This window comes from Dioscorea cayenensis, chromosome 6 (assembly GCF_009730915.1).
Source record: "Dioscorea cayenensis subsp. rotundata cultivar TDr96_F1 chromosome 6, TDr96_F1_v2_PseudoChromosome.rev07_lg8_w22 25.fasta, whole genome shotgun sequence".
In the NCBI taxonomy this organism is placed as follows: Eukaryota; Viridiplantae; Streptophyta; class Magnoliopsida; order Dioscoreales; family Dioscoreaceae; genus Dioscorea; species Dioscorea cayenensis.
The window spans coordinates 8900782-8972870 of record NC_052476.1 but is presented as its reverse complement, the minus strand read 5'-3'; the positions used below and the strand labels follow the sequence as shown (position 1 = coordinate 8972870).

The 72089-nt window shown below is 33.6% G+C and overlaps 1 protein-coding gene and 1 long non-coding RNA gene across 2 annotated transcripts; both read right to left on the bottom strand.

The window, feature by feature from the left end:
* Window positions 1-36859: 36859 nt before the first annotated feature.
* LOC120263333 lies at window positions 36860-38318 on the bottom strand. The gene is made up of 4 exons (XR_005537068.1): window positions 37940-38318; window positions 37718-37835; window positions 37335-37621; window positions 36860-37244 (listed from the first exon to the last, which is right to left on the bottom strand). It is a non-coding gene; the product is annotated as an uncharacterized LOC120263333 (long non-coding RNA).
* Window positions 38319-38795: 477 nt separating this feature from the next.
* Window positions 38796-41913, bottom strand: LOC120263115. Its single transcript, XM_039271020.1, has 5 exons — window positions 41319-41913; window positions 40139-40286; window positions 39738-40049; window positions 39569-39656; window positions 38796-39493 (listed from the first exon to the last, which is right to left on the bottom strand). Exons 1-5 carry the CDS (start codon window positions 41911-41913, stop codon window positions 39110-39112), a joined length of 1527 nt encoding a protein of 508 aa, XP_039126954.1. The 3' UTR covers window positions 38796-39109.
* Window positions 41914-72089: the final 30176 nt, after the last annotated feature.

Sequence of the window (72089 nt, the reverse complement as noted above, 5' to 3'; positions counted from 1 at the left end):
TCTCAGCTTCCCTCTTCCATCTCAGGCAGCGGCAACGGCGACAGCGGCGGCACATTAGTGAGGGTAGCAGCGAGGTAGGCATCAACAGCAACAGGGGCAGTGATGGCTTTGTTTCTTTTCTCTTCTTCACTTCTTCTTTTGTTCTTATGGTTTTCTTCTTCGCTTGCTTCTCTCTCTTTGGTAACTTTGATGACAATGAGGGAGAGTGGGGACAACAGCTTCAATATTCTCTCAACGGTAGCAAACAGCTTCTTTCCTTCATCTCATATATACGCAATGGTAGAAGCAGTGGCGACGGCGGTAGCAAGCAACAACATCCTTCCTTTGTTCCTTCTTTCTGCTCCTTATCTATCATCTTCTTCCTCCTTAGACGGGAGATGGCTCTCAATCTTGAGCTTTTGCTTCCTCTGAAGCTTTTTCCACCCAGAGTCTCCTCCTTCCTTCTTTCTCTTGTCTCCCCCTTCGTTCCCCTTTTTTTTTCCCCCAAAAATCCTCTACTCCCCGAGAGATTTTTTCAAAATTTAAATTCAAAATTTTTTCAATTCTTATCCTTTTTTTTAATTAAAATGTTTTTGAACTTCAAACCCCCTCTTTTTCCCTCTCTTTTTTTATTTTAAATGATATAGCTTATTATTATTATTATTATTATTATTATTATTATTATTTTAATAATAAATTCCTAATAGAATTAGGAATTAAAAATTCTATATAAACACGATGGCTCATCCTAAATCTTAGAGCATGGTTACTGATATAGACGTCCCCATGTCCCAAATATAGCACTTCCCTCTTTTAATCGAGCTTGCAACATGGCCCACTTGCTGACCTTGACTGAGTCAAAGCTTCCATTGCAATGCCACTTGCAAACACCTCTAGTCTTCCCGATTGTGTCCAAGTCTGAGTCGATGTAGTCAAATCCTCCCAATCTTGACCTACCACCAACTAGGTCACCTCCTCATATCCTATTAGCAATACTGATAAGTGCTTGAAAACACATTTTATATCATTTATACAACATTCAGCATGAGATTTTGCATGTTTAGCACCAAATTAGTACCGAATTTCATTCTTTTGTTCACCATGGGCTTTTATTCCATTTTAGGGGTAAAGAAGTGAATATGGAGCTATTTTGAAGTAAAATAGATCAACTTGCTAAATCAAAGCACTATCACGGCTCGCAAAAGGTTTAGTGACATCTTACCACAGTCATTGTCCACTTCTATCACGACCCTGACCAAGCCGTGCCGGTGTGGGGTCACAGAAAATAGCACTGAAGTCATAATGACAATTGTAAATTATAATGTCCATGACCAATCCACACAACACCAAGACAGGCCATGCTAAGACACGTCTTACGGCCCAAGTAACAAAACTTACTCACCATGGCCTTTAATACAGTTATGGTGAGGTCTTGGCGTGCTTCAGTTATAAATACCCCTGGCTTTTACAATTGAGAAGAGATTTTTTTTGATAAATTTTGGTAGAGACAGCATGATTTCTGAAGACCTATGTGGCTAGAAACAAGTTTTATCATTATTTTAGCAGAATCCGGTGAGTTTCTCAAGGGGGATTCAACGTACACTGATAGTGGAGGGAGCGCGATGAGATTCCACGTTGTTTTGACGATCTTGGGATATTCTCAACCTCAACCATCAGAGATCAATTAGAGGAAGTTAGTTTTAAGAATTCTTTATTCTTTTTCTCTTGGATCTTCAGTATTTCAATCTTTATTCTAGATCCATAGGACCCCAATTCTAGGGTTATTATATGTCTACATACCTTAAATTTTACTTGTGAACTTTCTTTAGAAATTAATTAATCTTTCTATTTGATTGTGATTCAATGCATGATTATTTAATGATTATCTTGTTGAGGTTGTGAGGAAGAGATTCCCACTCATTAGAACACAAATGCCTTGTTAGATCTATGCATACGTTAAGAGATTAGGTATTGCTAGATTTCTACATTAGGGTTTGATTTAGCCCTTTTAAATAAGTTCTTGATCTTAAAATGAACATAGGAAGATAGGGTGAAAGAGATTCCATCTTAAGTTTATAGTGTTTTAGACCTGGTTACCAAGAGATTGGGACTAGGGACTAGTAGGCATTTGAATTCCCCCGGTCCAACACTATAATACAATTATCATGACTCAAGTCTTTTCATAAGTAATTGCTATGGAAATCCTCATATAGCCACCCACTCCTAATTGCATTTAATGATCCTCAATTGTATTTTATTAATTAATTTGTAGAAGCAAAACTAAGAAACACAATAGATGTTCAGCCTATTGATTTAGAGAAAAGGAATTTATAGGAGCCTTTCACCATTCTCTAAGGAATACGACTCTCGTGCTCACCCACAAGGTATTACTTGATGACCCGTGCACTTGCAGTATATACACACGTAAAGCATGCATCAAATACCATCACAAGGGCACACCCACATGGCTCATCTCTATCATTCAAAAGATAGTCTTTAAAGAATCTTCAATGATCTTCAAATCTTTCGCTAAACTTGATCTCCAAGTCATCCAAGTTTAGTCTTCATGATCTTTCGAAACTTGATCTTCATTCATCCAAATTTGATCTTCAATCTTCAGGTTTCCAAACTTGATCTTCATTCATCCAATTTTGGTCTTCACAATCTTTTAACCAATCTTCTTCATTATTGTGTCTTCAAATAGCTCCGCCCATAAATACTTTTAATGAGATCTTGGCCTCCATGTAGTTAATCTCTCAAGCTTGATTCACTCGTCAAATATAGATGTGTCTTCATATGGCCATTGCTTACACTTTAAGAGAGATCCTCCACTTTGATTGTCTTGCCAAAAATAACTCCTACAAAGATAGTTGTTGGCTTCAGGATGATGCTTCTCCAATAGCATGTCAACTGGCCACATCATCATCTTTTACCATGTCACCATTGTTAAATGATGCCAAGCATAAACCATAGCTCCAGTAGTCAGTATTCATAATGTAGGGGAAAAACAATATTATTTAATCCCTGTTAGAAACTGAGCATATTTAATTCACATCAAAAATGAATGAGATCGAAGGTTGATGAACTTTTTGATGTTGTCATGGATAATGCAAAAATATTTGAGATGCATAGGAATGAATTACTATTGTTTCACGTTGACCGAGGAAGTCATCCAACTTTTCAGAGTGAAATTAATCTCATGATAGAATAAAATAAGGGATTTATGTGCAAAAAAATTGTGAACAGTGTGGAATGAAGGAGGCTTGTGGATCTATTTGCAGAATTTCTAGGAAAGATGAAAATTTAGGACTTAAATGCAAAATTTGTACAAGAATGTAAATGAGGAGATTTTGAATTGGTTTGATAAATTAGTACAAACATGTCAGAAATGAGAAAATCTCGGGCCCATTTTGGCAAAAAATTCTGGAAACTGTGAAAAAGAAAATGAGAAATTTCTGGTTCTATGTACAAAATTATAACAAAAAAATTGAAAACAAAAGTTAGAGGTTTTATTTGCAAAACATATGAAAAAATGTGAAAAATAGAAGTTCAGGTGTTTCATTGCAAAATGTAGAGAAAAATGTGAAAAAACATGAAATCTTGGGTTTTATTGCAAATCTTAACAAATATGTGAAATGTAAATTTTTTAGGGCTTCATTTACATAAACTGTGAAAATGTTATGAAAAATGAAGAAGCTAGGGTTTAATATGTAAAAATGACCTTATAAGGGTTAAAAATTCAGTAAAAATAGTAAGAAAATGAGGCTTTTAGTAAAGTCGATGGCCATTCTCATAATTTGCAAGTCCATTTTCATGAATTCTTGTTGAATCCAATGTAGTGGTACAAAATCATCCTTATGAGAGTTTCTCCATTACCTTTTTAGACTTTCTTGAGTTGAGTGTAAAAAAAGCTTTTAAAGACCACCAAGTATTGTGGAGTCCAAATCATTAGTGGATAACTCCCCTCTTAAGACTATATGGGTCAATAGAAGTGCTTGCTTAAAAACTATTGAATGATGCTCACACCTCACATGTCAAAAAAATATATATAACTACAACTAAAAACCAAAACTAAAAACTAAAAATAAAAACAAGAAGAGGAGTAGTAAACAAAAAGGAGTTCTCTTGAATTGATTAAAAAAAAAGTTCTCGACTAATGAAGCAAAAATAAAAATTCCGTAAGTGATGATTAAAAAAAAATTCCTCTGCAAAAAAAACTTTGAGCAATATATATATATATATATTTTTCAAATGAGACGATACAAAAAATAAATTTCCTCGATAATGATGAAGAAAGAGGTTTTATAAGTACGAGACACTGAAACTTTCAAATTCTAAAAACAAAAGAAATTAAGTCTATGATTCACAAACAAATGGGGATCACCGCTCAAAGTCCTCAAGATATTCTAATAGCAATCAAGTTAGTGGCTCAGTCATATGAGTGGTTATGACTTGAAGGTAGAGAAGCTAAGGCTAAGAAGCATTGGAGAGTTGAGGTTTGAAATGTTTTAATGATTGGACAAATGAGCTAAGGAATCTCGAGATATCAATAGTCAAAGAGTCAGAGCTTTACAAGCATGAAACACCGGAGTTCTTCAAAAGTCTAAATTAAATAAAATCAAGTTCATTATTCATCAACATAGAGAAATCACAAATTGAGATCTAATTGGCATTCAAGATACAAACAAGGGAAAAAGATCGAAGTCAACAATGTCGGCATAATTCTCGGTGAAAAGTTTGGCTAAAATAAAGTCAAAATAGACTCAAATTATGTGAGGCTAGAGGAAGATTAGGAAGGCAGGAGTTTATATGATTAGCTAGAGTTTCTAATCCTTATATTCTTGATCAAATTTACGTATTTATATGATTTTTTTTCTTTATTTTGGAAACTAATAAAATTAATTTCTCTCATATCCAGTACTTCTCACTCACACGTGTTCTTAATTGGAGGTTCCCATGATTTAGCCTCGGGTGATTAAGATTAGTGCTTACAACAAATAGAAGTCATGAACCCACAATCTCTTGAAGTCTAAAAAATAATTAGAATTTGATTTGTGACATATTTATTTTAACCGATCGGCCCTCATTAAAGGTCGGGTAATAATAAATGATCCCACAAATTCTTGCAGGCCGTTGGGACCTAACTTCTCCTTCTATCTTTGAAACATAGTGAGAATGAAAAAAAATAAAAAAATAAAAAAATAACTAGCGTTGTTAATGTGATGTTTCCTTTGCAAGTTTTTGTAATGACATTAACAAACAACACCAACAATGTTGTTGCGTCATTCACTAACAACACTTTTACCGTTGAGAGATATTTAAAATCATTAATTTAAATAGTTACCTAAAATGCTTAAATGTAATAATAATGAAAGAGATATTTAATTTAAATATTTAATCATAATAATTATTTTGAATAATGATATTTAAAAAAATTATAAATAAAAAAAATCATCATTGAATATTACTCATTATTTTATATATGAAAATTATATATTTGTATTAAGGTCATTAAGGTAATTTTTCCATATATATATTTTTTATTTTACTTCTTTTCTTTCCCAATGACACAGCTTCCAACCAAACCAGTTTTTATTAGGGGTAAGCAAAAAAATCCAGATCCGATGGTCCGATCCAGTATCCGAATTTTGGACCCAAATTTTTTGGGTGCCCAATCTATAAAAAAAGGGTCGGGTACCCGATCTGAATTTTTTAGATGAAAACTGGGTCAGATCCGGGTCAGGAGAAATTAAAAATCGGGTAAATCAGGTTTTTACTTTTTAGTATATTCTTATATGAATACATAATAATTTTTAAATTTTATATGGTCTAAAAAGTAAAAAAAAAATCCAAATTCTTCATATTTAAACCCTTTAAGAGTTATATATATATATATATATATATATATATATATATATATATATATATATATATGACAAGTTCCCCTTGCTTATATCCCGCAAGTGCACGGGCTTGTCGAAGTAATAATCCCGGGTGAGCGGGGTCGAGTCCACAGGGAGTAGGGAGTGAAAATACTTAATTTGATTCTTAGCTATGTGGAAGATCAATTGTGATAGGTGTGAAATTGATTCAATTCTCAACAATAAAATCAACAAGTGAAAGAGCAAAAGTAAGAAGAGGGTAAGGCAATAGATAAAGATGGGGTACTCGGATAATGCTTCACCTAGGATAATCGCTTCAAGTGCAAGAACTCTCTATTATGCTTCCTAATCAATGCAATGGTGAGTCGTGGAAATCCTTACATACATAGTCCCAAATCTAAGGTCAACTATGCCTAACTCTATACATGTCCCGGAGGAGAAATCGAACAATCTCAACACCTCACACTCGCATAGAGTTGCAATGAACTCTAGGGATTCCAAGTGATAAATCTCTTCCTAAATATAGACCTAACCCTTTGGTCCAGGCGGAAGGTCCCTAGCCACAATTAAGCTCTAGATACTAAGATCCTCTCAACGCTTCACTCCATTGCACGCGCAACTAGGCCCCAGCGGAGGTTCATCCCTTAGACCACTCACTCTATTATGGCCGCAAAGAACTCAAGGAACGGAGGTAGAATCTATCACGCCGGAGAGGAAAGGGGACGCTCCTGTACCTCTCGACTCACCCTCTCAACCCTCTCCAACCTAGCTTTGTCTAACGCTCGTGGTGTGTCACTCACTCACAAGGTTACCAACAAGAACTCTCAACCCTAGTGTCACTCTAGGGGAAATGTTCATACAATCAAGTATTCAAGGTTGGAACTCACAATAAACATCAATTTATTGAAAGCATAATAAAGAAGTTCAATGAAACGAATACATCCTAGGGTTCACAATCATCCAAGTACCCACTAGGGGTTTAGCTCTCCATGGAGCTTAATACAATCAAAGAAATCGAATGTAAAAGCAATGAATCCATAAAAAAACCCCCTCGATGGTCGTATCGATGGTCTTGTGGAGAGTCCTCTACTCGTCGTCCAAAGATTCCTTCGTCCGGTATAGGATACCCCTCGATCGAAGCTCCCCTACCAACCTTCTTCCTAATGGAATCACGATGTCGGAGCCGTAGAACTTCTCCAAAACCTTGGCCAATACCCCTCGAAACCCTAGCCGAAGTCCTCTCACAAGTTGGGGAAAAAGATGGAGAAAAAGAATACCAAAAATCGGGGCTGAAATCGGCTTTTAAATAGGGTTGGAATCGAGGCATCGCACGGCCCGTGTATGATGTCACACGCCCCTGTGGAATTTCCACACGGGCGTGGATAATTTCCACACGCCCTTATGGATTCTCTGTTTCTCTGATTTCTCGGCCGGGCTGCTACAGTACTTGCTACAATGTTTGCTACATTAACCTGCTACAGCACTATGCCGGAAATACTCACGAATTCCATACTTTCATTAGGGAGTAGCATAAGCGGGCACACGCTTTACGTCGTGAATCACTTGCCTTTTTCAATGATGTGCACGTTGGTGGATCTCTTGTTCTTATATGCATAAATCGGAATGTTCGAGTGTGAATGCCTTTGTGCCCTCCAAATGAATGTGCTCACTCGAATACGAGGGAGGTTGGCACACACTCTAGCATCTCACACCCGACCCTATGTCTTCGCGTTTGAACCTTAGCAAGATCTCCTCCAAAATAGGTGCATTATGATCCACATTGGCCTATTTCCTTCATACTCGGCCTCACAACCCTACCTGCATAAAAGTAACATAAAAACACACATATTAATGTAAAAACCTAAGAAAAGTAATGCTCAACATAAGGAATGAACGCTTCGCATTCATATAGCACAAGCACTTATGAATATATATCTTTGTATATTAATAAATTTATATTTTACAATGGCTAAAAGTAAAAAAAAAATATCCAAATGCCTAATCTAATAACCTAAATAGTTATATAGTTATATAGTTATATATATATATATTAGTAAATTTAAATTCTACATATATTAAAAGTAAAAAGAAAAAAATATCTTAAATCCCTGTCTCCCAGTCCTCAACGGCCATCATCCTGCCTCTTCTCTCTAGTCTCCATCCAAATTTCTTCTCTCTCTAGCAACCAATGATCATTATTGATGAGACACTTGATGCTTTTGAAGATTTTTTTTTAATGACTAAGATTGATAAAACTTTTTATTATTTTTGTTATGACTTTTGTTCTGTAGAGAATAATATAAGAGTCTAATGCTCTTTATAAGTTATAAATTTTTCATATTTGTTTTTAATGTAATATTGTTATAGAAAGCAAATCTATAGAGGAGATAAAACATAAATTTGGATCAGGATATCTGATATCCGATATTCGATCCGATTTAAACAGGGTACCTAATTCTCGGTATCCAGTTTAAACAGGGTTAGATACAGATGATTTTTTGCCGATCTGAAAAACCGGGTACTTGATCCGATTTTTAAAACCGGATTGAGTACCCGGTTTTGCTCACCCCTAGTTTTTATTTCCATTCCTATCCCTATAGTCTTATTCTTTTTTCCTTTCCTATTCTCATTCCATTCCTATTCCGTGAACCAAACACCCCCATAGGTCAAGCTTTGCTATGCATTTGTTAGCACTGGTCCTATGGAAGCATAAATCAAATTTGGTATGATGTTGGACTATGTCAATATTGTGCCAAGTCCACCACAATCACCAACTAAAATGCATATGCCAAGCCTGCCATCAAGAAGACGACGCCCTACTGTGATACCACTTGCTAAAGTTCAAGATAAACTGTCTGTTGCTAGATAATTCATTTTTGACGCCCTAATGTGATGCCACTCTATTGCTAGATGAACATGAAAAAAGAAGAGGATGAAGAGGAGACTTCATTCACTAATATTATTAAAGGAGAAAAGAGTGGCATCATCAAGAAGCATAAGGGTACCCCAATAAAATCTTTCACAATTCGGCTCCCAAGGTTGACCAAGAGAAAAATGCCATCACCTTAAGAAAAAGGAAGCTTTGTTTCATTTTTAGACTCAAGTAACAATTCATCAAACTCATTTACTAACTCCTTTAAAGCACTGAAAATGGTAAAGGAGAACTCCATGACTAGCGAGCTTTATTCTCAACCAAATAACAAGATGAAGGGTGGCTGGTCACCAAAGTCTCACTATTCTAAAGAGACTTTTGCAAAGAAGATTTATAACACCTATACTTCTTATAGAAAGTTGGAAACATAGAAGATGACATTGAAGGAGTTCTACTTAAGGAAGTTACTCCAGGATTCATTGGCTTCTATGTTTGATAGACTTGTCTTACCAAAGAAGCAAGCATACAAGAAGATAAAGGGTGCACAAGTAAACACACCCTCAATTTCTAGCTCAAAGTTCAAATGGAGAGAAACAGAAGATGAAGAGATGAAGGACCCCGAGGTGCATACCATACATGTTATTATTGAAGGGTCAGAACGTCCAGCTGAGCCAGAATATCCTCTCATTAGGCTAAGAAAGAAAACAACAATTGGCAGAAGTGGCATGCCAGAAGATGATCTCAATCAAACAATACAAGAAAGAGGAAAAGCCACGTCTCAAGCAGGTTTCCAAAATTTTCCTAGAAAAGACAATGACTCAAGCGATAAAGAAGATCACAACCTTGTTTTCACATCCAATGAAGACCCAGTATTTGCAAAAAATTAAGAACATTTGAATCAACGTGAGAAAGAGCACATATCTATGATGCACACTATTGCATCTTTGACTAATGTGATTTCTCATTTAAGGGATCAAGTTCAAAACCTATTTTAAGAAAACTCAAGAACTTTGCATAAGTAGGCCCCATCGGTTTAAGTTGTTCAAGAAGAACAAAGTGATTACTAGGAAATACTTGGACTACATGAACAAGGCGAGACATTAACAATGCTTGAATAGACACTATCTTGACAAGAGATAAAAAAGATGGTGGTTGTTGAATTGAAACAAGCTAAAGGGGGCACAATAAAGAGTGATGGCAATAAACCATACCAGAGCTTTTAGGATCAAGTTGTTTACCCTAATAGGTATAGCTTTCCTAAGTTCAAGCAATCCAATGGCTTAGGAAACCCTGATAATCACTTGGCTCATTTCATAACATCTTGTGGGCATACAAGTAACAATCCATCTCTTTTGTTACATCAGTTCACTACTATCCAAATTTGGGTAGCATTTGAATGGTATGCAAATCTGCCATCTGAGTCTATTCAAACATGACAGCAAATAAAAGATGCCTTCAGGGTCCAATTTGGTGAAGTAACTAATAAAATTTCTATAGCAGATTTGGCCAACACAAGGCAAAACAAAGATGAGATGGTGTAAATTTTGACTACAAGATGAGATGGTGTAACTTGAATATCAAATGTGAGCAACCACTCGATCAAGTGCAAGTGTTGGGATTGTTAGTGGGAAATATCGACAATTAGATGACACCTTTTCTCAGCGGGTAAATTTTTCATGTGGTCACCGTGTTATGGCTGATTTTCATTTTGGTCAATGTGTTTCAATTTGTATTTTTTTTGTCATTAGATATTGATTTGTTTTCACGAAGAGGTCACTTGGGGTTTTCCGACCAATTTTAAATGACGTGGAAGCCAGAAATGCCATGTCACTTTATTTTCCAGATTAAGTAAGCTGAGTCAGCATCCGGCTGATGTGCTCTCTCCAGCTGGGATGAGAGAAAATATTAAAATAAAGCAACGTGGCATTTCTGGCTGCCACATCATTTAAATTGGCCAGAAATCCCCAAGTGACCTCTCAGTGAAAACAAATCAATATCTAATAACCAAAAAGATACAAATTGAAACACAATTACCAAAATAAAAATCAGCCATAACACGGTGACCACATTAAAAATTTACCCCCTTTCTCAGCTTATCTGATATCTATATCTTCCAAGAGTTTATCTCTTAAGTGAAAAAGTTAAAAATAACTAGTCCAAAGGTGGTAGGTGGTATCTACGATGCAGCCCACCAGGATGAATAAAGAAAAGCCAAAGAAGCCAGAAGGTGTCAAACACATGGCCTTTGCAATGGGTATAATAAAGGAAGAGACAACACCGCCGAACTATTACAAGCCAAAGTCAGCTTCACTTGGGGTGGAAATAAACTAACTAAGCCTTCAAGCTTTCTTCAAGAAAGGATGAGCAAAAAGTATTCTTTCAGAAGGAACAAAGTGATGAAGATACTTAAACATGCATTGAAGATGGGTCTACAGTTGCCAGAGAGCAAGAGGTTTGAGGAAGCAGACAAGAAAGATCACCTAAATTTCTATCCATAAAATAGAATATTGGGTCATTTTATTGAGAATTGTTATATATTCAAGACTAGATTGAGCCGCAATATCAAGAAGGAAAAATCACTTGGTCCAAGACTTTGTTGCTCCATCAGCCAGAGGATCATACAAATTTTGTATCAGTCACACCGCAAGTAGAAACTTTATGGGGGCAAGATGCAAATGACACATCAGAAAATATGCAAGTTTTAGAAGGTTCTCAAGTTCCCAAGGAGCCTGCTCCTCTTAGAGTCCCAGAAGGCTTATTGGAAATTTTTTATTTCAAAAAAGTCAAGAAAGATGCTAAAAAAATAGAAGAATTCCTTGTTATCAAGTGGTGGAGGGCCCAAGATCCTTGTGAGGAACTGATAAGTGCTTGAGTAGACATATTTTTAAATATATTTTACGTGCATTGAGCATCATTTTTACCATGGTTTATGTCTCATATTGTGTATTTGGTGTTCTTTTATGCATATAGGTTGTGAATGCCTTGAAGAGTAAAAAGGAAGCAAAGATAGGCTATATAGATATAATGTTGGGAGTTCTTGTTCAATTCAAGGACCAAGACACAAGAGGAGTTCATAAATGTGGAGATGTGTGCCAACTTCCAAGAAGATTTAAGTCATTTCACTAGTTGGAAGGGCACAAAGGCAGCCACATCTTCATGTTCCTCCTCTTTGTGAAGATTGCAAGACCTCTCAAAGATACGTCGATGAAGAAAAGTTTATAGCCTACCACATGGACGTGTGCCCGGACATGTGGCCTCAAGAGAAGAGTGTTTGGACCGCGTTTTGTGAATAGTAATGTAGCAAAGTACTGTAGCAATTCTACTGTAGCAAAATTACTATCCACGCGCCCGCATGGAAATTCCTGCAGCCCATGCGGGCGCGTGGAAAATCCATATGGACGCGTGGGGGCACGTGACAGATGCGGTCTAAGGCCTATAAATAGCCGTTTTGCCCTATTCTTTCTCATTTTTTGTGCGGCTCTTGATGGGTGAGACGGCTAGGGTTTGGAGAGGAGGTCTTTGCGGCTTTGGAGGCGCTTCATCACCAACTTTAATCGATTCCTCCTCCATCATAGCATCAAGGAAGCCACCGATGAACCTAGCTTCGGAGTGGGTCCTTCAAGACGTCGAAGCTCTCCATCAAAGCCATCAGTTCATATATAAGGGGGTTTATTTCTATGGTTTTAATGTACTTTCATTCATTGATGGTGTGTTTTGTATGTTGCTCCATGGAGAGTTAAAACCCTAGAGGGTATTTGGGCTTGTGAACCCTAGGATTCTCATCTTTTGTGGATTTGCTTAGTGTTTCTATTTAATCCGAGTTTGATTAAGTTTTAATCTTGATTATCTAATGCTTGCTTGCCTTATTGATCTTTTGGTTATTTGGTTTGCATGATTTGTTACCTTAGTGAGAGAGAGGTCTCCACTAGGGTTAGAATCTCAAGATTGAAGAGGGTTGAGAGAGTGAGTCATGAGATAGGGAGCATCCCCTTTACCCTCCGATTGGTGTATTCTATCTCCGTTCCCTAAGCTCTATGCAACCATATTTGGTGTGAGGCGTAAGATTGAGAGATTTCTCCATCAGGACCTTGTAGGGGGTTAGGATCCTTCGCCGAGAATTAGAGTTGGATCAATCTTTAGGAATCAGATACACCTCTTGGAATCCCTAGAGTGCTTTGCGGTTATATGTGGTGTAAGGTGTTGAGATTGAGCGATTTCTCCACCGGGACCTCGTAGGGGACTAGTATCGGTGATCTGGAGGCCGGATCTGATTATATTTGGATTTCCACGACTTAACTTACTCATCATAGAAACACTTTGCTTAACCAATACCTATTACCTGAATCCTAGGGGGAGCATTGCCCGAATACCCCACTTTTACTGATTGAGATCTCTATCCATTTCACCCTTACATATTTGTCTCCGGTATTCATTTCTTCGCACATTAGATCACCACACCTTTCCATTTATCATTAGGCTAGAAAGCAGAGAAAAAGTTAGTACTAGTAGCCCTGTTCCCTATGGATTCGACTACCCGACTCACTGGGTATTTTATTACTTCGACACTCGTGCACTTGCGGTTCTCACGCATATTCGGACGCGTGTCAAACCTAAGAAGAAAGTTAAAAAGAAGAAGATTAAGAACAAGAGAAGGAAGTAAAAATAGATGAAGCTCATAGAGCTCGATTATAGGAAATAAATTATTGAAGAGTATATTGATTAATTGGAACATTACCAACCCTTGATTACGCTTGGTGACTATTTTCTTGATGAAGTTAAAGAGAAACTTGTAGCATTGGATGGGTTTGAAGATGAAAAGTTCATAATCAAGACATCGAGCTATCACCATCTATTAAGAGGAGATGGAAGGCGATGATGAGGAAGATGAGTTTGAACTCTATTACCCTAATGGAGATGATTATGTGACTGTGCACCTCTATGATTGATATGGGAGAATGTATATTAGTAAGAAGCAAAGGAAAAGACAGTCTTAAAAAAAAAGTGTCAGGATGGTGAATGAGAGATTGCGAGAAATGGCAGCACAATCCTCTGAGACAAATCAACATTATCCAAGAGAGAAGCCAAGAAGAACACTTAAATATAAGACACTCAAAAAAGGTGATGCTATGTGTGGAAATTCTGTCCTTTATTCAAAGAGTGACATATAACCTCACTCATAGGAATCCTCATGTTCCACTACTTGGAATGAATTTGGAATCGTGGAACTTGGGTGTACTTCCTCGAGCCAAAGGGAGTCTTAGCCCAGTGTAATGAATTTTGAGGATATGCTATGGAGCAAGAAAGCATACCTTAACCTTCAAGCAACATGAAAGATAGAAGCCTTGCACAAGAAATAACAAAACCCAAGAATTAATTTAAAAAATGGTTGATGAAGAAAAGTTACTCTTGAAGAACAAAATGGTGCCATAGTAGACATGAAGGATCATCCTAAGTATCTCCTTTTCATTCTTTGATAAGGTATGCCTTGAAAGATTGGCATTGATTCAAGAGCTAGATACACAAATCAATCAAGTTTGGTGCTATAAACCTACTTGAAGAGCACTTTGAGATGTGAAGCACAAGATATGCCTTGATAATCAAAGAAAGATATGATGATTAGTGTAACTGCTAAGATAAGGAAGAGGAGCCCTGGATGATTAATAATATGCGGAGGCTTCTCGATCAAGCATGTGGGACAAAAAATAAAGGAAAGAAAAAGTCGATTGACATCAATGACGACATTGTGCAACCATGGAAGACCTCCACTTCCAAGACCCAACACTACAATATTACCACCCACTTGAAGAAGATTCCAGCTCGACTAAGTGTATTTAATGCATTGATGATGTCACAAGAACTCAAAGACACCCTAATTCATGCGACATAAGCTTTCAACACTACAATACCAAGTTTATTTTGCTGAAGCTCATATGACAGAAGCTCTCTACACTTTTGGTTCACAGGTGATTAAGTTCTCAGAGAAAGATTTGTTGTTGGGGACAAAGCATTTGTTCTCAAAGAAGGATTTATTCACCCGGGCTACGTAATAAATTTGATGACATTAAAGACTTTGCATGCTTTGGCTTTGGATACATATTACCCTCCCTTTTTAGATCTTGAAGTTGACATCAAAAGTGAAGTTTCACGTTATCAACATTGATGCCTCCTATAGAGCATTATTGGAAAGACTATGGTTGCATGAGAGCTACATGATTCCTAACACGTTGCATCAATGTTTAAGGTATATCAAGGATGATGAAGTCTATCGTATAGATGGAGAGATTCAACTATTGGTGTGCATGAAATCCACTATGATGATGCGCAGTATTTTGTGGATATACCGAAAGCGGGAAAGTATTCTGTAACCAAAGATGATGGCCCCATGAAAGTCACTAAGACTACTAAGCTCACTCAGAAGAAGGTTTCATTTTTGTTTTTGAAACCACACTTTTGAAGTGACACGGAGTCTTTAGAAGAGGAATAGGATAAGGAAGACATGTAGATTACTCATCCATCTTCTCGTCTATATAAGAGGAATTGACATTTTAGAAGTGATGATTTCTGACTGAGAAGGAGCTTTACTCCCACCAACTAAAAGGGAAGAATATGATGAAATTCTAGTAGAAAGTTGTCTTCATGTTACGAGAATTCTGGAAGACTTTTACAAACCTCTTAATAAGTTGGGTGTGAATTCAGTAGAATAGTTCATTGCTTTATATGTGCCTTCTCTTCATCAAGAGGAGAAGGGAATCCTTTTCGATAAGTTTAATCCCAATGACTTCAATGATGAAGTTATTTTGAGGATTAAACAATGGAAGATGTATACCATGGCCTTTGAGGATTCCAGGTTATTATTCTCCTAAGCTAAGAAGACTTTAGCATCCCTTCAAGATTGTTATGCAATGTTAAGCCTTGAGTACGAGGGGACTTGGGTTTCAAGATAGAAAAATATGTGAATGTCTCATGGTGTTGGTTGTCGATTCATTTAATAGAAAGAATGAAGATCCAATTGAAGATGCATCAATTGATCATCTTGCAAAAGATATAAAATTGAAAAATGCATCCGCTGAGCTATAAGATGGAGGATAGGAAACAATTACCAAGTTAGTGGAAATCAACTTAAGAAGTAAGGATGATCCTAAACACACTTTCTTAAGTGCACAAGTGACTCAGGAAAAAAAGGAAGCTATTCAAAGCATTCTTGTCGTGTATGTTGACTATTTTGCGGAGCTAGAAAGAGATGTGATAAGTGCTTGTGTGTTAAGAATGCGAAGTATTCTTTCCTTACAATGAATATGACTTTTATCAGGTTTTAGCGCTAATACATGTGTTTCTGTGTTCTTTTGCGCATGTAGGGTTGTGAAGCTAAGTATTAAGAAAAGAAGCCAAAAGTAGATCGTGAACACACTATTTGGTGAAATCTTAGAAGCAACAAATGCGAAGACACAAGTGGGGCTCTAAGATACGTGAATGTGTGCCAACCTCCATGTATTCAAGCCATTATAATGAGTTGGAGGGGCACGAAGGGAGTCGCATTTGCGTATCCCAACTTGTGCAATGATAGCAAGATCTTCACCAATGAACCCCTTTATTGAAGAAGCGATGCAATCTATGGCATAAACGTGTGCCCGTTTATGTTGCCTCGATGAAAAGTGGACTCGGAAGTGTTTTTGGTCGTGCCGGGGAGGGGGGGTATTGTAGCAAGTCACTGCAGCAAATCACTATAGAACTTTACTGTAGAGGTTACTGTTCACAGCTGGCCGAAAATCAAAATTCCAGAGAATCCACACGGGCATGTGGAAATTCCAAAAGGGCATGTGGAACATCCACAGGCCCGTGTGGATGCCCGATTCTAGCCTATTTAAAGCTGTTTTTCAGCCGGATTTCAACATTCTTTTCTCCATCTTTTCCCCAACTTTCAAGAGGGCGGCGGCTAGGGTTTTGAGAGGTTTTGTCAAGGCTTTTAGAGTGGTTCTCTGGCTTCAACACCACGCTACACTTGAAAAAAGGTTATTGGGAAAGTTTTTGTCGGCACCGATCCGTTGAGTTGTGCCTTAGGAGGAGACGAGGCCACTCCACAAGACCATTGACACGATTACCGAGGGGGTTTTTTCTATGGATTACTTGTTTTTACATTTGATTTCATTGTTGATTGTAACTAGCTCCATGGAGAGCTAAACCCCCTAGTGGGTACTTGGATTTGTGAACCCTAGGATGCTATTGTTTTTTTAAACCTTTTATTGTGCTTTCCTTTATTGATTTTTTAATTGAGTTCCAACCTTGAATGCTTGTTGAATGATTTCACCCTTAGAGTGACACTAGGGTTGAGAGTCTATATTGGTAACCTTTGTGGATGGGTGACACGCCATGAGGGTTAGACAAAGCTAGATTGGAGAGGGTTGAGAGGGTGAGTCGAGAGGTAGCGGAGCGTCCCCTTTCTCCTTCGATTTGATTTACTCTACCTCCACGTTCCAAGAATTCTTTGCAGTCATAGTAGAGTAAATGAGCTAAGGGATGACCTTCCTCTAGGGCTTAGTTGCAAAGGCAACGGAGTGAAGCGTTGAAGTGATTTTAGCACCTAGGGCTTAATTGTGACTATGGACCTTCCGCCTGGACCAAAGGGTTAAGTCTACACATAGGAATAGGGTTTATCACTTGGAATCCTTAGAGCGTCTTGCAATTGTACACAGTGCGAGGTGTTGAGATTGATCGATTTCTCCACCGGGACTTGGTGTAGAGTTAGTCATGGTTGATCTTAGATTTGGGACCATGTGTCTTAGGATCTCCACGACTCATTAATGCATTAGTTAGGAAGCATAATAGTTGGTTCTGCACTTGAAACAATTGTCCTAGGCGGAACAATATCCGAGTACCCCATTTATATCGATTGCCTTATCTCTCAATTTTATTGTGCCTCTCGTTCTTATTTCTTTTATCTATTTTTATATAAATCTCATTCATCATACCATCAATTTATTCTCATCATAGTTAGATAGCAATCGTTGTGTTTTTATTCATTATTCCCTGTGGATACGATACCTACTCACCTGGAATTTATTACTTTGACACCCGTGCACTTGCAGTTTACACGCATATTCGGCCGTGTCAAGATGCTAGGTCTCAATACAAAGGTAGCAATACATAAGCTCGACATCAATGCAAATTTTTTGCCGGTGAAACAAGCACCAAGAAAGATGAAATTTGAAAAGGAGGAGAAAGTAATTGAAGAAACCAAGAAACTGATTAAAGATGGTTTTATAAGGGAAGAGAAGTACCCTAATTGGATTGCTAGCATAGTGCCTATTAATAGGAATAATAGACAAATTAGAATATGTGTGGACTTAAAGGACTTAAAAAAAAAACATGTCGTAAAGATGGTTTTTATATTTCTTGTCATGGAGATCATGATTGACAATACATCTTCATATGAGATGTTTACTTTCATGGATGGTTTCTCTGGGTACAACGAAATCAAGATGGATCCAAAGGATGAAAAGCACACTACGTTTGGGATGTCGATAGGCATCTATTGCTACAAGGATATACCATTTGGGCTAAAGATTACAGGGACAACATATCAAAGAGATATAACTAAGATTTTTGATGACTTGATTCACCAAGTCATGGAGTGTTCAATCACATTAGAAAATTCAACTTAAAAATAAATCCTATGAAATGTACAATTGGGGTACTATCGGGAAAATTTCATGGGTTCATCATGAGGCACTGAGGAATAGAGATTAAAACCTATAAAATTAAAGGATCATAAAAATCCCATCTCCAAAAACATTGAAGCAGTTAAGGTCCTTCTAAGGGCGTCTTGCATATATCCAAAGGTTTACCGACAATCTTTCAGGAAGATGTAAGTTATTTTCAAAGTTAGTAAATAAGAATGTTCCTTTCAAGTGGGATGATGAATGCCAAAATGTTTTTGAAGAAATCAAGTGCTACTCACTGAATTCCCCAGTGTTAGCAATGCCAATTGTGGGAAATCCATTGATCTTATATACGACTATGTTGGATGGATCCCTTAGAGCTCTCCTAGCTTAAGAGAATAAAGAGGTTAAGGAGAATGCCTTGAATTACCTCAGTTGGATGTTGGTGGGCGTTGAGAATCAATATACACCTATCGAGAAGCAGTGTCTTTCCTTGGTGTTTGCATTAAAGAAGCTTTAGCATTATTACTCTCACATAAAGTTATTCTTATCTCAAGGATAGACCCACTCAAGTACTTGATAGCCAGGCCATTACTCACAAGAAGATTAGTGAAATGTTCATTAATACTCATGGAGTTTGACATAACTTATACTCAATAAAAATTGATTAAAGGACAAGCATTGGTAGATTTTCTTGCTATGCATCCTTTGCCTAATGATTCTCCATTGAGATGCAATCTTCTTGATGAAAAGTCTTTGATGGTAGAAGAAGAAAACAATATTGGAAGATGTACTTTGATGGAGGTTCTTCAATCCAACCAGTTGTTAGATCAAAGATTCCTCAAGTCAGAGTTGGTATTAGACTCATCTTCATTGCTCCTAAGGATGGGATATTGAGGTACTCTCTTTCCTTGTTGAAGCCATGCACTAATAATGAGGCAGAATATAAATCTCTTAATGCTGGACTAGAACTAGCAATTTAGATGGGGATTCACAGTTTGCACATTTATAATGATTCCCAGCTCATCATAAATCAAGTTGAAGGATGTTTTAAAACTTACAAGCCATAACTTCTTTAGTATCATTAGAAAGTTAGAGAACTAATGAAGCAAATTCCTGGTGTTAAGCTCAAAAAAATTTCAAGATTGGTCAATGAAAAGGTAGATAGCTTAGCCAGGCTGGTAGAAGAGCTAGCTAATCCATATTAGGAGGAAATCTAAGTCACCATTCAAAATAGGAGAGTATTGAGTTCATGCTTTGATGAAGAGTTAGAAAACAAACACTTTAGAGGGGAAGAAGTTCTAACAATGGCTGAAGACGATTGGTCTCGTTAAATACTTTAATTATAGTGAACTTCCAAAGGAAAAGTCTTTGGCAATGTAGTTAAAGAAAAGGGCAATGAGGTTCACTTTTATTAATGACGTCCTCTATCGGAAATCATACGATCAACTCCTACTAAGATGTCTCTCAAAGAAAGAGTCTTAAGAAGTTATGCATGAAGTCCATTTTGGGATTTGTGGGGCTCAACAGTCCAGACCTAAGATGCAACTGAAGATCAAGCATATTTGATATTATTGGCCAAGTATATATGATTAAGGATTGTATGGAGTATGCAAGACAATGCAAGCTGTACCAAGCTTATGATGATTTCATCCATTAACACTCCAACCATCTATACCCTACAATCTCTTCATGGCCTTTTGAGATGTGGGGAGCTGATGTTATGGGTCCGATTGAGCCCCATCATCACATGGGTATATTAGCTGCCACTAACTACTTTGTATGTTGGACAAAAGCTATTCCTTTGAGGTAGGTAAAGGTGGAGAACATCATCAAGTTCTTCAAAGATAATGTAATATACAAGTTTGGAACACCCAGGAGATTTATTTCTAATAATGGGCGAACATTCAAAAGTTTTATGGTTGGAAGATTCGATCAGGATCACAAAATAGATTGGAGATACTCTTCTATTTATAATGCTAGAGCGAATGGTCTTGCATAAGCTTTTAACAATTCAAAGTAACTAAAGAAAGCAATTTCAAAAACTCAATGATATTGGCATGAAAGACTCCTTAAGGTTTTATGGCATAACGAACAACTTACCAAACACGAACTTGATCAACATCATATGCATTGGTTTTTTGTACGGAAGCTATTCTGCCACTTGAAGTTCAAATTCCATATTTGAGAATTGCTTCACAGACAAAACTAGCCAATGAAGATAGAGTTCATTTACCTTTTGGATGAACTTGATTCCTTAGATGAAAGGAGACTAAAGGCACAACAAAATCTTAAAGTCCACAAAGCAAGCACGACACGAACTTACAATAAAATGACTCGCATTTAAACATTGAGAAAAGGGAGATGGTTTGGATGTTGAGAAGACCAATTATCACCAACAAGCATGTTGGGGGAAGTTCAAGCCAAATTGGGAAGGTCTATACATTATAGAGTTCATCTACGAAGGAGAAGCTTATTAGGTAGTCGACACCAATGGAAGAAGATCTATGGCACCAATTAATGTATGTTCCTTAAAAAAAATATTACTCATGATATAGTTGTAACCCATGATATAAAAATGTGTAAAAAGGAATAAAAAAAGAAAAGGAAAGGGGTGGGGAGGGCCTTGTGTTTGTCTATGATGGAATGTCCGATGCTCTTTGTTTGAGCAATTTGGTTAGGCATGATGTATGCTTCTCGACGCAAAACACAAGTTATATGATGTTGTTTCCTTTATCAAATTGAATAAAGACATGTCTCCAAAAATTCTAAAGTGACTTTTGTGAGTTTTTCTTTAAGTGATTACATATCTCATAAGAAACTATAAGATCAAGGGGGAAAAAACGAAAAAAAAAAAGAAGCAAAAAATAAAAATAAAAAATAAAAATAAGTGAACAAATTAAAAACAAGAAAAAGAAAATAAAAAATGAACAAGAAAATAAAAAAAACAAGGAAAAGAAAATTAAAAAACAAAACAAGAAAAAGAAAATTGCAAGAGAGAGAGAGAGAGAGAGAAAGAGAGAGAGAAAGGTAAAGAAAGAAAAAAACAAAAAAACAAAAACAAAAACAAAACCAAGAAAGGACAAGACAAAGAAAGAATAAAAAACTTGAAGAAAAACAAAGAAAAAAAAAACAATCAAGGAAATTGTGTGAATCTTTAAACAAAATGTGCAGTTTTCCTTACTATCACTGTTTCGATCAAGTAGTTCATCAAATGACAAAATCGGCTTTGATCATCCAAAAATTTTAATTAAAGTATAAACACATGTCAATCTTTAATCTGGATGGTTGGAATTAAATCTGAAGTTCATATGGTTTTTAAAAAAAAGACTTTAAGCCAAAGATTGAGAGATTTATTGTCCTATGGGTTTAAAAAAAAAAACCTAAGAGTTCAAGCCAAGATTCGGAAATTTATTGTTTTATGACCAATGACCATCAAAATATTAATTCGATCATGATACTTCTTGGATCAACCTGAAGTTTTTATTGAGGATTTATGATTAGTTAGCCATTGATATGAATGGTCATGATCATGTTTAACCTTTATTAAGTTTCAATACAAATTCGTAAATCCAATGTAAAATTTGCTGATTACCATTGCCTCGACCATTTGACATCAAGTTGATTAAAGGGTTAAACATTCTTTGATGTTTCTGAAATTTTTTATAATTGTTTATGAAGTATGCATCTTCAATGTGGATAGTGGAGATTGATTTTTAATTTCATTTACTTGTCTTAAAAAATTCATAAGTCGGAGGCAGAATATGTGAATCATTTTTGTCTTGATTATTGATTATTCATATTCAAGTTGATGATCAGGTAGTAAAATCTTTTCTGATGCTAATGAAATTTTTATCATAACTTATAGAAGAATTTTCTTCAATATCAATAGAGATCGTATTTGGAGTTTGGTACACTCATAGAAGAACATAAATAAAAAAAACATGAGAGAAAGGAAAACTTTATTACTAAAGAAAAAGCTACAAAGCTATGAGTCTTGGTCCGAAATACGTTGGTGTGGAAAATTTCATTACCTAAGTTCAAAATCCGTTGGATATAATGATGATAATGAGTCCCCAATTATTGGTGTTGGCTTGCAACCCAAATCCTGTGTCGGTGAATAATGGTTCATGGTTTGATGTTCAAGTAAGAAATTCCATATTTACTACGATTAGGATTTTCCCTAGAAGAAAAAATAAATAAATAAATCACAAAATTTAAGATCTATCCATTCAATATTTCCCTTCTTAGAGATAAATCATCACATTTAAATAATTATGTGTAAGATATATTAATACCCCACCCCATCCCATCCATCAGGAAATCCTAGTTCAAATATTTCAATGCTGGACACAAGATGTTTCCTCTTTCTTGACGAATATCATAATTCAAATAGTTTCATTACTCCGATAAGAAATGCTTAATTTTTCTTGCTCATGCTATAGTTAAATGATCTTCTTTAACAAATCCGAACAAATTTCATCTTCACATTTTTCTTTTTTTTTTTTATTTTTTTATTTTTATTTTTTATGAATACTCGAAAACTACTTCAAGTAACGAAAAAACGATTATTTATATTTCGAGACGAGCTCCCGTGTCAATGAATTTTTCAAATGTTTCACTTTCACCGACTATAGCCGATTGTGTGCAGGCGTTGGGCGGTATATGTGTTTATCACCCAAAAATCATTTAACTCTATTTAGATGCACGAATTTCATTACTCCTTGCATTATGGTGAACATGCAACACATTTTGGGTGCTGATTTTTAAAAGAATTTAAGATTTTGTATTTAAATTATATTAAATTCTCCAATTCTTAAAGGTCAATTAGCTCAACCAGCTAGAGCATTATCTTTGAGACAAAGATCCGGATTCAACACCTGGATAGATCAAATTGTTTTAACATTTTTATGTATTTGATATAAAAATTATTCTGATTTAGTCAAATCAAACGACTAAATCAAACTCTCGAGTTGCGCTTTGGGGGTATATTTTTGGTAGGTTATTGAACTTTGGTTTTGTTTTTTTTTGGTTACCGATCTTTAATTTGCATCAAAACGGTTACTGACATTTGATTTTGTCTCTCAGGGAGGTCACCCTGCGAGTAACCATATGCAGCTTGCTGACGTGGCGATCGGAAAATTACTGTCAGCGCATGCTATCCGGCTCTTTGGAGCCTACGTGTCAGTTTAGCTGGCCACGTAAGCATGTTGCTGCCACATCAACAAAACCCTAATGTTGATGTCCATTATCTAAGATAAGAGGGCCGCCGCTCATTTGAAGAGGGTTTCCGCATCCCTTTATTCTCCCATCCCCTTTTCCCATCTAGGGTTACTGTGAGCAAGGGCAACTATCGTTATCTTCTACCATCTTGCGCGGCCGAGCGAGTAAGGGAAGCGTGGTTGTGGACGACGCACGTGGGGATTCAAGTATCATTATCTCCTTTTGACAGTGAGGAGGTGGAAGGAAGATTGGTAAAGCTCGATGTCGGTTAACTGGGAAGTTAGACCTGCAGGAGAAGAAGCACCAGAATATTGTAAGATTTAGGTTTAATTTTTTTTCCCTGGGAAACCCTAACCGGCAGATTACTTTCATGGTTTTTGTAAGTTTGAATTTTATGTCTAGAAACTCTACTTTCTTGATGTGTTTGATTTGCATTTAGGGTTTTCAAAAATATTGTAAGATTTAGGTTTAAAATTTTTTTCCTAAGAAACCCTAATCGGCATACTACTTTCATGGTTTTTGTAAGTTTGAATTTGATGTCTAGGAACTCTACTTTCTTGATGGGTTTGATTTGCATTTAGGGTTTTCAAAAATATTGTAAGGTTTAATTTTTTTTTCCTGAGAAACCCTAATCGGCATGCTACTTTCATGGTTTTTGTAAGTTTGAATTTGATATCTAGGAACTCTACTTTGTTGATGTGTTTAATTTGCATCTAGGGTTTTCAAAAATATTGTAAGATTTAGGTTTAATTTTTTTCCACATAAGAAAATCTAACCAGCATACAACAAGCATGTTTTTGTAAGTTTTAAAATTGATGTTTAGGAACTCTAATTTGTTGATGTGTTTGATTTGCATTTAGGGTTTTCAAAAATAGTGCTTGACTGAATAGTGGGAAAAATTTTAGTTAGTGTTTTGTTTTGCATTTAGGAACTTAGTGTTTTTCTTTGTGGATTAATTTATTTTATGAATTATATAATGTTTTTTTAGGTAATAGAAAGGTATGTGATAGTTATTACCTATTAAATATGTAGCAATGACTACAGTAGGAATCACACAACCTCACTTGAAACTTAATAAATCTTGTTGAGTTTATTTTTTTATGCTAAAGAGAAATGTATTAGTTCTTGTGAGTTTCATATGAGTGGAGTTTCAAATTCTTATTTGTTATGAGTTTGTGTTCTTGTTACATGCTCTTTGATGTATGACAGTATGGGGGTCACTAGTTATGTTGAAGTGATACTATAATAATGTAATGGTTTTATAAGGATTTAATGTGCAAGATCACTCTTTTGGTTTGTTGTATATGATGCATGAAGTGTACTAGCTCTTATGAAGTGATTTTAATGTGATCATTGGACTATAGTAATATGAACTTGTTGCTTTAGCTTGGACTTTAACCATATAGTAAAGTTCTTATGTTTATTTTCCATTCCACCCACAAGTTAGTCAATGTCATCCATCTTGTATGTCATAAATTATTAAGATAAGAATTAGGTATATATTAAGCATTATTGCCATCCCACTATATTTATTTATTTATTGTTTAACAAGTAATTGCTTAAATGACAGAGTAGACAGGAACAGAGTCAATCAACTGGGGGTGCATTTGGAGACAACCTAATGTTAACAGACCAACAGGTCAGTTAATTACTTAATTTAATTTCTTCATGCTAATATGTTGTAAGGGTTAATGTCAATTTGATCAGAACACTATTGAAATGTGTAGTTTATGATGAGGAGGATTATGATGTCAATTTGGCAGATTAAATGCATTGACCTTGCAGATAAATTAATTTCTTTTTTAATTTGTAGGTATATTCCACAATTGAGCAAACTCTTCCTACAAGCACAATTCCTGCATGTGGGAATATGATGAGGAGGAGGAAATTGGAAATTAGAAAACCCACTACAACTGCACATAGAAGACCTGGTAAGAATGTTGATGACAAGAGCAAGGAAGGGGGTGCTACAAAAAGAAGAAAGGTGTGGCTTCCCCCTGGAGTTAGAGCTCCTAGTGGTGGTGGTGGCACACAAGGCAGGCAATCTTGATCAATCAAATATTATGACATGGTGTATGTTTGAGTTCTAATACACAAGTTGTTGTTAAGTTTGTATTGGTGAGCTTTATTAATTACAATATGTCTAATTGTTGCAACCTCTTTTATATAATTTGTTTCTTCATTGGTTCATAGTGCAATTTTCGCAGGCATGTACTGTTTATTTATAGTGAATGTATTGAATCTTTGCATTATATGAAAATTTTTTGCTTGCTTCACTGATGTTCAATAATTGTTGTGGATTGATTGATTTTCAGGATCTATTACATGGTGTATGTTTGAGTTCTAATACACAAGTTGTTGTTAAGTTTGTATTGGTGAGCTTTATTAATTACAATATGTCTATCTGTTGCAACCTCTTTTATATAATTTGTTTCTTCATTGGTTCATTGTGCAATTTTTACAGACATGTACTGTTTATTTATAGGATTTCTACATCCATTAAAAGTTCAACATATTGATTTTTTTTCAATTTTCATAACTGATTATATTTTTTCTCTTTTCAGTGTTGTTTAATTAGATCCTTAATGCCTTGAAGCATTAATATTAATCCAAGATCTTTCAATTTTAGATAATATCAAATTTTAGATGAGACTAAAATCATCTTTGGACTTTAGATAAGATCAAAATCACAAAAATTGTACAAAAATCTGAAAAATCAGAAAAACAAACATCTTCTATTTTAGATAAGATATAAAGGGAACAATTACAAAAGAAAAAGAAAAAGAAAAACACACAACACAATAACCATCCTTTCCAAGGTGAAGAAAAAAAACCAATCAACACAAAAGGAATTTAGATGAGATCAAAATTAGAAAGATTAAAAAACAACAACCCTTTCTAAAGTGACGAAAAAAAAAACAAACAAACAACTCCCCAAGACCACCTGTAACCAATCAACCGAGACATCCATCTCTCTCTATAAACAACAGGAACATAAAAACCACTATCACTAAACATACCTAGGGCTACAATCGAGTTACCCTAAACAAGCATTTGAATTTTTTATCATATTGCTGGTGGCCGGATCATCACAGTCCATGGTACTCATCTTTGTAATGGGTGGAGGGTTAAAGGTGAGGGAAGAGGAAGACGCTGATGTGGCCTTCTCTTGCTGACATGGATAACTTATATGACATGGCATTGGTTGATATGTCTTAGTCACGCTGACAGTGATTTTCCGGTCGCCACATCAGCGAACTGCATATGGTTACTCGCTGGTGACCTGCCGGAGAAACAAAATCAAATGTCAGTAACCGTTTTGATGCAAATTAAAGATCGGTAACCAAAATGAAACAAACATAAAATTCAATGACCTACCAAAAAAATACCCTTGCGCTTTGCCATTTGTCTTTTTCTTGGTTGTGTTACATGGATGTGAATTGGAATATATGTGTTGATATACTGTGGATTTTTAATTGTTTTTGTTTCCTCAACTTTTTTAAGTTAAATAATTAAAGTTTGTTGTTACATGGAATATGGGGTTCTTTATTTTTACCCGGCTTTTAATTAGAGTCGATTAGTTAAAATAAGTAGATCACAAATCAAATTTTAATTATTTTTTAGACTTCAAAAGATTGTGGGTTCATAAATTCTATTTGGGGTATGATCCTACTATTAATACCCTAGACTAAATCATGGGAACCTCCAATTAAGAACAAGTGTGAATGAGAAGTACTGGATATGAGAGAAATTAATTTTATTAATTTCCAAAAGAAAGAAAAAATTGTCATAACTATATAAATTTGATCAAGAATACAAGGATTAGAAACTCTAGATCTTGTAATGCTACTTTCCTAATCTTCCTCTTGCCTCACATAATTTGAGTCTATTTTGACTTTTTTTATCTCGACTTTTCACCAAGAATCATGTTGAGGATATCTCCTTTAACATTGTTGACATTGATCTTTATTCCTTCTTTGTATTTTGAATGTCAGTTAGATCGCATGTTGTGATTTCTCTATGTTTATGAATTATAAACTTGATTTCATTTAATTTAGATTTTCAAAAACGCCAGCGTTTCATGCTTGTGAAACTTTCAGTCTTGGACTTGTAAAGCTCTTTGACTCTTTGACTTTTGATGTCTCAAGATTCCTAAGCTCATTTGTCCAATCATTTAAACTTTTCAAACCTCAACTCTCCTATGTTTCTGAGCCTTAGCTTGTGTATCTCCAAGTCATTACCGCTCATATGATTGTATCACTAACTTGAATACTTTCACTTGTTTGCTTTTAAAATATCTTGTGGACTTTGGGTGGTAATTCCTATTTGTTTGTGAATCATAGACTTGATTTCTTTTGTTTTTAGAATTTGAAGGCTTCGGTGTCTCACACTTATAAAACATCTTTCTTCATCATTATAAAGGAAATGCATTTTTTTGTATCACCTCATTTGAAATATATTTTTTTTTTGCTCAAAGTTTTTTTTACTCTCAATTAGAAGAATTTTTTTTAATCCTCATTTAGGGAACTTTTTTTCTTCACTAGTTGAGAGCTTTTTTCTTTTTAATCAATTCGAGAGAACTTTTTGACATGGGAGGTGTGAGCATCATTCAATAGTTTTTAAGCAAGGACTTCTATTGACCAATATAGATCTCGAGAGGGGGTTGTCCACCAATGCCTTGAACTCCACAAGAGTTAGTGGCGTTTAAAAGATTTTTTACACTTAATAAAAGAGAGTATAAAGATGTAATGGAGATACTCTCAGAACGAAAGTTCTCTACCACTACATTGGACTCAAATTAAAAGAGTCTCATAAAGTAATGGAGAACCTCTCACAAAGAGAGTTCTCTACCACTATTTTAGACTCAATATGAGTTTGTGGTATTCAAAAGATTTTCAACTCAATTCAACAGATCGAGTTCAACTATACCGGGCTTATAACCTGTCCGGTTCACCCTAGAAACCCGGATTTTGAAAAAACCAGGGTTTAATCGGTGACCAGGCCGATCAGACCGGTGAACCGGCGGTCATCAACCTAGGTTTGCAATTTTTTTTTTTAAATCTAACTTTAGATTAATAGTAACAATAATATCAAAATTATGGAGGGCTATAGTGTAAAGTCAAAATTTATAAGCTTTAGGGTGGGTATGCAGTGGATTTCAGATTTATTATATTTTGATTTGTGGAGATTTAACCAAGTTCATGTTTATATTATTTAGTGTACCTGAATATCTAGCACAATTGCTTAAAGCTTTAAAAATCATATTTTTTGAAAAAATTGTTTATATCACCCTCTAACTTTCTCACTTGATCAAAAAATCTTTGGACTATTTCATATTCTCAAAAAATCCTTCCTTTTTCTTACACACTCTGACAACTTACTTTTTCAGTACTTTTGTCAAAAATGCCCTTCAACAATTTTAAACGGAAATACAAAATAATAAATAATATACTAATATATTAAATATCAAAAACAAATATTAAACAAAAATGTTACATATTAAATGAAAATTTATGTAGTTACACATAAACACACAATGTTAAATAAAAATTATATTTAATAAACGGGAAGTACATTTCTTCAGCGGGGCAAAATTGGATTTTTAGATAAAATAAAGTATAAACTGATGCAAGGATTGAGAAATAAGTAAATTGAAAAAGGAGAGACTGCAAGGAAAATTAAAATGTCAGAGGGACTTCAGTGGAAATTTGAAATATTCAAATTTTTTTAATCATCTATTGAAATATAATTTATTTTTTAATAAAATTATTGACCCTGGTTCAACTTGGTTGAACCTCTCGACCCTGATCTTTTGGTCTTGAAAACCTTGATTTTTACCTATTAAATGCTTGCTTCTTTATTTTTCATAATATTTTCACAGTTTATGCAAATAAAGCCCTAAAATTTTTACTTTTAACGTTTTCCTTAATATTTGCAATAAAACCTAAGATTTCACATTTTTCTCTATATTTTGCAATAAAAATCCAACTTTTTTATATGTATTGCAAATGAAGCCTCTAACTTCTTTTCTATTTTTTTTTGTTATAATTTTGTACATAGAACCAGAAATTTCTCAATTTTTTTGACAATTTCCAGAAATTTTGCCAAAATGGCCCCGAAATTGTCTCATTTCTCACATGTTTGTACTAAATTTACAAACCAATTCAAAATCTCCTCATTTTACATTCTTGTACAAATTTTGCATTTAAGTCTTAAATTTTCATCTTTCCTACAAATTCTGCAAATAGGTTCTGAAGCCTTCTTCATTCCACTCTTCACAATTTTTTTGCACATAAATCCCTTATTTTATTCCATCGTGGGAATAATTTCACTCTAAAAAGTTGAAGGACTTCCTCAGTTAGCGTGAAACAATAATAATTCATTCGTATGCATCTCATATAATTTTCCATTATTCATGACAAAAAACATAAAAAATTCATCAACCTTTGATCTCATTCATTTTTGACATGAATTAAACATGCCCGGTTTCTAACCAAGAATAAATATCATTGTTGTTTTTTTTCCCTAGATTATGAATACTAACAACTTTAGAATGTATTCAATTCAAGCTACATATGGATCTAACATGTAAATATACTCAAATAAAATCATTGTATAATTATTTTGCAGCAATAATAATGCAAGCTTGACAAAGAAGATATTACACTTAAAATCTGATCAAGCTTTAATCTATGCATAAGGAATCAAAGCCCATTTTTATATGTTGGTGAGCTTCCAAAAAAAAAAAGAAAAGGTTTTTTTGCATGGGAATAAGGGAAGGAACTTCATGATACTGCATGTATGCGTAAGGACCAGTTCATGATATAGATTAATATTTATCACAAAATATAAGCCTTTATGAATGCACCCGTGACTTTTGTGAGGCCAAAGATTATTCCATACCTTTCTTGTCCTTTTTCATTCCATAACTTCTCTAACTAGAGAAGGGCACGAGTTACTTAAGGTTAGCCTTTGCCGCTCGGCTATCAGTGCCGGCCGACCGGTCCGAGTTGCCCGAGTACTCTACCAAACATGCTGGGCGAGAACCTGCCGGTTCATGGCCATCCTGCTGGGTTTTATAAAATTTTAAATAGATTTTTAATAAATTTATAATTATAATTTAAAATATTATACAAAATGTAAAAAGCAACAAGTTAGGTTGGGTATGATTGACTTTATAGGCAGTTGCTTTGCCTTTTTCTTGGAGCTAACCGATGTGGGACTAAATTATGACAGTATTAGGCTTGTTTATTGGTTAAATCTTTTAAGTAAAGTAATTTTATCAAAAAAAAATTGATTGGTGGATTGGCTAGAGTGGTGGTATTATAAAAGGTGATGAGGTCTTGTGTTCCAATTATATTGGCCACCATTGTTGATTTTTTTTAATTGAAAAATCAAATATAATTTTTGAAATTTCAAAAATTATTTAGAATAATTTCAAACTCCTTTCAGATTAACCTTCTCAACCGCTATTGGCAACTTGTTCATATTCTTCACCGACTCTTCAAATACCGTCATTTATGTTTTATTTTTGTGATTTTTGAAGCCAGTTCTTACTTTTTGGTGAGTTCTTTTTAGTGTTCTTTTGTTATTGGTGATTTTTTTTAACTTTGATAGTTGACTGGAAGTTTTAGCAGGAGAACAAGAGGGAAGAACAAGGTGCATATTGGGTTTTTTCCCCTACCCTATCCTCCTCTTGATGTGTCAGGTACTTCAATTTGCTTGAATTAGTGTAAAATTATGTTCAATTGGTATTAGGATTAAATGGATGTAAGTTGGTAATTTCTTTGTAGGGTTTGTTAAGGTTGAGCATGATAAAAGAGTCAACGTTTTTACTTTGTTTGCACTGTAACTACTTGTTTGATTTCATGAACAAAGTTGTTGTGGTTCTAGTTTCTGTGGACTTGCAATCTCTGATTGTGGTTTGAACTTTTCTTTTTATTTAATAATGATCCTCTCATTTCTTATACATGGGTTTGAAGTTGATGTTATTCTTTTCCTTCTATTTCTTGACAAAATAAGATTTTTGTTATAAATTTTTGTCGAATTATCTTTATTCTTATACTTATAAATTAGAGATATAAGTTTTCAAATTTAATTTGTGACTACATGATTTGAATTATAATTTTTTGTTTGATTTGAAACATGTATTGTTTGTATTCTATTCGTTATAATATAATTTTACAAATGAACTGTTTGTTTTGAAATATTTTTGTTTGATCTGAAACATGTAATGATAATTTCAATGATAATTTAGGTTGTTTGTTATAAATTTAAATATTTTTCATTTTTTACCACATTTAGTTTATAATATATTTATTTTCTAGTTGTTACTTGTTTATTATAAATCCAAATAAAAAACATTATGGTAGAGTTGGAACTTCAGTCTTCTGAACAAGTGAAGAATGGGAAAGTTGGATCTTCTAATACAGAAATAACAAACAAAGAGAAAGAGAAAATGGTAGAGTTTGAGAAGCCACGACTTCAAAAAGTTATTCCAAAGATAGGAATGGTGTTTAATTTTGAAGAAAAAGTTTATAGTCTCTATTAGGGGTGAGAAAAAAAAACTGGATCTGATGATCTGATCTAGTATCCAATTTTTTGACCTGAAATTTTTGTACCCGATCATAAAAAAGGGTTGGGTACCCGGTCCGAATTTTTTAAATGAAAATTGGGTCAGATCCGGTCGGGAGAAATTAAAACTCGGGTAACCGAATCTGATTTGGTTATATATGTATATATATATATATATTAACAAATATGAATTTTTCAAGGGCTAAAAGTAAAAAAATATCCAAATGCCTAATCTAATAACTTAAAAAGTTATATACTTATACAGTTATGTATATATATATATATATTAATAAATTTAAATTCTACATAGATTAAAAGTAAAAAGGAAAAAATCTCAAATCCCTGGCTCCCTGTCCCCAACGGCCGTCATCCTACCTCTTCTCTCTAGTCTCCATCCAAATCTCTTCTCTCTCTAGCAACCAATGATCATTATTGATGAGATACATGATGCTTTCGAAGATTTTTTTTTAATGACTAAGATTGATAAAACTCTTTATTATTTTTTTTATGACTTTTGTTGTGTGGAGAATAATATAAGAGTTTAATGTTCTTTATAAGTTATAAGTTTTTCATATTTGTTTTTTATGTAATGTTGTTATATAAAGCAAATCTATAGAGTAGATAAAACTTAAATTCGGATCCGGATATCCAATATCCGATCTGGTTTAAATGGGTACTCGATTCTCGATACCCGGTTTAACCCCTGTCGGGCACGGGTCGAGTTTTTGCAAATCCGAAAAACTGGGTACCCGATCAGTTTTAAAACCGGATTGGTACTCATTTTTGCTCACCCCTAGTCTCTATATTGAATATGCTAGACAAGAAGGTTTTGGAATTGCAAAAAGAAGTACAAAAGTTGGAGATGATGGAAAGTATTATGCACTTGCATGTGTAAGAGGTGGTAAAAGAATATTTGCTTCAAAAAGTGCCTTCAACCCAAGGTTATCTACTAAAACAAATTGCAAAGCAAAAATAAATATTATTGTTGGTAATGATGGATGTTTTACCATATCTAGTGTTAATTTGAAGCATAATCATGCACTAAATCCACATAAGGCTCATTTCCAAAGGTGTAATAAAAAATGGATGCATATGTCAGAAAAAGGTTTTAATTAAATGACTAAGAAGATATAGGCCTGAGTAAAAACTTTCATTCCTTGGCCGTTGAAAGTGGTGGATATGAAAAGTTAACCTGCACTAAAAAGGATTGTCGGAATTATATTGCAAAAGCAAGGCAATTCAAGCTTGGAGTTGGAGATTCGAAGGCACTCGGTAATTATTTCTCATGCATGCAATAGAGAAATTCTAATTTTTTTCATTTGGTTGATATGGATGAAGAAGGTTGGTTGTGAAATATATTTTGGGCAGACTAAAGGTCTATAGCCACTACAAGAAAAACAGGAATTTGTCACGGTAGATTTGGCACGGTTTTGGCCAAAAAAACTGTGACAAACTGATTTTGGCACGAATTTTGGCACAAAAATATTACCGTGCCTATAGCATGCGTGACAAATATAATTTGTCACGGAATACTAAAACCGTGCCAAATTTTGTTACGTTTTAACTAAACAGTGCCAATTTTGGCACAGTTTTAGGCACAGTTTTTTGGTACCATTTTTGGCACAGTTTTGTTTTGTCACAGTTTTAGGCACGATTTTTTTGTCACCATTTTTGGCACAGCTTTATTTATCACATTTTTTGGCACTGTGTTTTGTCACAGTTTTGTTTTGGCACGGATTTTGGCACTATATGGTTGGGACATTATTTGGCACAGTTTTATGTTGTCACGGTTTTTGTTACGGTTTTGTGTTGTCACGATTTTTGGCATGATTTTTTTGGGACCGTTGTTGGCATGATTTTGTTTTGTCACGGTTTTTAGCACGGTTTGTTTGGCACTATTTTTGGAACGGTTTTTTTTGTCACGATTTTTGTTACGGTTTACAGTATCAATTTTGTCACGAATTTTGGCACATTTTTTGTCATGATTTTTGGCACAGTTTTAAATATAATATAGTTGTTGGCACATTTTTTGTCAAGTTTTTTGACATGGTTTTAAATTTAGTAAGGATATTGGCATGGTTTTTGTCACGAAATTTGGCACAATTTTCTTTAAAAAATTTATAAATGGATTTATTTAATAATAAAGCCTGTATTTAATTTCATCAAAATATATATTGTAATATTTGTAAAATAAGCAAAATTTTTATTACAATCATAGCATGACAATAATAAGGTCCAATCTACATAAATCCACATAACTCGTAACATAAACCATGCAATTATCAAAAACCCTACACATCATCCTCCATGTCTTCAAGAGAATTATCGGTAGACGGAGAAATACGAACTCTCTTTGGCATTGGAGAGTGCTCATTGGCATGTGTTTGTGACTCTCCTGTCGGTGCTCGAGGGGCATGTGGTATACGAGCAAAAATAGGCATGCTAGAAAGGTCAATACCTTGGCCACGAAGTGCGGCAAGCAATGATGATTCAAATAACTCGCGACGAGTTGACTCAGCTTGTATCCATTCATTAGCAGCATGTAACAGATCATCAGCCTCAGCACGAGCTCTTCCTCCAATTCCTTAACTCTGTTGCGAAGTTGTTCATTTGATTCAGAAGATTTCAAGCGTGGCTTGTAAGTGGATGAAGACATTTGCCTGACAATATTACCTTTTCCTATCACTTTGTTACGACTCCCGATGGCTATCCCATCCCGTAATTCATCTTGGTTAATAGAATTCTCATCTACCCCTTGACTACATATATCTACTATCGCTTTATCAAATTCCTACTGCATCCATTAAAAAATAAACATATTATTAAATGATATTGAGTTAAATTAGGTAATCAGTTTGAGTTTATAAACTAATTCTCAAATATTAAATGAAACTAAATAAGCATTAAAGTTTTAACATGCTCCATATTGCTACCATAAATAGGCTACAACAACAGCAAAAACTATAGATAAATTTTGAAGGTTTTGGCATGGTATTTAGATATAGACCATAATAATAATAACAACAACAACAACAAACATTTAGCAATAAACAATAAAAAAATTCTAAAAAAAAACATCAAGAAGAATAAATTTCATATGAAGCCAAATAACACATGTGTTCTCAGAATTTATCACACAATTAACAATAAACAACAATGACTGGGATTTGATATTATAGAATATGTAAATTAAAAAATTCTAAAAGAACTATTCATTAAAAAAAAAACTAGAGCTCCTGCTGTTCACAAATATTCAAGCAGATCATTAAAATATGAATTCTAATATTTCAATTATTAAAAATAGTTAGGAAGTCATATAATATATCCTATATACTACATAAATTAGATTATCCTGATAGCCCAAATGATCAATATTATTTAAATTCAAATTAAATAAGCATAGTCAAATTGCTATATAATTTTCATGCAATATTGCAATCAATTGCAGAAAAGTAAACCAAATAAAGACTTATTTGTGAAGTACTTTAAGATAAAAATTGGATAACTTGCATATAATTTTGTTTATTTGGGAATTCATTTGCTTGCTATTTAAGGTATTATTACTTTATCTCTAACTAATTGCATCTTAAAAATTTAATGTATTTTAAAATTAATTAGTTCCAAATAATGGTCAGACACAATTACTTAAAACAACAATTTAATAAACCATTAACTAAAAGCTGCTTCCATTTTTTCCACTCAGGCATCTCATTCCTCCGCGTGTAAGTGTGTGCATATATAAAAAAAAGTAGGAAGCATTGCTATTACATCCTATATATATATATATATATATACACATACAAGTGAAAATCTTATAAAAGCTATTGCTAAGAAGTTATGTATGTGCATATATATAAAAGTAGGAAGCATTGTGATGTTTTTAGTAGCCTACACTTCCTATCAACACACAAGAAACAAGACCCAAACTACAATATGCAATCACACCAGCTAAACCGAGCAAAATAAATAAATAAATAACAAAAACAAAACAATAAGAGAAATCAAATGTTCGGTTTGCCATATGAACAATTTATTTTCTAAGACAATTCAATTTTCAAACAATAATAAGTTTACCAAAGTAACTATCTCAAATAATCTATCAAAATGTATATGCATGGCCCTGATCAATAAATTAAAATTAAAATTAAAAATTAATAATAGAAGTATATTAAACCTGCATTTCTTTCCCGACAATGGAAAATAGCAACTCGGCATAATGATAAAAGGATCACAAAATTACAAAAAAAAACTCTATTGTCATCCACACAAATAAGTAATTATAAGTTAAATGGATCAGCCTTTTTATCCTTAACCCTCCTTCCAGCTCTCCATAACACATACATAACTTCTTAGCAATAGCTTTTATAAGCAAATCGCTGGTGGTGGTGGGTTTGAGAGCAATGTAGGAAACATGGAGCAAATAATAATAATATTAATGTCGCCCCAAAAAAAAAAACAGAAAAAGAAAATTAATATGGACCCTGCTAATCCACAGTTACCACAAAAATATGATATTATTAATCAATGGTACAAAAAATATGATATTATTTAGCTCTGTGAATTTAAATGGTGAAATTAGTGATAGAATAGCTACTTTCTGTTATTATATTTCACTTCTCATATGTTATCTATCATATAATGGTACCAAAGTATCTTGCAAATCTAATATTTCTATATGCCTTAACTTTAAGGGAAATGGCACTATTTAACTAATTTTTTTCATGGCAACCACAGATAAATATTTACCATTTTCATGGCAACCACAAATAAATATTTCCCATGAAATCATTTCACACCTTTGTTTTCACATTATGTTCCCATAATAATCCTTTTTGTTGTTTGTTTAAATTATATTCTCATCAAAGTTTAAAAACAATCCCTACAATTCACACAAAATCTACGCCCCTAACTTTAATTTCAAATGCATTTATTCTAAGAAAGTTATCTCATACTTACAACAATTTGTGTAGCACGACCAACCTCGAGTGTGCCATCCTTTTTTTTGTGTGTGCGGATAAAGCATTCTTTCGATGTCGGCTCTCTTCCTATTTCCTCCTCCTAAAGAAAAACATATTAAAGAAAAGTTAAAAATTAGGATAAATTATAAATGATAATATTAATAGTATTTATATGAATTAAAGGAATTACCAATCTAAGGCGGTGCACAGCAGTACTGACAGATCCACCATGATAAATAATGGTGGAGGAGCTTCCAATTTCTGCCCTATTCAGTTTGTTCTTTTCACTTTTTCTCTTAAACTCATCTGACTCCCAATACCTTTGTAAACCTTCCCACACTGCTGGAGCCATCCATGGAAATGGAGCCTTGTAAAGATTATGTGCAAAATACAAATGTTTCTTCAACCATTCACTCGCCTCATGATTTAAATGCCGCAAAATTGAAGATTCATGTTGCGCCTCCCATGAGTATATACCTTAGGAAAAAGAAGATTAACCAAGTTATTGTTTCTCAAAGTTCACATATATAATTAATAGGCATTAATGAATTTAATGGTTTAAATGATACTTACCCTAAAAGTGGTGAATATCCTTTGCCTCACATCTTTGGGCACTTTCCCCCATCCGGTCCACGCCTCTTTATAGTGACCTTTGACCAATTCATGGATTGTTCTCTTAACTTCACAATCTCTTGGAAAACCATAACATAATAAAAATTTAATTAAATTGAAGAACACTACTTTAAAAAATAAACACAAAACCATAAAATTATCATAACATGGAATTTTACTTACATAATTACACTATCTGGGGTGATAACCCAGGGGGGTCAGTGCTCACAGACTCATTAGATGGCCCCTCCATTTCTATGGGTGTGTCCTCAGTAGCATGAGTAGAAGTCTCAATATATGGTCATGGAGGGCTTTGTACAATTGGTGCAACTATTGAAGGTTGAGGAATTGGTGTCAATGGAGTCATTGTCGTTGTTACCTGAATATTTGGATGTATACAAGGAGGCATTCCCAAATCTGTATATGTATTAGATACTACTGCAGGGTTAGCAGATGTTTGATGAATATTTGGTGTGCATTGGCCCCGACCAGATGTGGATCGGCCACCACGACTTGATGTCGATCGACCACTAGATCGACGCCCAGATTGACCCCGTCCTGAGGCTACCATAAATTAGTCTTGAATGGTTAAACTAAAATATCAACTTGGGAAATAATGAGATAAGTATACAAATATTTAAAGGTGGGCATTAATCTAATAATTATACAAGTTTGGGAAAAATGCGGCCATTACAAATTCTAATCAAACCTGATGTTGTGCCAAAATCTTGTGAGCTATCCATCCTTCTTCATGTGAAAATTATCTATCCACCTACATAGAAGCACAAATGTAAATATAAATGGTTAATTTAAGTGTGTTACATCTTTACAAAGTAATTATTTCGATAGATATTTGAAAATATTAGATTTGGGCGAATCTACAAAGCAAAGTTGTATTCAATACAAATGTATAATAGCCAATTTAGAAAACAAAAACATATGTTCACATATAAAAGAGATAAAAGAAGTTCATAGTGCAAAATGTATTAAAAATCATGTTCATCACCATCATCATCATCATCATCATCTTTTTCTTCTTCAGATTGTTCATTTTCGTCATCATTTGTCAATTCATCTTCATCATCCTCCTCGCTCTCACCCTCTGATATGGGTTGTAACATATCAGATAAGTAACAACAAGTTGTATGCCTTGTGGGTCAAACAAATGAGTAATTTCTTCCATAACATTGACGCCTGTTAAGGATTGAATTTCCTCCATTTATATGCAGATCCATCCTTTTCGGGCCAAGTTGCCTCAACCATTCTCCTAGGTTTAGTGTTGGACACAGCCAACCAATCAACCTTATCCCTTTTTGTGCTTGGGTAGTCAACGTAGTTCACTTGAATAGCTTGTTATGCCAACACAAATGGATCATACTTTGGATAAATCCTTTTACGATTAATATCGACCAACTTATATATGGGATGAACCTTAGTGCCATTTATTGGGTCAAACCATGTACACTCAAAAAGAACGACATGATTCCATCTACTACCATGATACTCAAGTTGGACTATATCTTCGAGTAAACCATAGAAATCAGTAGATGAATCATCAACATTGGTCCCTTGTACACAGACACCACTATTCATGGTGGCTTTCTCCATGCCATGTGTGATAGTATGAAAGTTATAACCATTAATAAAATATCCTGGCCATGTTGTTGCTTTCTTAGATGGACCCCAAGCCAAGCTTTGCAAAAGAGGAACCGTGACTTGATTGATCTCATTTGCAACCTACATTCCAAAAAAATTCATGAAATTTTTCACTAATTTTTAATGTAGTTTCAACATATTCATATCATTACTTACAAAACTTTCAAACCACTTTGCAAAATGCTTGTCAATCGCCTTATCGATAGCATCAGTGGGGTTACCTTGCAGATAGTTCACAAATATCCTAAGAATATGCAGTGCACCAGTAGTTAAATATTTAGCACATTGTATGGTTATACATTTTAATCATTGATAAAGAGCTTACTTGTAATATGGTTGTACTTTCGGGCAATTTCGTAATATGTATGTATGTGCTACATGTAGCTCATTTTCTAATAGCCAACTAATCTTTGGACGATCCTGAGCTCGACCAATGTAATTGAATATGGAGAAAGGTGGGAAAATGTCATTAGCCACACCCTCATCATTTCGCCTCAATCTCCTCCTCCTATATTCTATGTGAGGTTCAAAGTAATGCTCTGTGAAAATGTTGATTTCTTGTGCAATATATGCTTGACAGATTGAACCCTCAACATGTGCTTTATTCTTTAAAGTTTTCTTAAGTTCTTGATGAAACCTACATATATAAAAATGACTAAACATTATATAAACTAATCCTCGAAAAATATATTGTAGCATTGTAAATTAGATTATGGCTTGTATTACCTCTCAAAAGGATACATCCATCTATATTGAACAGGGCCTCCAATTCTAGCCTCATAAGGCAAATGAACAACAAGATGCTCCATAGAGTCAAAAAATGCCGGTGGAAAAATCTTTTCCAAGTTACATAAAAACACTGCACCCTTTTCTTCTAAATCAATAAGTTTGTTAATGTCAAGCAGAGCAGAACATATAGTTTGGAATAATAAGCTTAATTCTGTCAATGGATTCCAAATGAACAATGGCAGCAATTCCTTAAAAGCAATCAGAATGAGCCCCTGCATAAACACATGGTAGTCATGGCTTTTCATGCCAGACATTTTTAATTCATTCATGTCTACACACCTTGCAAGATTAGAAGCATAACCATCTGGAAACTGTAATTAGTGAATCCACTCACAAATAACCCTCCTTTGTGCTTTGGTTAAAGTATAGAATGCTTTAGGAAGAGAACGACATGTACTATTTGAAGGAACAATTATCTCCTTACGGTCACAAAGACCTCCAACATCTTTTCTTGCGTTAATGTTATCTTTGCTCTTCCCTTTCACATCCATCACAGTGCAAAACACATTATCAAAAATATTCTTCTCGATATGCATCACATCAAGATTGTGTCAGATCAGATTAGTTTTCCAATAGGGTAGATCCCAAAAAATGCTTCTTTTTGTCCATTTATGATTTGCTCCATACCCCGGGGGAATGTTAATTGGGTCTTCCACTGCTGTTGGGAACATCATAACTCGATTAAGAATTTCCCCGGATAGTCTTGGTGGTGGACCATTTTTTTCCACACGACCTCGAATGAATGACTTTTTTTCCTTACAGTACGAATGATTTCGGAGTAAGAACTTTCGATGACAATCAAAATAGCTTGCCTTCCTACCATGTTGTAGATGAAAAGCATTGGAGTTCTCCATACATACTGGACATCCTAAAACCCCGGTAGTACTCCACCCAGATAGCATCCCATATGGAGGAAAATCATTAATTGTCCACAAAAGTGCAGCCCTCATGCGAAAATATTCATTTTTGGAAATATCATATGTCATTTCACCAGAAACCCATAAATTATTCAGCTCATCAATCAACGGTTATAGAAAAACATCTATGTTCTTCTTCGGGTTCTTAGGCTCGGGACAAATCAAAGATAAGAACATATAAGGTCTTTTCATACACATGCCTGGTGGAAGATTATAAGGAGTCACAACCACTGGCCAACATAAATAAGTCCTCCCAAATTGTCCATGCGGTGCAAAGCTGTCGGCACAAAAACCCAAACGAATATTACGAGTTTCCTCAGCAAAATCAAGAAAAGTTCTATTAAAATGTTTCCATGCCTCGACATCAGATGGATGTTGCATTACTCCCTCGTTTCTTTCATGAGTAGCATGCCAAGTCATATGCGTTGTTGCAGCATTAGAAGCATACAACCTTTGTAGTCTTGGAGTTAATGGCAAGTATCTTAGTATTGCTTGTGCAATCCTTTTATGAGTGTGATTATTAAGTAGCCGACGTCCACCCTTGATCTGTTTATACCTCGGCTCATCACAAAACTTGCAAGAGACTGTTGTAGCATCATGTTTCCAATACAACATACAACCATTTTTGCAAGCATCTATTTTAACCACAGGCAAACCCAATTCATTCATAGTTTTTCTATGATGATAATAATCAGTTGGCATTGTATTATCTGGAGGAAAAACTTCTTTAATTGCTGTAATCATGGTATTGAAATCAGCCTCAGACATGTTAGCATCTGACTTGATAGATAACATTCTAGCAACAAAAGACAACTAGGAGTAATTCTCGCATCCTTCATATAGGGGTTGGTCAGCAATCTTTAACACATTAAAAATCTATCAGTTAATTGACTTCTTTCATCAAATTCAAAACCAAAAATTGGCTCATCTAACGGTGGTTGCACACTTGGACCGGCTTCATCATTACAATGAGATGGGTCCCATGTCGGAACACGAGAACGTAAACAATCATACACCATTCTTTGATCCGAAGTCATCTGCTCATAGTCACCCCAATTTGCCACATGTTCTACACTTTGATCACGATTCTCATTTAACTCCTCATTAACTGGGAATAATTCTTCCCCATGACAAGTCCAGTTCCAATAACATTGTTTAAACCCACAGCGATATAAATGCAAAACTACTTCATCTGGAGCCAAAAATCGTGTATTTTTGCACTTGAAACAAGGACACCTAATATTCTCTCCATTTTTATAAGAGTCATCTTGACTAACTGCAAATTGGATGAATTCATCAGTCAATCCTTTTCTTCCAGGCAAATTTCGATTATACATCCACGTTCTTGACAACATTTTCAGACCTATGAACAAAATTACTTATAATCATTGTTTTGTATTAAATATTTTTAAAAGTAATTAGTTCAGTAACATGGATATGCATGGTTTATTTCATATGTTCCCACATTGACTTCTTCAGACTAGCATGGTATACAGTTGGCCTAGAGGTTTTAATTAGCATCAAAACATCTACATAATTTAGACTTCACTCACTGTAAACAAATTTTAGTGAGCTTGTAAAATAATTTTAGTGGGCATCTCAAGAATATATCACTCGTCTTCACCCAAATAAAGATAGCGAAGATACGAGATATCTATGAAATTTTTAAATATATTATTTATCTTAGGTACGAGACATTTATGAAATTTTTAAATATACCATTTATCTTCGTCTAACCTGACCCAACTTCCGTCAAGATTTAAATACCATTTCATAAACCAAAAAAGTACAAGATATCTATGCATTTTCATTTCATAAACCAAAAAAGTACAAGATATCTATGCATTTTTTAAACATTCCATTGGTCTTTCACCAAACCACCTAATTTGACGGTAGACAAGTGAAACTCATAACCTCACTCATACACAAAAGGACCTAGGTATCAATAATTCAAGATGCAATGCAAAAAATAAAAGGTAATAAAAATCTAAAGCTAAACGTGGTGGCATAAATCCACATAAAAACAAAAGAAAAGAAAAGATATCATCAGATCCCAGACAAGCGTCAATGGAGACACTGGAAACAGTACCAGAGACTATCATTCAATGAACAAAGTATGGAGCATCACAATGATAAACACAACATGTGAAGGCTCTTATCCTCACTACTCCTATACTAGCCCTTTCCTCCATATAAAATTCCAGATAATACACAAAAGCCAACAAATATCATAAATAAAAAAAGAAGAGAAATTTCTACATAAAAGATAAAGCACACCAGATGATTACATTGATGATACATTTAAAACGAAACACATCCTAGTAATTCACTTGGTACTCCAAATGCCACGTCACACTAATTAATTGATCTTGTCTAAGACAAGAATATTGCCAGGATAAAATATGATTTAAGTAGCTTCAGTTCATCTGAGAGATTTAAAGAGTGAACATGCAAATAAACAAAATTGTAGAAAATTAATTGAAAATTTAATTAGACAATACATGCAAACAGAATGAGAAAAGAAAAAGGGAGTAGAAAAGCTAACCTTGTGGTCACTGGCAGTGGAATCTTAAAACTGTTTTCCTTCCAAATCTTTTCACTATTCCACCACTCATCTCCAAAAACCACTCCAACAGCTCCAAACATACAATTTCTTCAACGATCACAATCAAATGACAACAGCCTTGTATTTATCTAGAATTGGAACAATTCTAAACATTTTTATAATGCAATATCACCAGACAAAGATTATTTCCAATGACTGAACATAAACTCTCCTAATATATTATCAATCATATTTCAATATATACTAATCATAAACTCTTATAATATACTTGAATACTAAAAATAATTCAATAACTCACATATAAATATTCTTATCTGAAGATCCATGCAACACCTGCCTAGTCTCTCAAATAACAAAGTGATAGGTATTAACAATAGACATTCCCAATATTTAGAACAAATACATGTAAATAAAAGAATAAAAACAAGCAACGCACTAAAGATAATGTATAGGCATTTTATCAAGCTCCAATCTCTTGAATAAACAAACATGCATACTCTTCCACTCTCTTAAATTCACATCCTAAAAAGTTTAGTTAAAGTTTCTAATACAATATCTTGATTTAATCTACTTTTTAGTTTTTTAATTTCTATAAAAATAAACCTCTTCTAAAAGCATTATATATGAGCTACTTTTCTTTATAAATACTGCATGAAGTGAATTAAAAAGAAGAGATAATGGCAAAATAATTAAATAAAGGAAGATAAATTCACATACCTTTGTTTTGTACTTCATGAAATGAATTAGAGAGCTATTAGGGTTTTCTCCTCCATACCAAAGCCTTCACAAATGGTAGTGATTTACTTCTCTGATGAAGCACATAAAGCCATTAAATCTTTATAAACTCACATGATTCCTCTACAAATTAACAGTACATTTTTCATGTAAAACTCGTTAAATATTATTCACATTTCATCAAAATACAAGATTTTCCATGTAACTCCATTAATCTTCCAAACCCAAAAGCACCTAAACTAGAGAATTTTTTTTTGAAAAAAAAGAAATGATTTTTTCCCTTTTTTTAGCTGAATCTTTACCAAACGTACTGAACAAGCAATTCCCAACACCAAATGAAATCAAACACAAAGATTATAACCAAAACCTGGCAGCTTATAGAACCATCGGAGCCGAGCTCGGCATTGCCGAAGGGAACGAGATGGAGGTCGACGTAAGAGATGAGCCCATTGTTGAAGATGCTGGGAAGACAGTCCTTAGCTTACACCTTAGCCTCCCAAACCACTTCAACAGCTAACCACCTATCTTGAGCTCACCACCAATTTTGAGCTCACTACCCAAAACTCACTTCAACGACGCCGTCCGACTGACACGGTGAGTCGGTGCCGTCAAAGTTGAAAGCTCGTTGATCGACCGAGGGGTTGGGATTTGGCGCCCTGGGGGAGGGGGGATAAAAATCTGAATGGGTTGTAAAACCTAGAATGTTCTTACATCCTAGTTTTTACATCCACTCAATTTATTATTATATTATTATTATTATTATTATAGTGAAAACCTAGGATGTTTTAACTACTGTTATATTATTATTATTATTAGTATTAGTATTATAGTAATGAAAACCTAGGATGTTTTCACTATTATTATTATTATTATTATTATTATTATTATAGTGAAAACCTAGATGTTTTCACTATTATTATTATTATTAATATCAAATAGCCAACTATAATCAATTATAGAAGCAATTGATGTGACTTATGTTTTTTAATTTGTTGTGATGTTTTTACGAAATCATGTTTATTGTTTAGGATAATAAAATAAATATATTATTATACAATATAACACCTAAAATTTAAGGAATAATTTATTTAAAAATATATTATTTTGTTTTTTAAATTATATATTTTACTCGGTTTAATTTTCCATTAACATCAAACACCATGTTAAATAAAGCATGTTCATTAGTTATTATTATTATTACAAGTTTTTTTTTCTTCACCTCCAAACCACAATAATTTTTTTTAATATTAAAAAATTTATGGAAAAAGATTGAATAAGAAGAAAACGCGAAACACATTTATATTGTTTAACGTGGAAAATTAGCTCTTCATGTGTCTATGTTTGAAAAACAAGGACCATCTGCCTTCATTTCATTTTTTACATATAAACCAAAACCTACATAAGCCACATCCTAGTATTTAATAACCCTATGACATTGGTGGCATGTCTAGTTGGCTAATGCAGTGACAAATGGCATCAATTATTATTATTACAAAAACAAATGCTTTTGAAAAGTTTAATGAAAGATTCAATGAATGTAATTAAAATTTTTTAACTATTAATACCATAATTAATGTAAATATATATTTTTAAATGTAATAATATTTTTAAAAATATTTATAATTGTTTTTTGAAATGTTCCAAGATAGATTGTGCATCTATTTTAAATATATGTATAAACAAAATTAATGAATGCAAGTAAATATTACTATTATTAATACCATAATTAAAGCAAACAAATATTTAAGTGTAATAATATTTTTAAAAAGATTCATAATTGTTCTTTGAAAAGTTCTAAGGGCAATTATACATAATATATGTATAGATAAAAGTAACGAATGCAATTAAACCATTTATATTACTAATACCATAATTAATGCAAATAAATATTTAAGTGTAATAATATTTTTAAAATGATTTATAATTGTTCATTAGAAATATTCCCAAGTCAAATTATACATCTATTTTAAATATGTACTAAGTATTCTCCCCGGTTTCGCATCGAAGTTTTTAAAATTTTGTAAGGGGTTTTTGGGGTAATATTATATATATATATATAATTGATATAATTAAACAACTCCTACAATAAAAACTTTTGTATACCTTAATTAGATTTCAAAGGTGTTATATACATTTAATGCATAAATAAATAAATACAATTAAAGTTTTTCAATTATTAATATTATAAATAATATAAATAAAAACTTAAATGTAATAAAAAAATATTTAAATTTTTTAAGAAAATGTTATGCAATAAACAAATTAAGTTTTTTTTTTATTGTGGGTACATAATTATTATCAAAAGAATGAAATTATTATGTAATTATTATAAATAAAGTATAATTATTATGAATATAGAATATTATGTGTATGGGTAATTAAATTATGCTACCAAATTTTAATATATTTTTGTGAAGAATAGTAGAGATTTTGTAAGAAAATATTATGCAAAAAAAAGTAAGTTTTTTTCATTGTGGGTACATAATTATTATGAAAAGAGTAAAATTATTATGTAATTATTATAAATAGAGAAAAATTATTATAAACTGTGCCAAAACCTGTGACAAATGAATGTATGATGTGTTTGTCATGGTTTTTGGCACGGTCAACCTTAAACCGTACCAAAAACCGTGCCCACTACCATGAAGTCCATTGTCACGGTTTTTGGCACGGGTCAAGCTTAAACCGTGCCAAAACCCGTGATAAAGAAAGGGATGATATGTTTGTCACGATTTTTGGCACGGTTAACTCTAAAATGTGCCAAAAACCGTGCCAAATACCATGGACTCCATTGTCACGGTTTTTGGCACGGTTTAAGCTTAACTGTGCCAAAACCCGTGACAAATAAATGTATGATGTGTTTGTCACTATTTTTGGTATGGTCAACCTTAAATCGCACCAAAAACCGTGCCAAATACCATAGATTCAATTGTCACGGTTTTTGGCACAGTTTAGGATTGATCATGCCAAAAACCATGACAAATAAAGGCATTATATGTTTGTCACAGTGTTTGGCACGGTCAACCCTAAACGGTGTCAAAAACAGTGCCAAATACCATGGACTCCATTGTCACGGTTTTTGGCATGGTTTAAGCTTAACTGTGTCAAAACCCTTGATAAATAAATGGTTGATGTCTTTGGCATGGTTTTTGGCACGGTCAACCCTAAACTGTGCCAAAAACCATGCCAAATACCATGGACGCCATTGTCACGGTTTTTGCCACGGTTTAAGCTTGACTGTGCCAAAACCCGTGACAAATAAATGTATGATGTGTTTGTCACGGTTTTTGGCATGGTCAATCTTACACCGTGCCAAAAACCGTGCCAACTACCATTGACTCTATTGTCACGGTTTTTGGCACGGGTCAAGCTTAAACCGTGCCAAAACCCGTGACAAAGAAAGGGATGATGATTTTGGCAAGATTTTTGGCACGGTTAACCCTAAAATGTGCCAAAAACCGTGTCAAATACCATGGACTCCATTGTCACAGTTTTTAGCATGGGTTAAGGTTGACTTTACCAAAACCCGTGACAAATAAATGTATGATGTGTTTGTCACGGTTTGTGGCACGGTCAACCTTAAATGGTGCCAAAAACCGTGCCAAAAACCGTGCAAAATACCATGGACTCCATTGTCAAGGTTTTTGGCACGATTTAGGGTTGACCGTGCCAAAATCCATGACAAAGAAAGGGATGATGTTTTTGTCGCGGTGTTTGGCACGGTTTAAGGTTGACCGTGCCCAAAACCGTGCCAAAAGGCTTGAACTTCATTGTTATGATTTTGGTACTGTTTAGGATTGTCCGTGCCAAAAATCATGACAAATGTGTTTGTCACGGTTTTTGGCACGGTTTTTTGTCTAAATTTTAGACGAAAACATAAATGGTGCTAAATACCGTGACCAAATAGTCACGATTTAGTAACCGTGCCAAATACCGTGACAACTTTGTCACTAAATTGTGTTTTGTGCCAATTTCCGTGACAAATTTGTCACGGAATCAAAACTGTGCCAGATAAATCGTGCCAATTTCCTTTTTTTTTTGTAGTGAGCAGCATATGAAGCTTTTGGTGATGTTGTATCTTTTGACATAACATATGATATGACATTTGCTGTTTCTGTTGGAGTAAACTATCATGGGCAAACAATATTATTTGGATGTGGGTTATTGTCGAAAGAAGATACACAAACTTATATTTGGCTGTTTAAAACTTCATTGGAATGCATGTCGGGTAAGGCTCCAAATGCAATAATTACAAATCAATGTATAGCTATTCAAGGTGCAATCTGGACAATTGTTTCAAATTCTCATCACTGATTATGTCTTTGGCACATTATGAAGAAGATCCTTGAGAAGCTTGGTGGACTAACCTAGTACAAAGCAATAAGGAAGATTTTGGAGAGTATTGTTTATGAGATAGTAGATATTCAAGAATTTGAAAATATTTGGTTGAAGATGTTAGAATATTACAACATCGGGGAAAATGAATGGTTAAATTTTTTATATAAAAAATCGTCATCATTGGGCTCCTGTATATGTTAAAGGAGTTTTTTTTGGGTTGGAATGTCTACCACCCAAAGAAGTGAAAGTATAAATGCTTTGTTTGATGGGTATGTTGGTCCAACAACATCTTTAAAGCAATTTGTGGAGCAATATGATAATACATTAAAAGTAAAATTAAGAAAGAAAATAAGGTTGATTTTGCTTCTTTTAACTCAATCTTTTAAGTGCTAACTGATTGTTGCTTTAAGAAGCAACTACAAGAAGCCTATAACAATGAAATTCTAAGCTATTCCAAGATGATTTCAGAGGAATGTTATACTATAATCTTACATTTATCAGATCAGACGGGGCAAGAAATATATTTCAGGTGATAGTTATTTAAAAGGAAAATGAAAGTGTTAGACGACAAGTGGGTTTTACTGTGGGTCAATGTCACTAGATCAAAGGCCCATTGGCTATTTCATTTTAAACCTTACTAAACATTAAAACATAAAATCTTCTACTTGCTTTTCCCCAATCTTATCCTCTATATATTTAATATTCTTCTTAAGTTTAATTTCTATAAAATTGACTTAGATTTAGAAAATTCCCATTGTGTGCCAAGCATGATTTCATAGGAATTGAATTAAAGAAAATTCTTATGTTTTCACCAGAATGATTTCAACAAATGACTGATTATGTAGCAAGTAATAATCAATAAGGAATTAAAAACAAAGCAAAAAGTGCTATAATGCTTTCTCAAAGTAAAATTTGAGAAAGTTGAGAGCATGCCAATCCCTGCATCAAAGAAATATAGATAGTATACTCTTTCACCTAATAAAAACACTTTTGAATTTTTCCATCCAAATGGAAATATATGTATATTTATTAAAAAGTCCACTTATGACAGCAATTTTTTAAAGAAATATTTTTGCAAAATGACTTGTTTAATAAGCATAGAAATTAATTCACAGAATTAGCATTAAACAATAAAGAAGGCAAACTACAATTTTAAAGTTGATAAACATTTTTTTTCAAGCAATAATTAATCTCCTTGAGGCTTGTCATTAAAAGGAATGTAATCTATGTTTAATGCTTACTTGTTAGGCATGTTTTTGCATTTTTTTTTCTTATAGTAAATGCATTTCCTAACTATTTCTAAAACTTGTTCCTAAAATAATTCTAACAAACATTTTTTTTTTAAAAAACTAAATAAAAAATAAAAATATTTTATAAAAAAATATAAGAGTTTTTTTTTTTAAAAAAAAATTGTCTAACCAAATAACAATAGATTTTCAACAACAATGAGTGGCCACTGAGGAACAATCAAGCCATTAATTAAATAAAAAAAATAGCAATAGTATATAAAAACATATTGTAAATCAACAAAGATGAAGATGTAACCTTCTAAAGATGGTGAGATTTGGATGCTTAACACGGAAGATCAGGTCTCTATTGTTGCAGTGTCAAGATCAAGAACAAGGAAAGCAATGAATAATATTAGAGTTCTTTAAATCCTCTCTCTCCAATATTTTCATTCAATCCCAAAGTACATTAAAAGGCATATATTAATAAGTTATCAAAGTGTATTATAAATGGGCCTCAAGCCTAATGGGCTGTCTTGGATAAGTTTGAAGAATGGATCCAAGTGCATAAACATGGTTAATAAGTAAAAATATCTACCCCTAAGCAGCTCAAAATATCACATGCATATAACAAGTATATTAATTTTTTTTAGATAACGTTAGTCCACAATCTAATTCAACATTCTCTAACTTGGAATGTCATAACCAAACTATACATACTTTCTCAACAATATGCATAGTCAAATTTATCAAACATAACTAAACATATTGATACAATGTAGAGGTCATAAACAATCAGCATTGGTCATCCAATTGAAAGCATTATAAAAAACAACAATATAGATTCAACAAAATGAATATTATCATTTCATCACTTACTAAAAACATAGAGGTATACAATATCATAAATAATAACTAACATCCATAATATGCATGTATTATACAAAATCCAAACAATTCTTTTTAAACATATAAAGAATATTAAAATCCTAGAAAAACAAAGAAATTAGGCTCCTAACAATCCCATACCCGAGATGTATTCTTGAAACAAGAGTAGGTAAACTTTTAGTTAGTGGGTCCACCAACATGCTACTCATAAGCATTTGCTCAATACTGATTAGAGACTTTACAACTTTCTTTTTGATAAAGTAGTACTTTTAGCGAGAGTATCTCCTAGTGTTCCAAGAGAAATATATAGCTGTAGAGTTATTGCAATATAATTTTAGTGGCCTCAAAATCAAGTATATAACTCTTAATATTGAATAGAAATGCTACAACCTTGTGTCCATTGTTTGAGAAGTAAGTGTTTGTTTGATACTTTTCCAAGCAACATTTTCAATCATTATAAATATATCTGGTGAGTGTATAATTATTCTTTATAATATATTATTTTGTACACTCATTAGACATGTATTAGAGTTATATTTTAGAATTTGACATTAAATGTTGTGTGTTTTGTATTCTCCGGCTTCGGGCAGTGCTTAAAGACGAGAGAGAGAGAGAGAGAGAGAGAGAGAGAGAGAGAGAGAGAAAAGAAGCCAAAAGAAGCCAAAAGAAGCATTCTAGAGCTAAAACAATGAAGATGGAGTTCTCTCAGCATCAATTGAAGAAGGACAAGGCAAACAGGATTGCTTACGGGCACCTTACTGTCGATTTTATGCTCGTAAACCTCTTCTAGAGAACCCTACAGGCATATTTATGCCCATAAGGAGGAGCATAAAGTTACAAAAGGTACTTATGGGCAGGACTTACGTACGTAAGCAGGACCTTAAAGATCATCCAAAAAGTTTATGAACAGAGTATACGCCCGTAAGAGCGATCACAAAGGCATACAGAGAAGCTTACAGTCCAGCATTTACGACAGTTAGATTAACCGTAACACCATACATAAGACCTTACAAATGAGACTTATGACCGTAAGTGATCCTATAAGGCTCGTGACCCATCATTCCCTGCTCCTTACAGTCACATCCTTACACCCGTAACCAACCCGTAAGTGGCATAGTATAAATAATCCTAGTGAGGGTTTTTAGGGCATCTTGGATTCTATTCGGAGGTAAGGTTTAGGGTGAAGAAGAGGGTTAAATCTCAAGGGATTTGGAGGCGACTTTGGAGTGAGATTCAACCCATACATCTTGGAGAAGAAAGATTGTAGCCATAAAGATGAGCTTGGCGGTATCCGTGGAAGGTCCTTGGGTGTTCTCTGGCAATCATCTTCTGGCAAGATTGAGAAGGGGTTTTCATGTCTATTTTTATTCTCTTCATGTATTATCATTTGGAGGCTCACCTTCTATTAATGGAGGGATAATTTTGTAATGTTTGGGCATAGTTGAACTCTAGGGTTTCATCTTTGTTTACATTGGTTGTGGATCTTAATGCTTTAATTTTTTTTCTTTTTTGCAATCCATATTATTTGAATCCAATTGAGTGTTTTGTATGGTTTGATTGCTATTGAGGCGAAAGCCCTAGTTCTCATATTTGATGTGCTTTGTAAGTAACTTAGCATAGACATGCCGCGATTGAAGGGGATTGTAAGTAAGTCTAAAAATGGGTACTTTGGAGTTGAAAGTTCTCCCTCAATCCTCTTGAGTGGATCAACAAGTTATTTTCATGTTCTTTGCAATCATAGGGAATAGATTTTTGGGAGAAATCACATTACTATTCTATATGAGACTAGGCATAATCTCTTCACAGGAAGTATTATCTACTTTAGAAATTCTTGTTAATCCACTGAGATTTCATAGAGTGCAAAGCGATTGTGGGTGTCTGTATCAGCACTGTACTGAATTAGTTACTAATAACCCTTACAAGAGGTGTTTAGTATATTTTAGAGTTTCTCTTGGTTCAAATAGAAGTGCATGCTAATCCAACCTTCGTTCGATACCTTACAAACCCTAGAGGGATACTATACTCAAGCATCCCTTCTCTCTTTGGTTTCTTGACTTCTTTTATTTCATTGCTATTGCTTTTGAGTTTGTTCATACGCATCTCCATTTTCATCTATGGTAATTTTTGGGAAAGAAATTAGTACTAGTATTCTCAATCTTCCTTGTGGATCAATACCCTGCCTTTGTGCACACTATTACTACTTGATCGATATGTATGCTTGTGTTCCCTATCAATATCCACATGTGGATTTCTTATCATCCATACAGGCTCCATTGTTGGAGTTACGAAAACCAACCACTTAAGGAGTGTTAACACTCTGATATGTTAACATAAGATCCTTAGTGCCCGTAAAGATATTGTTAGTATAGAAGCACAAAGTTGGCATTATTTGGCAACTTGTCCAGTGATGTGTGGCAACTAAGATGAAGTGTCATTGATGACAAGGCTTAGTAATGTGACAATGAAGAAATAATAGCTTGAAGAAGATATTATTGGGTTTAAGAATATTGAAGAAGGGGCTATCTTTGGAAAACCTGTAAAAGGCAAGGATGGTCTCACTAGAAGAGCAAGTAAGACTTACTGGCTATTGGTAAGGACCAATCTAAGAAAAAGAACTCATTTATATTTGGTAAGGCAACTTGAAATTCAAACTTGGAGGGAGTTATTTAAAGCCAAAGATAAAAAATATGAGGAAGATTTGAAGGCTTGATGAAAAGCCAAATTTCAATGACTTAAAGAGTAAGACAATATGAGGAATGAAATTTGGATGAACTGGAGACCAAATTTGACAAGTTCGAAGATTTTGTGAAGATCTTTGGAAGATTGTTTAGAGTCTATCTTTGGTATTGTGAAGACTTGCCATGGTGGTGGTATGACCTTGTTGAGGGTTACTGCTGGCTGGAACATGAGTAGTTTGGCTAGTTGCTGGCAAGTCATGATAAGAAGGACTTGACGATATTCAGCTCAGATACAACTAGGAGGGTTTAAAAAGCCTTGAGGTTACTTTGAAACAGAATCTGAAACTAAGTCAAGGTCAATAGGAGGCCCACATTACAAGCTCGGTTGCTACAAGACTTGCAACGGTTAAATTTGGAAGATGTCTAAATTAAGTAGCCACGGAGATTCTAAAAGAAGAATGTTTTATTTTTTAGATATGGAGAGGTCTATATAAGGTCATGTTCTGATGATCTAGATACCGAGAGAAATAGAGAAAAAGAAGTAGAGAGACCCAAGAGTGTAGGTGAGAGTGTGGGCATCATGCAATCAAGAGAGAGGGTGCTTGCAAGTAAGGATAAGTGAGACATGTGTGTTTATATTTTTTTTTCCTCTTTTAGTGGATTTATCCCTGGTCTTAACCCCCAAACATAGGCTATTGTAGACCCGAACTGGGTAAATAATCCTTATATCTATTCTCATATTTTTTTGGTTTAGTTGCATTACATGAAATATTAATTGATCATTAAAAGACAATACCCCGGTGAAACTTACAGATACCTTGACACTTTCTTAACTTCTTTCCAATAGCTTTGTCTTGGATCACTCAAATACCTTCCAAGAACACATGTGATATTTCATCCCTTACTCATCCTCCATTTTAGTATTTATAAGTGGAGGAGTGCCATGTCTTTTCTTGGTTTGTTGAGGGCAATATCATCTTTAGAGACTTTCATTGCATCTTGGTCATGTGCATGATTTTGTAAGGGAATTTGAGTATTTTCACCCAAACCTACTCACCCGTATCTTTTCTTTGGATGTGGAGGGTATTGAGGTCTTTTGCATCCATGTCTACTCACCCGAGTCTTTGTTGAGAAAGACTAAAGAAATATTGGGTCATTTCTCTGTATAGTCTACAATGTGGTAGGTTTGATGAAGAGTTAGAGGTAAATTTGTCTTTTCCCTTAAAAATTTATCCATTTTTACACCAATCTTCTTCTCCAATGAATTCACACTCTTTTCTTTCTAGAGAATCGAGGCTAGGGTATTGGAGAGTTTTCTTTCATTTTCATTGGCCTTGTTTAGAGGAGAACTCAAGATTTTCTTCATTAAAGCGGTCAAGGTGAGTTTCTAATTTTGATTTTTTGTTGTTTAATTATTTGACTTGAAGCTTTTCTACCATGCTTCATTGCATCTAAGGTTTTCAAAATCTTTGAATTTCAAGACTTGTTTGATGGTGAAAGGGTGTTGGTTCTTGTTTCATTCATCCATTCTTTGGATTCTAGTTGTTTTGTATTTGATTTCATTGTGTATGCATGTTGTGAGTGAAATGTTTATGATTTTTGGAGGGAAGTGAGGGTATGTAATTTCTAGAGTATGCAAACCTTGTCTATACATTGTTATATTAGTTCATTCTTGTTTGGGTATCATTTGACAAGTGAAAACTAAAGTTTTTTAGGGTATTGTGTTCCCTAGCACTGTAGTAGTGCTTGAAATCAATGTAGAGAGTGTGTTTTTTGGTACTATAGCAATCACATTTTGTGAAGATTTCTTTTGGAATTCTTAAGGTTGGATTTTCAACCTCATTGAGTCATCACTTTCCCATTCGCATTACATGCCAAAATTGTGTCTAGAGCCCTTAATTCCTTTGATTTTGCAACTCTAGATCATTTACCTAATTTCATATTTTCTTTCATACTTGTGTGTGTTTTGAATGCCTTTTCCTTTTGTTTTAGTATTCTGGTGAAGTTTCGACAAAAGGGAAGGAGCTAGGGGAGTGCTAAGGGTGTTGTTTCTCAAGGCATCGACTGTGAGCGGTGGTTTTTAGTGTATGCATTGATTTACTATAATTCTCAATTATTCATGCTATATTTTGGCTATGATAATATTATATTTTCTCAAAAATGTGTTCGAATGTTTCCCTTGTTACTTTGTCATGATGGTGTTGAGCTTGAAACTAGGATTTTGCTTATATATGTGTGTGTGCTACCTCATTATTTGCAGGTGTCTTTAAAAATGTTCAAGAAAATATTTATGATCTATTAAAAGCCCATTTAGTATGATTTGGTTTGTGGCTTGCTTTAATGCCAAAGGATGTGTATTGCTTCACTAGGAAATGATTTGATGCCAAAAAGGATCAAAACTATTTTCTTTAAGTATTTGTTTGAGTTAAGGCTTGAAGCCAAACAGTGATTATTTTAATATGAAAATAGTTTCATATGCTTCATTGTATTTAATGGTAATAGAAGACTACAACCCTCAAGCAATGGGCCAAAATTGTGGATAGAGTCCAGCACTACAGTGTCGGGGTCTACTTAGTCCAACCTAAGTAGAGGTGGGAAATTGACCCTGGGTTTTCCAACGCAAGAGGTGTTGTAGAACTCTTGATGTTTGTGATCTCGAGAGACTTGAAATCACCACCGGGAGAATCTCAGACGCCAATGCTAAGAGATTTCACTTGTACTATTTTAACATCCTTGGCTGTCCCAGGACTAGTGGCCACAAGTAAGCCTGGAAAGCTTTTGTAACCAACTTAAAACATGATTTTGTTTTTCTATCTATTCATTTTTATTGATTAAATTATTGATGTTTTAAAAATCTTGTTTTACTAACAGTCGATGTTGAGTAAAAATATTTCTTTTTGTTTTTGTGTATACCCTCTTGAAATGCTTTAGCACTCTATTTATCTATACGGTCACCCCTTACTGTGTAACACTATTGCTCACCCCCCTTTCTTTTCATCAATGCACAAGTAGTGGTTTGGACATAGTGTCATCCCATTCTTCTCTTGCTCATTCCCTCTCTTTTTATCATTGTACAGGCAGGGGTTTGGACCTAATGTCATCCCCTTCTTCTTTTTATTGGTCATCTTTCTATTATATTTGTATCATGTACAATGGATCCATTAGTATTATAATTTGGGAGACGGCTTGTATCTTTGGAGTATTGTTAGATATATATATACACACCAGTTGGTATGAGCTTTGTTATATTTGTCTATTATGGTTGATACCAGGTGTCTAAATGCTTTGTATTAACCTGAGTGTGGGGCACGACTCATCCCTTCTCAGGCTATGGCGGTGGTTGTCACATGCCTGTCTTGTGGGTTGAGCCGTGACAACACCAACCACAGAGAAAATATCAAGACTTGTGCATACTTGAACATAAATTAGGCTACTGACGGATACTTATGGGGTGTGTAAATTATGCAAATATATAAGCATGCAAGTATACAATTAATACTACAATTGGTCAGTAATACCACAAGTGTACTGGTCGTCAAGTAATACCTTGTGGGTGAGCACGAGGGTCATATTCCTATGGATGGTGAGAGGCTCCTATTACTTCTCTTTGCTTAATCAATAGCCTAATTGTTTACTCTCTTTCTTTAGTTTACTTGTACAACACTATTAAACAATACAATCGGAGATGTTGTTAAGCACACTTGGAAGGAGTTGGGAGTATATACTATAGCTATCTTGATTATTAATTATGATAGCCCTTAAGTGTCAATCGTGTTCTAGGATCGAACTGGGAGAATTCAAAGGCCTACTAGTGCCAAAAACCCATGGCGACTAGGTCTAAATCACTAGGAATTTAAAATGGAATCTCTTCTGCCCTAGCCTCCTATGTTTGTCTTAAGTGTGGGAATCCCATGAGAAGAGACCAATCAAACCCTAAGCCCAAGGGGCAATCAATCCCTAATCCGGAAACCTAGCTATGCCTAACCTCTTAGAACATACATAGATCTATCATGGCATGGGCGTCATCAACATGGGGACAAAACCTCCTCATCCACATCAACAATAATAATCAATTAAGATCATGCAATGATTATGAAATCTAGAATAATATATATTAATTAATCAATATTCATAAATAATAGCTGTGGGACCTAGACATACAGTTTCCCTCAAATTAGGTACTTATGGATCATAAAAAGCAAAGCATCAAAGCATAAGAGAGCCACAAGACCAAATAAAGAATAAATAAGCATTCAATGTATTCCTAGACTATTTTCCTCCAATAATTCTGAAGGTTAGGGATTAGAGGACCCAAGATTGTCTAGATGATGCATGTCACTTGCACCTCTCTGATGATGATCCTCGAAAATGCCTCTCACGCTTCATCTTCTTCGATGATTCTCGTAGACGTACTCTTGAGAAATCCACCGAAACCTGCTGGAATATGAAAGAAAATCCATCTCTTACCATATATTATATTATACATATTCTCCAGATATCCTGCCTCCCTACCTTATTCAGCAAAAGAGTTGATAAGTGTCTAAATGTATACTTTATATTATACATATTTTATACACTTAGCATGTATTTTTTTAGGAATGGATGCCCGTTTTATGCTTAATCGTGTATTATTTGCTTTCTAGGGCATGAAAAAGCCACAGAGAACATGAGGACAAGATTAGGGCAAACAAGGAAGAGTACCAGGTGTCGCAGTATTGTACTGTATTTACTGTAGGTGGATATTCTAGCAGAGGTACTGTAGGAAGACAATGTAGCAACTAGTGTAGCACCTGGAGAATTTTTGAGACTTGTCGATCCAGAAAGTTTGGCCTAAGTCACAAGGCCTCAATGTAGCCCGGTATTGACCCCGGTATCGACCCCAGTATTGACCCTGGTATACAATGATTTGTAGCATTATAAAAAGCTTCTTCTAGGGCAAAACAAAGGGACTTATTCTTGGCCATTTGGGCCACCGCCACCGCACTTCCTTGATTCCTTCAGGCCATCTTTTGGCGACGATCCTTGAAGGAAATGAGCACACATCATCACCAAGAGGGAGAGAAGCAAAGGAGAAGGAGTTGGAATGAAGTTCTAAGCCACCATTGCATCACTATATGAGGCTTCATCGAATCAAGGAGATCAAGATTGTAGAGGGAGTTTTCTTGCTTCTTTATTGTCTTTCTTGTCCTTGTATGTTGTATAAGTATCCCTCATCATGAGGGATTAACTTATTTTGGTGTTTGGATGCGGATGAACCTTAGGGTTTATTCTTGTGTAAGAACTTTGGATGTTGCTAGTCATTTAATTTGATGGTTGTTTGAGATTCAATCTTTCTTATTTTCATGTCTAGAATTACATTTCTGGAGAAATCCGCAATTCTTTTATGAGTTGTACACGTAGATGTGACCTACTTATGTACTAGATCTATGAGAGATTGAAAGGGGATTCTTGTGCTGACACGACGAGAGATCGGGTTTTGGTAGCCCTCCAATGCTAGGTTTAAGCCGAAGGAGAGTAGGTTTACTCCTATTAGAGATTTCCTTGAGCTCTTTGTAATCATAGGTGGGTTGATCTAGAAGAGATTCTGATTAACACTCGTATGGGATTAGGGGTTAGCCCCGAGAAATTGGGGTTGACCTATCTAAGAGATCTCTAGGTCTTAAATGCCGTTAATACACTTTAAACCATCCTAGTTTGGACCTTAACGACAACCCTAGGGGGATTCCTTATATAAACACCACCTTCTCTTGCTTAACACTCCCTTGTTTATTTATTTATGTGTGTTTAGTAAACTGGCCATAGATTAGTTAGTTTATTTTATTTCATTTGTTCTTCTTACTTAAAAATTGTAGGCTAGATAATAGATGAAGAGTGAGTAATAATACTTCCTTGGCCACGTGGAATACGACCCATGTCTCACACACAAGGTATTACTTGGCGATCCCGTACACTTACGGGGAAACAATCAAGAGTCTCCTCGATTTCAGAGGAAACTAGGGTTTTTATAGAGTCGGCTTCTACCATGGCCTTACCATAGGCATTGTGGTGCACGTGGTGAGTAAGTTGTTGCTTGGGCTCCAAGTCTCATCCTAGCACGGTCTTTGGGTGTTATATGTCTTGATAACGGTCGTGATGGTATTCACGACGGTTGTTGTAAGGCGAGTGTGGCTTCTTTGTTGCTTATGGTGGTTCCATACTGCCACGGCTTGATCACGGCAGTTATAAGTATAGACAATGACCGTGGTAAGTTCCCATAACGCCCATTGTGAGTCGTGGTGCAGCCTTGATTCAACAACTTGGTTCATTTTACTTCAAAACACCCTGGAATTTGTTTCTTTTTTTCTAAAATAGAAACAAGGGTCATTATGAACAAAATAATGAAATTTCATACTAATGAGGTGCTAAACAAGTAAAATTTCATGCTAAATGTAGTGTAAATGATATAGAAAATATAGTCAGTTTAGCACTTTTCAGCTACCAAGAATAAAATCATAAGAGACTATTTTGATTAGAACTTTCTTAACTCTATTCTGAGAATATTAAAATTTGGAGAACCTGTGACCCTTCACAATTAGAGTCTTTATAGAAGAAAAGGACTACATGTCAAGTCTTTTAAAGATACAATTAATTTAAGCCCTTTGAGACAATTTGAGAATACTATTAGCCCTAACATGAAAAAAATGTATGCCCAAAATATATGATGCTTTAAAAAGATCCTTCACATTAAAATGACCAAACAACATTTTTTTATCTCAAATAATCAATTAGTGTCATTAAAAGTGAACAAGGTATTATCAACATATAAGTTTAGAAATATATATTTGCTCTTACTGACCTTCATGTATCTATATCGTAGTTATTGATTCGAGATTTAAATCGTTGCTCAAAATCCTAATTTTGTGAATCATGAATCAAAAATAAAATTTAATCGAAATATTCGATAATAATTATCAAAATTAATGAAAATATATATATATATATTATATTCTAAAGTATGTGTTTATAAAGTTTTCACCTTTTATTACCTTTATTTTTTTGTTTCTAAGTCTATATCATTTGCCTAAACATGAAAAGCAAAAATTTCCTAATCTTAAGACTTATATTGTCTTTAATTTGAAAATTAAAAAGTTTCCAATCTAATAATTAATACTTTTGAGCTATATTAAATCGATATAATCTCAATGTTCAAGCCCATCATCATCTCCATCTCTATCTTCATCTTCTACTATGATCATCCCTTTTTGCTCATATTCCATATTAGTTCCACCATCAATTACTTGTAATTGCTCTTCTTCCTCATCCTCCTCTACAATATCTTTGCTTTTTTCCTTTCTATCAAATGTCAAATCCCATGGTTCTATATACGATTCAAAATTAATTTGACATTAGAATTCAACTCCAAATTCCAGAAACTAAAAGATAGAAATTTATTAATAATACTAGGTGTTGATCACTTTCCTATCTTTCTTTTGTTACTTGGTCCAACTCCCCCATTATCTTGAAAGCATTCATTCATATACATCAATAAATAGTTTTTCGGTAAACAAAGACTCTCTTGTTCAATGATCCATTCATCATCCTGCTCCATATCACTATAACAAATAGGATCATATGTCTCTCCTTTTTCTTAATATTTTGCTTGTCTTAATTCATGTTGAATACTATACCTGAGAAAAATAGAGCATTCAATCTTTGTTCCAATGATTTTTCCTTTTGAAATGCACATGCTCAAAAGTGCTCCAATTTCTTTCACATCCAGTGCGGCTACATGTAAGACTTAGTATTTGAATGGCAAGGTTTTGAAGATGTTTGCATTCTTCCCCATAGCTCTGTCATCACAATGCTAAAAATATATATAATAAAAAAAATCTAACTAGGATTTTTCAAGAAAATCTCAAATCAAGAATAAACTAAAAGGAAAGAAACGAAAATAAAGATTAGACAATTGAAACAAGGCTAGATTGCTTTTTGTCACTTGTTAAAGTTGCCATCCTTATACTAAACATTCCCCCTCCTCTTTTGAATTTTTCCATTTGTTAGTCAATTTTTATTCTTATTTCAACATCTTCTTAACAACTTTTCTATTGTTTTGTATAATTCAACTTTTAATTCCATGTTCACACTAAAGGACTCATTACATTGGAATCTATAACACAATGAAATTTAAATATATATATATATATATATCAATAGAGTAGAGCATGTGTATTTTGTTATCTTGATAAATAAAATTTAAGAACATCAAAAAATATTTCTTGATAACTTACCCTGAATTTAGAAAATATCTAGTTGTATGAAGTGGCCCACAAAGTTGCAAGACCCATCTTGTATCTATAACATTCCAAATGTTCCATATTTAATCTTTTGATGACTAAAATTTTGGGTAATTTGTTCCTCTTCTTTATTCATAGCTTCATATATGTACCCCATCGCCGGTTTCGTATCATCATCCACAAGTCTTAAAAATTTGATAAGGAGACTTACACACTTCAAACAAACACTACACCATAAATGGTATTTTGCTCCGCTTTACTCGCGCGTTTTTTTAAAAACGGCACTCAATTTAAGAATTTTAAGTAGTTTTTTATAAACGCCATAAAAATAAACTTTAACAGCATTTCCAGTAATAAGCGTAGTTAAAATTATTTTCAAATTTATATTTATATTTAAAAATTTCAATTTAGCTGTGTTTTTATATGAAACACCGCTAAATTTATAAATCAATTGGAAATTATTGATACTTCAAAAACGTTGCTAAATTAACAAATCAATAACGGCATTAAATTATAAATATTTTTAAATTGATTTATTAATTTCATGGTATTTTTTATAAAATGCAGCCAAAATAAATTTCTAAATTTAAATTTAAATTTGGTGTCATTTGCTAAAATATTTAAATTCGGTGCCATAAGGCAAAAGCTTAAATTTAGGAGCACTTTTAGAAACAAATACCGCTAAATTCCCTTGGTTTTTATTTTCTATAAATACCTCCCTTTATTAACAAAAGGAAAAGAAAAGAGCCAAGGAAAAAGAGGAAGCAAGAGAAGAAACGAAATGGAGGAAGAGGCAAGAAAGAAAAGAAAGCTAGGAGAAGAAAGGAAGTGAAGGAGGAAGAAGAATTAGAAGCTTAGAGGAGAAGATGGAGATTAGGGGTGTAAATGAGCCAAGCTACTCGGAGCTACTTGAGATCGGCTCGGTCCATGCTCGAATTCGATTTGATCTTTCACGAGCCAGCCGAGCTCGAGCTACTCGTTTACTTTGTTTGGCGAGTCGAGCTCGAGCCTAAAATTACTCAGCTCGTAAGGCTCGCGAGCCTAAACGAGCATCTATATGTAAATTATTTATCAGTCCTTCTAACTTTTCAAATATTCATTGTAGTCCCTCTTTTTTCTATTTACTTATTTTTCAGTCCCTACATCAGTTTAATTTTATTTAAAAGTCCTCTCTCTCTACTTTTAATTTTTAATTTTAAAAAATATCAATTTTTTAACAAATTAATACTAATAATTTAAAAATATATATTTTTAAGAAAAATATTTATAAAAAATTATTATTTAGGTTTGATATTTTACAAATTAGTTTATATAGTATAAAAAAATTATATTTCGGAAGTATTTATGAAAATTATTGTTTGATCCCTTGATTATTATAAATCAGGATATAACATATAAAATACATACATATATATATATATATATGTATTTGTAAAAATCTATTATTTTACTTGATCTCAAAAAATTCTATTGTAAAAATTTTGACTTTTTGAAATTTGGTGTAGACTCGTGTTCGGCTCGAGCTCGGTTAAATTAAGCTCTAGCTCGGCTTGAGATTGATTAAACTAGGCTTGAGCTCGGTAAAAATAGTGGCGAACCAAGCTTGAGCATAGCCAAACTCGGCTTGACTCGGCTCGTTTACAGCCCTAATGGAGATGATAATGATGATGATTAAGGTAGGAGAAGTGAAGAATAATAAAAAGAGGAAAATAAAAGAAATGAAGTGTAAGTTAAAGAAAAGAAGAGAAAACAAATTAGAAAAAAAATAAAAAAACCAATAAAGAGAAGAAGAAAACAAATAAGAAAAAAGACAAAAAAAAAAGGATAAAAGAAAATGTAAATTAGCGGCACTTCTATATATAAGTGCAGCTAATTTACCATTTATTAAAAAAAACCATTCTAAATTAGTGTCTTTTTATGAAAAGCACAGATAATGAGTTGCAGTTTTTTATATTGAAAAATGTTGTTAAATGTTGTCTAAAACACTGCTAAGAATGCGGCATTTGTTATGGAAATCGCTACTAAAGTAGCAGTGGTTGTTTTTAAAATGTCACTAAATTAACGGCATTTGTAAAAATGCCGCTAAGTGCTGGTACATTGCTGACGATATCTTCACTGCGTTTTCGCTGGCATTTTTTGAGAACACAACTCCATTATTTACTGGGAGTTTAAAACACCGCTAAATATTAAAAAAAAGGCCACTAAAGACCCATTTTGTTGTTGTGAAAATTTGATTGATTTTAAAAACTTATCATCAGATAACAAGATTGCTCATACTTTTTTTGTCTTTATCTTAGAAGTATAGTGACTATTAGCACATTCCTCCAATACAAACATGGCTCTTAGAGAAAGTTTAGTTTCCGGCTCCCTTTAGTTCTTTTTTCTTTGAGTTCTTTCTAAACACATTGAAGACCCAAGCATGTTGATAAATGTAAACATACTTTTTTCACTTTTTTTATTGTATCTTTGAAAATGGGTAGCTCACCTATCCCATGTAACATTAAATCAAAGCAATGTGTGTACAAAGTGACCGAAATAATTTTATTTTCTTTTCTCCATCAATAAATAACCAACTACTACATAAGTAGGAGCACATTTGTCACCACTTGCATAACATTTTCTTTCCCAGTTTCCTCTACTAATGAATCAAGCAATTCAAATAACTTTATGCCATCTTTTACGAAATCTAAAATGTCCACGGCTTTAAGAAATATAGTTCCACTAGGGTTATTAACCAAAAAGTTAGTAAGAGATTTACTTTTTTTGTGTGCTTGTCTATCAGACATTAAAGTGCATCCTACTCCTTTCCTTTTTTTATGCTTCTCTGGCATTAAGCTCACATTGTCAACTTCCTTCTTCAAAAATGTAAGTCAAGCCTCATGATAGCTAGAATGTTTTAAACCTTTCCCATATTCAGCACATTTTCCACAATTGAAAAAAAATAATGGACTCTTGACCAAAACAAAAGGCAATGCGTGCCCATACAAGAATCTACAAATGCTATGAACCATAGGTTCTCCTTTTTTAGTCATTAAATTTATAGATTGTTGTTTGACTCCCTTTCCTTTAGAGACGAATGCATCCATAGTTCCTTCTCCCACTTCTTGAAGACATTTGGTTTCATATGTAGTATTTTTAATTTTATCTTAACTTAAGAGCTTAGAAAAAACTTTTTCTCACATTCTTAGGACATTTAGTACATGGAGCAATATTATTATGATCACCTGCAAAACAATGCTTCATTCGATTAACCCTTCCCTGTCTTTCAAGTGGAAAATAGTTGTACTTCAAATGCATTTTGTTATCATTAACTCGAGTACAACATACCCAACTAAGATCATCACTAATCTTAAATTTAAATCTCTTTTTATGCATTCAAACAGCGAAATTCTAAATCTATAACACAATGATGATGATGATAACAACAACATATTTAGCTTTAATATTTTTATATAACATATGCCATGTGAATCAAAATTATAAAAATATTAATTATAACACAAAAGTGATCAAAATAATGAACTACAAACTTATTTTATAAATTTTGATCATAAATTATTTGATTCTTATCACAATACACATAATCATCACAAATCATATAACAATATATTAACTCATTTATGCACAATAAAAAAAAGTGTAGTCATGTACCATCATCTTAATAATGAAGCAATATAAATAAATAAAAAATTGGCTGCTACAACAACATCTCGCTAAGTCAGCTAATGAAAAAAGTGTAACAAAGCAAGACTGAAGACCATATGCACCAAAAAATTTAAAACTAAGGTCCAAGTTCCATATGAAAAATAGCAACAACAAAAAAAACATAGAAAAAAAAAATTGTTGTCTGCAGAAACTTAATGGGAAAGAAGAAATCTACTTGACAAATGAGTATCCCATATTTTTGTTTTCCTTTTCTTTTACCTTTGCTTCTCTATCTTGGTAGGCCAAGAGAAGTCCACCTGACAAATGAGTATTCCAGATTTTTGTTTTCATTTTTTTTTTTTTACTTTCTCCTCTGTTTTGGCAGGCTAAGATACTACAGGTTTTTGTTTTCTTTTTCTTTTTCCTTATTTCTTTGTTTTGGTAGCCCTTTTTTCCCAACTACTCTGTATCCTAAAGGGTCCTAGTTCATTGGAATTCTTAAATTTTTTTAAAGACTCCTAAATCATTAAATCCTAATTGGCAAAAGTTAATAGGTGAATCTTACGATTCACTTTGATTTCTATGATTCACTAATGATTTGTATGATCTAGAATTCATACATAAGATTTGTATTGTTATAGGTAGGATTGGACTTGAATTGCACTATAAGAATCACAAATTGTACGATTCTAATAACTTTTATCTACATTAATCAATAACATTTTCTTTGAAGTTGTTAAAAGTGACAACCTCATCAAACATGAGATTCCACTATCTTGAAGCTTGTTTTAACACATAAATTGACTTAGGGAGTTTATAAATCATGTTTTCTTTCATAACTACCTCAAAACTAGTAGGTTAAACTATGTATACATCTTTATTTAAGTTTCAATTCAAGAAAGTCTTACTTACATCCACTTGATAAAGTTATGAATCAAAATGATCAACTATTGCCATAATAATTTATAAATATTCCTAAGCAAAAATAAGAGAGAAGGTTTCCTTGAAATTAATACCTTCTTAATAGCCATAGCTCTTAGCTACTAACCTTGCTTTACACATCTCAACTTGACCCTTGGCATCTCGTTAGTCTTAAATACCCATTTGCATCTAATGGATTTACAACCTTTCAATAATTCTACTAAGCTTCACACTTTTATTTTGTAACGTAGACATTGCATCCATCCAATGATTGAATTAAGGACTAGATATTCTAGGTGGCTAGATTTGAGGTAGCATCAATGTGATGCTCATGCTTTTGCAAATATACAATATATTCATTAGTGATTGTGGGTATGTGAAACCCTTCTAATTATGGAGCTTCTTGTGCTCCTTGCTCAATGGGTTCATCCTGAATGGCTAGTGGATGCTAGTCTACCGTAGGACAAATTATTGGAGCATAAGAGATAGATATAGGAATAATGATTAGGTGTTTTTTTAACACAATTTCCTTGCTCAATGTATTCACCTTAGGTCCTAGATTCAACAACTTGAGTGGTGTGTGATAAAATAATAGAACTTGGAGCCCTTTAATCCCACTCAATAAATAATAAAGTAGCCATGTATGGCCTTAGGGTCAAGTTCCTTGGATTGCAAATTATCATTATCAAGGGCTTGAATTATGTCTAAGTCAAAAGGAAGGAGGCATATTCTTACTTATAAGGGAGAAAAAGTCCAGGCCCAAACATTCCAAGAAAGCTAGCTAATTCATACCATTCATACTGCTAAATGCAAACTAATTACGAAACTTGACCCCAAAGCTTAAGGTGGGAAGACCCAACTTAAATAATGATATCCATGATTACTCATTTCATTGATATGAGATTATTAGTTACTGTAATACAAGTGCATTAAGCTTCAAAATGATTGAGAATTGTGGATTGCACAAAATTGAAGATGAACCATAAGAGAGCAACATTAATATGCAAATAAAACAAGATCATACTATTTTCCCTTACTTCAACTTTCTTAAATGATTCACCAAAGTGATCATCAAATGTTAAAGTCCATTGAGCATAAAACATGCTACAACCAAAAGTATGAGTGGATTATCAATAGAACAGGAAAATTATACTAGTTCATGATATTCTATGCATTCAATTCACCAATCTAAATATTCTACCATATAATAAACTCATTAATTGGATAACTTCATTGTCTCTATGAATTGCAATAGAAAAAAAAATTGATCTAAACTAGGAGAACATAACATTAACAAATATTCAAATGCCTGGACTTATGAGAGCTAAGTTGATACATATACAATATTCAATCATATCCAAAACATGATAATGAAGTTAATTTAATCAAAATGCTACATTGAATTAATAATAGAATGTTAAATAATTATATGCAAAATTATCCAAAATGGCAAATTTGACATGTAAATGGATAAATGTATAATTTGGGGCCAGATTGTAAATGGAACAAAACTATATAATAAAGAATTAGATGAGGGATAAAAGTGAAAAAAAAATATAACATGTTGATAAGATGAACAATTTTAGGCCCAAATTGTAAATGAAACAAAATTTTATAATTATTAAAAATAAATGAGAAGTAAAAGTCAATAAACCATGTCCAAAAATGCCCTCTTAAAATGAGCTAAATAAAATATCATTTGCAGGAGAGCAACCCATGAATCCAACTCAGCGATATTTTTCTATTGTATGATTATTGTTTTTTTACCCAATGAATCCAACTCAGTGATATTTAAAGAAAATAAAAAATAATAGATAACAATTTTAGATAAAGAGATCCATTTTGGAAAAAAAACAATACCTGAATTACAATAGCTTAAATATCATAGCTCTGATACCAATGGTTAGATTTTCGCTAACAAGCAATGATAATTGATGAACAAGCAATCCATTGATCAAATAAAAAATATTTATTTTATATGAGGCATACTGTAAATCAATAGAGATGAAAATGTTACCTCCAAAAGATGGTAGAAATTATATGCATGCCATTGGAGATCAAGTCTCTATTACAATATTGTCAAGATCTCAAGAACATGGAAAATAGGAAATGATGTTAGTGGTCTTGAATCTTTCTCTCCAATCCTTTCTTCATTCTATCAAAAATACATCAAAATGCAGTTAACAATAAGCTATCTAAGTGCACTTTAGATATGACTTAAGCCTATTGCCCCTGGCATAGTCATTCAAAAAAAAACCCCCCATCTTATAAATGACCCAAAATGTCATATGCATATGATTAGAATATTAATTATATTTTAAATTATGTTAGACTATAAACTAAGTTTCTTATCTTCACCACAACCAATATTGTGAGATAGAGTTGATCCCTCAACCTCTCACTTGCTAAGGGAAAGTGTTACTGTTCTTCTAATATAGAGGTCGTAAAAATTAATATATATATATATATATTAATAATAATAATATGTTTACATATTTACTCAAGATTTAGATAATCAAAAGATGTCCAACAAATTTTTAAGAACATGTTCTTCAAAAGCATTTTAAACTATAAAGGAAATGATTGTATCTCTTCGTCAAAGATTCACATAATCTAGGTAGTGTTTGTTTGGGTGTATTTGGAGTTACATGTAACTCCAAATACACCCAAATGTCAAAATCTATTGTTTGTTTGAAGGGATTTCATGTTACTGATGTATTTTCGAATACTTTTTAAATGTACGGATGAAGGATTTGGTTTTACAGCCAAATTGGCCGTAAAACCAAATCCTTCGTTTAGGATTATGGGATTTATGAGCTTCAGCAAGTAATCTCATCCTTAAGATTACTGCGCCTCACCCAGTCACCCAGGCCTCTATCACCGATGCCATCTTTGTTCGTTATTATGCCGGTAACCGACGACGCTACACCAAATATGTTTTGCACCGACAATATCTTCACTTGTAACTGAGTGATCCTATCAAACATCACCCGCCAGCTCTCAAAGGAGCCACATCAACATAGCTCGAGCTGTTTTCCGGAAACACTAACTGCAGTCGAAATTAGTGGATGGGATTGGTCGTTGTCTCTGAAGTTACTGGCGTGTGGCTTGGACTCGTCTCCGGTAACAACGAGAGAAATAAAGCCGAAGCTGTGAGGATGCCGGAGGCGATGGAGATGAATGAAATCAAGATCAGGAGTAGGATAAGGATAAGAGAGATGGGCAAGATCAAGATTATGATAAGATGGTGATTTAAAAATATTTTTAAATAATATTCTCAAATATCTTTTGAAAATATTTGTAATAACTAAAAAAAAATTAAAACAACTAATAATTAAGAGATAGTTGAATTTATAAATTTTAAAAATATTATGCTAATATTTTTAATAATTAATTTTACAATAAAATTCATTTAATAGTCTATTAATATATATGGGTTTAAAAACTTAATTTAGTTTTATCATATATTAAAAAAATATATTTAAAATATGTGATGGTAATTTGGTAATCTCACCTTGGGTAACCACATCTCTCAAAAAAATTAACAAATCCCTCAGACCAAACATAAAATTTTATAATACAGTATCTTCAATTACATCCAACCAAACATCATATTTGATTTTACTGTATTTTAAACTCCAAGTATTTGCAATTACATTATAACTGCAAATCCACTGTATTTACAATTACATTCAACCAAACGCCACCTAAGAGAGTTGGGGAGTTGGATGTAGCTTATGAATATCTAGTTTCATTGTTTCCAAGAAGTGAGCAACTCTTTCATATTCTTTTTTCTAGTTGAAACAAACTTGGATTTGATCAAAATTAATTTGTATACAATTTCAGTAAAATGTTTATATAGACATCTATTAAGTATGAAAACTTGGTTTTTTCACATATTATTCTGTTTAAAAGTAAATTTAATATTTTTAAAATGATTTATAAAAAATATTTAAGAAATAGGGTTTTTATGGAAGGTTATCAGCATTTATATGCATATTGACGTATAGATTATTTTTTTGACAAAATATTGTAGATTACTTCTCATGGGCATTAATGCAGTCTGAATATATTATTTTGAAAGTTAATTAAACATGAGTATTATCATATTTGAGCATATCTCAATATATTATTATATGATTGGAAAACAAGCCAATGACCTTTTATTTGTATCAGGTTCATGCGTAAGGTGTTTGTGTTCTTGTCGAGGAGAAAAGTTTTGAACCTCAATTCACATAGCATGAGGGGATGAGGGCACATGTGTGTTGAGGTATTACTGTATGAGAAAAGTGAAAAAAAACTTGAAGTTAAAAGGAAGTAAGAGGAGAAATATAAGAAAGTGTCTCTTTGGGACATCCAATGAGAAGATGAAAGGTTAATGAAAATTTTGATATATACCATCTAATTATATTGAGAACGGATTCTATGAAATTGGGATACCATGTCAACTTATACCCTCATCTAATCAGTTTTTGCCACGTCAATTTTTTAATAATTCATTCACTCTTTGATCCACATAATCACCCATTTTATATTTTTAGATCTTTATGTTTAAAATATCATAACCTTATCTTTAAGCCAAATAAAATTCCCAAATTTTTTTTGCAAGTCTCACCGGAGCTTTTTCGTGGACACCGTCTTGCTCTCCGATGTTCTTTGTCTCTCCTTTATCTCTCGCTGCCATGTTCTCCATTGGACTTTTGGAATTTCAAATTTAGGGCTGGCCTTAATAATGCATTCTTCACGCTAGATGCCAATCACCTTTCTCATGTTGTTCGTCTCCCTAATACCCTTCACCAGCTAGCTATTCCGCGAGCTATTCTTTGGAGTCTCCTAGAATCTCATGGCCTATCACCTTTCTCCAGCCCTTTTTCAAATTTACTTTCTAAACTTATTTTATTTATTGAAACTTTTTTAGTTTCCCACCATTTGTACCAGCTTAAACTCAGGTGATTTTTTCATCTATACATCTCCTTCCTTCTCATGATCTCCTTATCTCCTCCCCTCAAGTTTATTTTTATTTAATTATTAAGCTTGTAAAATTCTCAAGTATTTTTCCTTTTCTTATTAATTTCATCATTCATTATTCAATTAGATGGACTTTAATTTTTTCCCTCTAAAATTTTTCATTTGTTGTATTGTGAAATCCCTATCTGAATAAATTTTGATTTTAACTTTTTTTTATCAATTTTTTCTGTTAGATTTCATTAGCTTATAACTCTCATATTATGAAGGTGGAGAAGGGAAAAAATAGTCAATTGGTAGTGCATTCAAATAAATTTTTTGATAAATTAAAGTTGGAATGAAAGTGCATTCTAAAGAAGAAGCTTATGATCTTCATAATTGATATGCTCTATGTAAAAGGTTCAGTGTTAGAAGAGGTAACAAGTTCAAAGTTTGGGTAAACCCATAAGGCAACATGAATATTTATGCTCAAAAGCTGGGGTACCATGAACATGATGATGCTAGAGAAGTGAAAAAAATTAACCGTCTATAGATAAGGACCGGTTGTGATGCTAAAATTCATTTTACTAAGAAAAAGGCATTTGGATGGTTTCTTACTTCAATAATAAACATAATCATGAGTTAACAACTTCAGAGGAAAGAATCAATTTAAGATCATGAAGAAAAATATTAAAGGGGCATGGAAATGTTCTTCTTTCAATAATTGTTGCGAGAGTGAAACAAACATATTCATACT

Coding starts and splice junctions, on each gene's coding strand:
- LOC120263115 (XM_039271020.1), bottom strand. CDS start 41,913: ATGTTATCTATCAAGTCAGATGCTAACATGTCTGAGGCTGATTTCAAT. Junction 40,050..40,138: donor TGGATGTATCCTTTTGAGAG/GTAATACAAGCC, acceptor TTATATATGTAG/GTTTCATCAAGAACTTAAGA. Junction 39,494..39,568: donor CAAAGTGGTTTGAAAGTTTT/GTAAGTAATGAT, acceptor TTTGGAATGTAG/GTTGCAAATGAGATCAATCA.